The sequence below is a fragment of the Sinohyriopsis cumingii genome, chromosome 6 (assembly GCF_028554795.1).
Source record: "Sinohyriopsis cumingii isolate HCF-2022 chromosome 6, ASM2855479v2, whole genome shotgun sequence".
In the NCBI taxonomy this organism is placed as follows: Eukaryota; Metazoa; Mollusca; class Bivalvia; order Unionida; family Unionidae; genus Sinohyriopsis; species Sinohyriopsis cumingii.
In genome coordinates, this window is record NC_142966.1 from 99,734,348 (window position 1) to 99,788,671 (window position 54,324).

At 34.6% G+C, this 54,324-nt stretch overlaps 3 protein-coding genes across 4 annotated transcripts in view; all 3 read left to right on the forward strand.

Annotated features, from left to right (window-relative positions):
- The window catches only part of LOC149797549 (5-hydroxytryptamine receptor 4-like), an 8,295-nt gene extending 5,533 nt beyond the window's left edge, over nt 1-2,762 (forward strand). The window contains exon 1 of the mRNA XM_089962419.1: nt 1-2,762. This exon is cut by the window's left edge and continues 5,533 nt beyond it. The gene's annotated coding sequence lies outside the window, so the exon portion shown is untranslated.
- Nucleotides 2,763-24,644: 21,882 nt separating this feature from the next.
- On the forward strand, nt 24,645-35,060 carry LOC149797550 (uncharacterized). The gene is made up of 7 exons (XM_089960427.1): nt 24,645-24,724; nt 26,715-26,952; nt 28,230-28,305; nt 31,019-31,129; nt 31,493-31,609; nt 31,899-31,985; nt 34,286-35,060. The coding sequence occupies exons 2-6, from the start codon at nt 26,911-26,913 to the stop codon at nt 31,949-31,951; spliced, it is 399 nt and encodes a 132-aa protein (XP_089816553.1). The 5' UTR covers nt 24,645-24,724; nt 26,715-26,910; the 3' UTR covers nt 31,952-31,985; nt 34,286-35,060.
- A 7,732-nt stretch (nt 35,061-42,792) lies between these two features.
- Nucleotides 42,793-52,092, forward strand: LOC149797551 (uncharacterized). Of its 2 annotated transcripts, none has more exons than XM_089962421.1 (6): nt 42,793-42,893; nt 45,081-45,156; nt 47,738-47,848; nt 48,213-48,329; nt 48,620-48,705; nt 51,319-52,092. In XM_089962421.1, the coding sequence occupies exons 1-5, from the start codon at nt 42,876-42,878 to the stop codon at nt 48,670-48,672; spliced, it is 375 nt and encodes a 124-aa protein (XP_089818547.1). In that variant the 5' UTR covers nt 42,793-42,875; the 3' UTR covers nt 48,673-48,705; nt 51,319-52,092. The 2 variants fall into 2 exon arrangements, with proteins under 2 accessions (XP_089818547.1, XP_089818546.1); XM_089962420.1 differs by lacking the exon at nt 42,793-42,893 and adding an exon at nt 43,615-43,837.
- The last annotated feature ends 2,232 nt before the right edge of the window (nt 52,093-54,324 follow it).

Sequence of the window (54,324 nt, forward strand, 5' to 3'; positions counted from 1 at the left end):
CATTGATTTTTGACCCAAAATAACATGTGATCCAATGTTTACAGAAATGACACCATTGCGCAGAATTACCTGGCGCACAGAATTGGCCAACATGGTGTGTATATGACGCTAGACCAGTGTGCCCAAATGACATAAGGGGAATCTCCATTCCATTACTCGCATGTACTTTCCATTGACTGAAGTGGATTTGTGGGGTAGTTTCCATGCAGTGAACTTGTTTCTTGCTTTGTATTCTTTCACGCATTGATAATTCAGATAAAACAGCATAATATATGAATAAAAAAGTCAACTGACTTTATTTGACTCTTTCTCTTTATTACATTAATCCTTTGTGACCAATACTTAGTCATTATTATTGACTGTTTTTGAAGCATTGTCTCCTGAAAGGGTTATTGTGCTGTGTGTGTGCTGTTCTTGACTTTCAGCATCCTATAGGTTGAAGCCTAATATGCTACAAAAGTGGCATTGATGGCATGATTTAAGGGGATACTTGTTTTAGGGTGAAAGTGACATGAAAAGAATGAAACAAATGAGAAGTTATTTAAGATGCTTTTCTATCTGATATATGTTTGTTTTGTTAGTTTTTATTGCATGTTAATTTTTATAATGAAATTCTGACATGTATCATGGATGATTAAATAAGTTAAAATGTGGTGCACATGACTGAAAATGTGTTTGTTGTGACTAGTAACTCTTACTCTTGTCTAGTTCCAGTAGAGTTATCTCCCTTAAATACTGTGCAGTACCTGGTTCTGTCCTTGTCAAATTGACAACTTCACATTGTTCTTTATGACAGTATGTGACACCCATGCTGAGGTAGGATAGAAAGTATATTTATTTTACAAAACATTAGCATTGAGGTCAATGGAAAAACAATTGGTACCATGATACCTGATGAGTAACTTTACTCTGATATGAAGGACATTTACACAAATCATCTTGGTGATGAGGAATTTTACTCAGTAGAAGTGATTTCTACTATTGGAAGTTGCTTCTTTTAAACTTCAATGCCGTGGAAAGAAATAATGAACTTGAATATATATTTGCAGAAAATTGCTGACTGGGAGACACTCATGGCCTCTGGATTTGGGTAATCTTTATGTGGAATAAATTAGTTGGCCCATAGTGCTGATCTTAGGCAATCCAGTACTCCAGACACTTTTGTACTCAGGGTAACAGCAGCAACTCAAATGCTGACTGTCAACCATAACAATCTTATAAAAGATTAAGAAGTTGCATGATCTCTATTACAAAGCTTCAGCTAAATGGGAACATTAAAAGTAGGTACAGTGATCCAAATCACACGAAAAAGAGCTGAAATCAGTCTCATTCATATAAAAGCAAACTGTACTTCATTTGGATTTAAACCATATTGCAGCATTTGGGTATATATTATAACATACCTGCCATAAGACCCGTTGTAGTAATATATATTGGGGGGGGGATGATAAGCCAATTAAGTGGTAAGTGTGTTATTAGTTTCCACCAGAATTAAGTACCTGGTTATTGGCAGGGATGTGGGCGGGGGTATGAACCTAAATATAAATGTCTAGCCAGAACATACCATGTACTGTAGTAAGTGTAATTTCTGCCATTTTCCACAGTATTACACTGGGTTTTTCTTCTTCTTCTGCAATATAGTTGCTGAATGGATTTCACAATATCCATCTCAAGAAAAAATATTTTCAATTTCACACCTGTCATGAAATATCGCTTTTGGAATGTTTCTTATTTTATGCAAATGTATAAAGGGTCACGACCACTATGATACGCATACAATATAGTAAATGAGCAGATTAGTTGAGATAATGTATGCAATTTTATTTTCCAAATGAGCATGAAAGAAAATAATAATTAAATCTTAATTTTAATATGGAAGTTTCTTATTTTCGGTATTCGTTGTTTGTATATGTAATGACCAATAGTTACATTCACTGAAGTAGATTGGAAATTAATCCCTGGAATTATCGTCAGTGTGTGGAACACATGAAGCAATGGATAGACTTTTCGCAACATTGGCCCTTCACAATCAGTATGGTTATTTAAATGGTAATTGATGAAACGTATGGAGTGTCATCTTTACAGTGTTGTACGTTCTGAGTGACTGAATGCGCAGATAGTATCAGAAAATTAGATCGGAGTCAATGAGGGGTCAGATTGTGACTTGCAAGAGTTAGTTACCTTGTGTTAATTGGTGAGTGTACACATTAGTTTACCTAGGAATCAAGTGCCTGTGGTTTGAACCCATCCCACTCGTGAACAATGCTGTTTTTATTTTCTTTCTAGCAATTGTGTTGGTTCTTTTTTTTAATTAGGTCTTCATGTTCCTTTTCTGTTAAGTTTCCATGAGCTACCCTACCCCCCATTTATTTCCGTAAAAATGTCCATGGTAAACTGAGACTTTGCATTTACTTATCTTATAATCTCTTATATTTACCATTGAACAACTTGAAATATAAGATTTATCTAGCCTACTTGCCTGATTAGTACCATATTCAAAAGTGTATTCCTTTCCTAATATATTTAACTTCGTATACACATCCTGTAACTTACTTCAGAAATAGCATAATATGTTCCATCAGTGTCTTCTATTACTGTTTTTTCAGTGCTATCAGTCTGTATCTCCCAATTCAGTTATGAATACATGGCAACCATTATGCTTTTGGCGTAATCATTATGCTTTTTTCACTAAATTATGTGTTTCATGAGACTGCGTTTGGATTATGCTTCTTTGCTTCATTAAAAGATAAAAATAAGCGAAACGAATTGTTTTTGTCATTTTATTATCATCTCTTTAATTCCACTCCTTTAAGTTGAGAATATTTTCAAAGAAGTGACTGCTGTGAAAGAATAGCGTAAAAGTATTTTCCTTTTTGGCTGTTTATAACAGTTGTATAAGACCCATTATGAAGAAAACGCACATACATTTCTGTTACATAGCATAATATGCATGCAGATCAGGGTCAATGTGATTCTACTTACTATTCCCAACAAACTGGAAAGACCCAGATCTGACAGCATAGTATGTGACAGCATATCTGGGTTAGTGAAATTAGCATTTTGGACTCGTCTTATAAGCAAGTATATTCAGTAATTTTCATAAATATTCCAAAACATAACAGTTACAAACAGTTGTATAATCATCGTAACTGATGCTATCATTATTATTGGGAGCAAATCAAGAGATGTGAGACAAAGCAATCCTTACCATCACTAGCTAGATGTTCCTATTGACATCCAAAATCTGAATAATTAGAATATATATGATGTAATAATTTAAGCACAAATTTACCTGTGATCTGGAAAACCATATTCACTGTAGATAATGTTGTGTTATATATTGAAAACATAAATACAGAAGTACAAAATGCTGAAAACATGAGTTGGAAATGTGAAAACCAAATCTACCCTAAATACATTGTTCCATTATCATTCTATCATAAGAAAAACCTGGTATTATTCCTCATCAGTGTTTAGGTGTGAGATAAGACAACCCCAACAACTGCCATTATATACTCTGATGCAGGATTTTAAATCAAAAGTGGACTAATCTACAATGAATAAAAACGGGTACATAATATAAGAACCTTAAGTGCAAAACAATATTTAAGACATACAAGATTTTGTCTCATTGAAAAGAGATCTGAATCAAGAAGGTATGACATATAAAGAATAATATGACAACAGCCAAGAAACTTTTGAAATAGGAATGGCAAAATCTTTGTACAATCAATCGCTGTAACTGCATTCCAAAATCCTATCTTGCCACTATTGGATTTGGATGCATGTCATCCAATAGTAGATTAAAACTTAATGAATACCAATGCAGTGCAGTTCCATCTAACTTTGTGGACAATCTTTTCCTTTTCCGGATTCTCACTAGGTCCAATAAATAAATGTGTTAAACATAGGATTTTCAAGGAGTCCAAATTTAATTTGGGGATGCTTTCCAAACAGCACTAATAGCCAATACTTTAACTGTTCTGTGATCAAAATCTGAAATGGTTCTGTGCAAAATGAAGTGTCCATCCATTTTTTTTTGCTACATCACATGATCCAAGCCAAAAATAATACCATTCCATTAAATTAATGTATATTTTGGAAAGATCCTCAGACTCTGAGAGGAATTCAATCCTTGTTATGAAGTTCTCCAGTTTTGGTCAACCTATGTAATTTTATTGGAATTGATTCCTACAATGTTTAACTGAGATTTCCGGTATCTTCCTTTACTATCTGAGACTATAACCAAACTAGCATCATTGTTAACTGTTCATCACCCTTTTTAACAATATATTTTAACTATTCTTTTCATTTCATAAACAACATTCATAAGCATTCAATATACAAGTTCTTTGCAAAAACAGCTCCAGCTGTAACACATGGTTGCAAGACAGTATATGTCTGAAGAGTGAAAGAAATGCAATCATAAAATATTTAAATACATACAGTAAATAACAATATTTATCATGCACATAGTGAGCTTGTACAATAATTAAAACAATTTAGGGTTATGCAAACTAAAGACTAAATTTCAATTAAATAGGGGAAAACTAATGATAACACCCTCCTTTGCTCACAATTAACATGTCAGCTGAGAGTAGAGGATCAAACTCATTTGTTTTGTTACTGATACAAACAAGTGCACATGAGTTCAGTGTATGTCACCAAAGGTCCAAAACCACAGTGACTAAATATATAAAAATTGCCATATTTTTAAATGTGAAGTCTGATATTGTAATGACTCTTTTTCTAATAGCATTTGGTACAGAAGTTTTTCATTTTCAGTGTTACTTCATATCTCTCCATCTATGCCCTGACAAAACTAATCAAACTATTAGTCACACAAATCACACTGGATCCACAATTCAGCTTCATAATGATGTTTACATACAGTGCAAACTAATTAACTATTACTGGTGTCATATTTTTCCATTTTCTTTTTTCCTTTGCCCCTTCCATTCAATTTTCCTTTTCCCACTCTACTTCTTTTTCTAGTACATGGCTTCTGTCTGCGTGGGTTCGGGTCTCGGATTCGGCTAATGTGGATATGTGAGAAAGCTTGCCAGTAGCTTCTCGTGGGTCTGTGGTTCTTTCCTGGGTTTTCCCGGGTTCTTCCTCCACCATTAATACTGGCCGCCATGTATAGCATATCGTGTGCTGAAAAATGGCGTTAAACCCTACAACAACAACAACAACAAGTACATGGCTTACTTTTGCTACAGACGGACTCGTCTTGATTACTACTACCTTTTGAAGAACTGGCAACAAGATTATTCTGTACTAAACAATATGACACTGGCATTGCATTCAAAGCCAGTATTACATTACATAGTTTATTAACTCTTCTGTACATTTCATGCTTCTAAGCACTGGCTTTACATTGCAAAATCATTTCCGATTTTAAGAAGCTAGTAAATACTACAGCCTTCAGATCATAAATCTGTAATTTCAGTTTTAAGTGAGAATATGGTTTATTTTCTGACAGATCTTTGAGGATATATTTCATGTCGAAACCTAATGCATCACTATTGTGTTTCTGCTTTGATAGCATGACCTTTTCCTGTCTCAAACTGTCTGATTTCAATTTTCAGGGCTGAAAATGGTATCTTGTAGGAATTGACTGTCATCTACTCTTCTATAATGATCTATCAAATCTTCATATAGATCTCTGATGCATGAATCAATCATGGTGTTGACCACTTGTGTGACACTTATACTGGGATCAAACTTCATGTACAGCAACTTCCTTATTCAAACCGTGTCTCATCCTTAAGTAATACAGTCTTACAATACCGTAAACATTCTGCACCATGCCAATTTAATGCATCAAAATGCTGATACTGCCTCTTTTTATCGTCAGTTCAGAGTCCTTGATGTTAGTAAGACCATGTTTGATATTCTCTCTCTTTAAGTCCCATGCAAAGTCTGTTTATGCTTGCTATTGTTTTCCAAATCAAAAGCTGAAGGTGTCAGGTGGTGTAACATTTTTACTTTAGAAACATTGACCAAGTTAAATTTTTCCTTTCTGTACAAGCTGATTTTCCTTTCTTCATATTATCGTATCTACTCTTTGCAATACATTTACCTGCAATGTACCTTAATTTTCCTTGTCCTGGCTCTGATACAAATATGGAAGGTGAACGTGCAACTTGTGTGCTACTGAAGATGTCAGTAGTATTTTTGTCCAAAACAATTTCACCAGTTCTGTCAAAAATCTTTCCAAATGCAAAAATAAGTATCATCATATGGCACAGAGTTCAATACATTTTCAAGAATCTGGACTCATTCCTGAGACACTTAAAACTGACCTCTATATTACCACATACTTTGTTAAAGATACTTTGATTTTTTTTGGTACAATATCTCAAAAACTGTATTCAACTCCTGCGTTGGTTATTAAATATTTCTTACGTGGTACTCTTTATCTCATTTGCTCTGATGTTATTGCATTATCTGGGATAAGTTGTTTCATTTTTGTATGGTCAACATGATACTCTAAAATGTCAGAGTCAACTGTGGTTAACCTACCTTCTTGGTCACTACATGAAGCAGGCGTGTCTTCCCCAACGGACAACATTTCATCAACTTCTACAATTTCTCCATCAGAAAAGTCAGAGTTATCTGAATCAGAGCCCGTTTCATAATCAAAGTCAACAATGAGGTTCTCTAATAAAGAAACAGAATGCCTACAGCATCATAGAGTTGGAACTGAAACTGATAACCTTTAGCCCTTTTTTATTTCTGGTCATACCCATTGCCACACTTAAATGACCTGGTGCAAAAATATTTGATGCATCAACTTCAACTCTGTGTAAAGTTAATCCTTGTGCTTTGTGAATAGTAATGCTAAAAGATAGTATGAATGGAATTTGATGCATTGTGGCTACAATCTTTTTATCCATGGTTCTGTAAACAGTAAAATTCACTTCCCAAGTGAACTTAATTATTTTCAGAATCAACTGTCACATAGTGTTCCTTCATTACCATAACCTTTCCCTGTAAACTATTAACTCATGCTGAGCTCAAGTTTTTGACTAGCATAACTGGACAGCCAATTTTCAAGTGCAACACTTTTGGAACATACAACTTATTGCACCGATGACTCTCACCTTCGTCTGTTGACTGATAACACTTTGATACACCATCCATTTCCATAAGTTTGCATGCATTGTATATTTTACAATCAAAGTTCCGTCCACAAAGTCTTATTGGGTCATCTCCAGGAGGGACTAGTATAGAAATGAACACGACTGAACTGATATTGACTTTCTTTCTTGACCGCTCCGGTGGCCTAGTGGTTAGAGCGTCCGCCTCGGTAGCGGGAGGTCGTGGGTTCGATCCCCGGCCGAGTCATACCAGAGACTTAAATAATGGTACTAGCAGCTGCCTTGCTTGGCGTTCAGCATTAAGAGGTTAGTGTTAGCACTGGTCGGCCTGGTGTCAGGATAATGTGACTAGGTGGGACATCATGCTACATGTCTGCGGCATGATGCCCCAGTGGTAGACATCACTATAAACTGCCACATTGCAGACATCGTAGCGATATGACTGAAAAATTGTTAAAGCTACGTTAAAAATCAAAATCACATCACATCACTTTCTTTCTTATATAATTGCTCAACTAGGGTCCAATTCATAAAGCGGGAATAGCGTATACTGCTTTGATTATCACCCGTCAGTCGATAGTAGTCAGACCACGCAGAACGCATTTCACGCAATATCCATTTGAGATGCCCTCTCGTAAATAGGAACGCTCATTATACGCTCGCGTATTTTAAACAACAATGTAAAATTTAAAATTACATTACCTGCACAAAGAGTCAAGGATTGTATCCATATATTCTGTAAGTTTGTCATGACTGATGATATCTTCTACTGTCACATGAATTTAATTGAAATAAGCACGAAGTTAAAGTCGTTTGGTCACGTACTAACAGCATGGTAGATTTGGATTGGCCGATCGATTGTAATGCCCACCAATCCATGCCTTGTTTACTAGAGTACTTGCACGTGCCGAGTCGCCGTTCAAAATATCAAGTAAGAGAGAAAGAGTAGATATATAGTGGAGAGAGAATAGAAGGGGTGGGAGCTTTTAAAGATCGAGACGGTAGAATAGACTTTAAGAATCGAGGTAATCGATTAATATAAAAAAAACAACCTGAAAAAGGAATTTCAAGAACGAAACTAGAGACTAAAGATGAGAGGCAATAAATCAAAATATTTGAAACGGAAATTTCAGGTACAAAATTTTATAGGTTCTAAAATTGGGAACCAAGAAATCGACCCATAAATTCTTATCAGCAGATGACGTTTTTACATGCGAATTTTGATTTTGATACTTGGATTTAGAAATGACATTACTTATTTCAAAGTATATAATTTGGCCACAATAATTGGTAACAAACGGCCGACTCTAAAACATTTATGAAACTAATAAAATAATGGAGATATAACCACTATGGCTGCTAATACAGATATATTTCTACATTAAAATGTAACTTGGTCATGGGTATAATATTTTATATATATTATACTTACAAAATAAATAGGATAAAATATGTAATAAATCTCTTCTAAAGTTGCATCTATTTGATATCGTCGTTTTTTTATTCCTATTGCTCGAGTCAATCAAACGCCATGTAGCTTCAGGATCTGGAATATCTAAAAACCCGACTAATTTTCCAGACTAGAAATATCACAATACGCATAGCAGCAGAGAGAGAGAACAGACCTTTTACTGATACGTAACTTTGAAAACTAAAAACCTCATACGAATAATAATTAAAAAAATAAGGTCAATAACGTCGAACTGAAGCCTCTAACTTTACCGAGAGTTTCCCTTGAGGGTTATTTTTTTGTGTTTTTTGTTACTTTATTTTTAGTCGTTTGTGTTTTTAAAAAAAGTATATATGTTGTCGTTTACCCATATGATGTCTCACTGAGGTCGCGCCCTCTCTGCTGCTATAATTAGATCAACCAAATATTTTATCAAGACCTACACGATATCTTGTTCTGGGATCGTGTAAATGTATTGTGATAAATCCGTATGGAGCATATTGTGCTTTTGAAACGAATCTAATTATGTCTATATCTCCGCTTCACCAAGTCTGATGAATATTTCTTAACGTATGTATATCAACTCCGTTAAATACAACTAAAATATTACAGTTATCTCTGATCACTTTTGGTATTTGTGTATATCGTTGAGTGACATAAATTATATCTGTATTTTTATGCATGCCTCTAGAAAATATTCTAGCTGGATCTGATTGTTTATCCAGTATCACATCATCGTATACTACGAAATTAGTAATAAATCCATCTAATTCATCTACGGACGGTGCTTCATCAATATCGGTTATGAAATTAATAATGTCACCATCTTCATTTAACAATCTTGCGTTCTCATTAAAATCTTTGAGTACATCATATCATCTCTGATCATGAACTGATGATGCAGCTAAATACAATTTATCCCACTTTTAGCCATCTCATTATCAAATTAAGTAATAATTGTGTCTTTCCACTTCCAGACGGGCGTATTATAATAATTCTTATAGAAGTCGGTAATGCTGAAATATGTTTAACTGGCTCTTGCTTTCGTGTCGCTGAGAAATCAGTTACATCCATACTATAAATATACATGAATCTATAGTGTTTACGTTGTAGAGTTAAAACTCCAACTACTGAGTTAGCCACGGTTGGAACAAAACATGAAAAATAGCCTATGGTGGAAAATGTGCAATATGTAACAGAATTTATTTTCGTTTGTACCTAAAATTCAACATAAAGATGGTGGTGATACTGCCACATAAATGTCAAAATTTCCAGGAACACCATGAGCTAAATAGTCAGGAGAAAGTCATCTTCCAGGATACAATTATTGTGGTCCTGGTACCCGACTTGATATCCGACTTGATAACCAAGATCAACAAAAACCTGGAGAATATCCGATAAATAAAATTGATAAAGCGTGTCATATTCGTGATGTAGCGTATAAAAGCGATGATTTACAACCCAAAAAAAAGATATTGCAGATGTGGAATTAATTCATGCATTAAATTCCATAAAAGTTTTATCTTTTAAAGAGAAATTAGCTAGATTGATAATAAAATCTGCAATGAAAGGTAAACTAGTATTCGGAGCCGGTAATTAATCAACCAATTATTGAAATAATGGAATCGATTTATTATAGTCCAATGGGATAATTGGAGGGGTAGAGCATCAATTAGTAAACTCGCTGATGCAGCTAATACTACACGTTCTGCCGCCGTAAATTGGTTAGCACGACAGGCAATATAGCAAATTTATGTACCACCACCTAAACAAATTCAGCATGCACGTTTTGATATCAGCATTCCTAATGAAGTTCATCAAGCAGATATTTTATTTTTACCACATGATACTATTAAAATTGGCAGACGTAAAATAACACACATACGCGTTGACTGTCGTTGATGTTGCACGTATTTTTTGCTTCTCAATTCAGCTGCGAGTTGTCGCCCATTTTAGAATGGTTGTTTAACAATATTTTATTAAGAAATGAGACCATGACAAAAACTATGAGGGAGGGCATTATAAAATTGATATATAAGTAGAAGGGAGATAGGGAGGATCTAAAGAATTGGAGGCCCATCTCCCTCCTTAACACAGATTATAAAATTCTAAGCAAACTACTAGCAGAAAGAATCAGAAAGGGTATGGGTAAAATAATAATTATTAATTAAACATGCGGGGCAAAAGGAAGAGACATAGAAAACAACATATTAAGTGTTAGAACGATTATAGACTACATAAATGATAGTGGGTTAAAAGGTGCTATGGTACTTTTGACCAGGAAAAATCATTTGATAGATTGAAACACAACTACATACAAAAAGTACTAAAGAAATTCGATTTTGGAAACAATTTTCAAAATTGGACCAAAATCCTGTACCGTAAAATAACTTCAAGAGTACAGGTCAATGGAGCGACATTAAAAGATCGGTGAGGCACGGATGCCCACTATCGATGCAATTTTATGTAACACAAATAGAAATTCTAAGCAGGAAAATAAGACTGAATAAAAAGATAGAAGATATTAAAGTTCCAAACATAAACGTGGAAACAAAAATGCTTCAACACGCTGATGATTGCACGAACTTCATAAAAGACATAGATTCCTTCAAATACTTAGAAAAGGAATTTAAAGAATTTGGTAAGGGCCCAGGGTCGAAAATCAATCAAGGGAAAACAGAAAGTCTTAAAATAGGAAACTGGCGAGGCAAGCACTATGGTTTACCAGCACATCTTATTAAGGAAAGAATTAAAACGCTAGGGATCTACTTTGGGAAAGGAGAAAAAGAAGAAAACTGCAAGGAAATGAGGAAACAAATAAACGAAAATGTGAATATCTGGGCGCTTACGCCGCTCTGCTTCTTGGAACGGGCCCAAGTGGCCAAAACATATATGTATGCAAATATAAACTTTATTCTAAAATCCATTGATATTGAAAATAAAAACTAGATAAGATCGATAATCCAATAGTTAAATATATATGGGACTTTAAAACACACTATATGAAAAAAGAAGCAATTTACAAACCTAGGGAAAAGCGGGGGGGGGGGATAGCAATACCAAACCCTCTAATAATTAAATACGCAAATATCCTAAATAGATTTAAAAGAATAAAGGCAGAACCGAAATCACCATGGGAGGGGATATATATTTATTGATTTGGTTTTTTTTTTAAAATGAGAAATAGGAAAGACATCTACCAGAAAAATAAATTAGTTAAAAAATTGGAAGTAACGAGAAAACTTGGGAATATTAAAGAACTATTACAAAAATACAGGGATAATAAGGAGTTGTGGGAATTAGATGAAAAACTAACGTACACATGGTTAAGGGATACAATTACTGGTAAAAACAAAAACAAAGTACAACAGGAAAACTTATATGCAAATTGGGAAAGAGCGTGGGGACACTGTATCAAACTAGGATCACTTAAAATACAAAGTCTCTGCTTCAAATACATGCATGATGCATGGTTGACGGGAGAGGTTGCAGTGCGACGGCACATTGTCAGAGCATCGCCGAAATGTCCATTGTGTAAAAACGCAATATTTATTAAAAAACACACCATGGTTCAGTGTGAAGCTAGGAAAATCCATAGAATAAACTTAATAAGTGAAATATGCAAAAGGGAGAAATATAAACACCCAAATATACTCTATTTAGATGTCAATTTCGACAACAAAAAACCCAACACTTTATGCAATAACTGAATATATTATAGAGACCATGAAAGCCTGTGGACAGATAATAGTGACAGGGAAATAAATCGGGTAACCTCTCTTGAATGATAAACTAGCGCTTAAATATATCTCAATTATTAAATAAATTAAACTTCTCCTTGTGCAACCTTATAGAAAACAAAATAAGTTATAACTAGCAAACAAACTGGGATAGAGATAGATAGGAAAAGGGGAGGGGTAGGGGCTATGAGACTACCCCAAAGGGGGTAGCTACCCAAAAGTGACATGGCCCTGCTCCCCCAGCCCCCATTCTTTTTTATCTTCTTTATTTCCCTCTCTATATTTTGCCTTTTTCCCCCGCGAAATTCAGGAAATATTTCCTTTAAAGAGACACCAATTTAATGACAAATCTATCGCTAATTATTTTAACTATCCCTCTATTTTTCTTCTCACTGGATAAATTTCCATCTTGTGGAAAATAAACAAATTTGGACTCCTTAGTACTAAAAATAAATAAGGCGGCCTAACTCGAGAGGGGAGAAATAAGGAAATAAAGAGAGTATGGAGAACAACTGGAACCCAGCCGACCTAACATATATAACGCACTTAAGCGAAGAACGACACAGATTAACACGCACATAACTTTTTTTTTTAAGGTTATCACACCGTTCTTCGACAAAATTAAAAAAAAATTCAAAATAATGCGAAAAATAAAACATAGACCATAAGAAAATTGGGCAAAATTACAAACACTATAGCATCAAACTCATACAGCACACATGAGATATAGGAGACCTCTAGCCAAGGTCAACTTGAACACCGGGGATGAGATTTCGAATACGGTTATAGAAACCGACACGGAAGAACTACCCTATAGAAAACACTAGGGCTTGAAATAAATACCCCGATCAAATTTATTTTAAATAAATTTTTGATCGGAATCCTTTTTAAAAATACAAACAACATATCAGGAGGTAAACATATACACATAAAACACCTTTTATTTTTTAGTTTCATGGGGAGGGGGCATCTGTCTGGTGCCCCTTCCCCCCCCCCCCAAAAAAAAGAGAGAAAGCCACTCGTGAATTAGCGGGAAAACCCTTAGTACATTCTAAGGACAGAAAGCTTCGTAAAGGAAGCTTTTGAGGATAGAACTACCGGATAGTTAAGTCCCGAGTCTCGGGAATAAGGCAGTAGGCAGAGAACAAGCATAGGAGAGAGAGAGAGAGAGAGAGAGAGAGAGAGAGAGAGAGAGAGAGAGGAAAGGAGACATGAAGGGGAAGATTAAAGGAATAATCGTAGTAAGGAGAACGCCGGAAGGAGGAAAGGTATTGGCCGAGTAGAACACAGATGAGTAGAAACCAAATAGAGGGGAAAGCCATCGCACACTATAATCACGTGATGAAATAGGTTGTTACATGGTCGAGAGGAAGTAGATTGGTTGAGAAATTAATATCGTTTAAATTGTATTAAATTGTTATTCTTTTGAATTTCAGCTTTGTGTTCTCAATAATTTAATTGTCGGCATTGCTGACTGGGGGCTCGGAGCATTACCTCTCTCCATTACTAATTTCACTTCCTACAAAAACGAGCCAGGGTGGGAGTTCCATAGTAATTTAAATAAAATATTGGGAGCACCCCACCCCGACTCATAACAGAACGTCATAGAACGCCACAGTTAAGTATAAGATTTTGTTTTTATGACGATCCTGGTATATCATCGCCGATATTCTGCATTGTGATATGAAATCATGGATGCCATGTACCAAGCTGCAGATGAATGATGATAAAACTGAGGCCATTCTGATTACAACACAAGGACTTTCTCATTCACGTCCTTTACCTCAAACAATAAATATCAGCAACACCAACATTAAATTCACACAATCAGTACGAAACCTAGGTGTTGCTCTGGACAGTACTCTCACATTACACCACCATGTGATGAACATATGCAAGGGTGCATATCTTGAGCTGAGACGCATCAACTCAGTTCGCAAATATCTTTCAGTTGATGCCACTAAATCACATGTGTGTTCATTAGTACTTTCAAGACTGGACTATTGTAACTCAATTATGTCTGGTTCATCTCAATATCTACTCCAAAAACTTCACAAGTTTCAAAACACAGCTGCTCGAATCATACTTAGAGTACCACGAACAGAGCACTCCTCCCCGCTGCTCTGTACCCTACACTGGCTATCCATTCGATCCAAAATCAAACACAAAAATTGTTCTTTGTGCTATTTTTCACTGTCGGACTCCAGTCCAACACACCTATCCGACCTCACCCATGTGTACACACCAGCAAGATACTTACACTCCTCTTCTGACAATTGTATACTTATTAATAACGCTATGAAAATAAAGCCATATGGACAGCGTTCTTTTGCATACCAGGGCCCAGCAACGTGGAATGAATTGCCTATTGAACTTAGACACAGACACAGTGATCCCATTCAAGAGTGCTTATTATTATTAATATTATTGTTATTATGTTGACCACATATGAGATGCGCCATATTTGCGAAATTCTTCCTTGGCGTCATGAATTTTATTAATCAAGGTTTTATTCGTCGGATCAACGAGAGCATTTATCGGTAAGTCAGGAGATATTCTGTTAAGATTACATTTATCTCTATAAGACTAAATCGTAAATAATCTTTCAAATTCATCCATTTATAATTAAGACAAACATTTAAATTGAAATATTTACGTAATTCAAACAAAGGACAAATGTAAGTGGTTAATGATAGGTTATATGAAGCCTTTCAACAAAGCCTGCGTGTACTAATTCTGCGGACATCATTTGCAAAGCGTTCGTAATGGAAGTCTAAGACCAAAACCGTGTTTGAAATGCAGTGCTTGAGTGAGAGGAGAAACGCGGTTGTGTTTGCAATGGGGTGGTAAAAAATAGAGAGCGCTCAAGAGATATCATGATAAAAATATAATGACAGTGACAAGGTTATAAAGAGTGTAAGATTAGCTAACAAGATTTTCAAAGTAATGATTTACACAAATTATTATTTAAACAAATGATATTATATATAAATGGAGCAAAATACGTTTATTAAGCATCCTATTATCAAAGATTATGAAGAAAATCGTGATGATTAATCAGGCTCTGTTGACGAAAAATACCAGTCGGTTATGTTAATAATCACGGTTATCTCATATTCAGTATCAGGGAAAATAAAATAAAAATACATCTTTGTCATAAATGTATTTACGAGTGTTTCAACGGAGTGCTCGAAGACGATCTTGTGATCGATCATATTGACTTAAACCCCATAAATATCTCTTTATCAATTTTACGAGCTGTTACACACTGCAAAATTGGTAAATCCCGTAATACTGGCAAATATTCAAAAACTGCAAGATCAGTTAAATCTACAAATATAGAGACTGGCAAAAACATATTTCAATCACTGAATGCAGCTGGTAAGAAGATTGGTATTTGCATGTCTTCGGTCTATTTTGTCGCAGAAAATATAACCAGATCTGCTATCTCTAAGAAATATAAACAAAAAATCAGTTGCATTATTGTCAAATGAGCTAACTCTGTCTCCCTCTCTCCGGTAGAGGTATTAAGTAGTTATGCCGCTTATATTACTAAACTATTTATTTAATTTCTTTTTTTTTAGTATCATTATAATCATTGTTAAAATAATTATGATAGAATGATTATTTTACCATTTGAAGACTTCTATCGTTGGTGAAGAAATCATGTAAGGTAGAAAAATTATCTTTTTCTGATACCTAACTCAAATTTTAGTACTATTTAAAGGAGGCAACTTTCCTCCCCTTGACAGAGTAATTTAGCAGTTACCTCCCTTTCTTAAAGTTAGTTATCTGAAGGAAAGAGAGATAACTTTTGCAGTATATGTTTGTCCGTAGATCGCAATTCATTTTGTCATGGTAATTAATTAATTAACCATCTGTGTTATAATTAATATCAGTGAAGTAACATGCTTCAGATTAGTAGAAGGATAATTTCTGGTTTGTAACTTTCAAAGAAAATCAAGGCAGAAGAAGAACACACAGTACATGTACAATATAATAGATCTGTTACGCAGAAATAATCATGATTTTTGTCAAAGCATATATATATATATATATATATATATATATATATATATATATATATATATATATATATATATATATATATATATATATATATATATATAGGTTATACTAATTTCTGAAACATATATATATCAGATGTCTCCGTAGCTCATTGCTAAAGCATAGAACTCTGCTACTCGAGTTCTGGCGATCGAATCCCATGACAGACAATTGTCGATGAGTGCGATTATTTCGCGATTTTTCTATATAAAATTGGTGACCCAGCCCCGCTTCGAACTTCAACAGAATAAAACACAGACACAGCACCATAGAACCACGTGGTGCGTGATCTTTTGTACTCTCCAGCGGTTGGTTATGGGTGTGTGTGCAAAAATATGTTGAACGTAGAGAAGGCTCCCGTATATGTTGTGCCGTCCTTAAAACAAAATTGATATATATTTGTGCCGTCCTTAGAATTAAGTTATAGAACTAAGGTTGTATGTATTTAAAAAGCCTACTAGAGAGATCTGAATTTGGCTATCGTCTCTATACAAACGTCACTTTGACTTATAGAAATATGTTCTCGCCGCCGTTGATTTAATTGTTCCTGCGAAAATAAAACGTCTTCGTTCCCGTATTCACCAATAATTATATTAACACTACATTATTCTGTATTGACTGGAGACGGTGTCGTTATTGTTCTGATGGCGTTTTCAAGTACCTCCTCCTTGTCATGTATATAAACCCCCATGTGTTGGTACATAATATAATATACCTACTGACTTTAATTAATTGTAAAACACTCTGCATGATCAAAAAAAATCTACGGACAATATTTTTATTATAATATTTTATGTTTTCTGGAATATTCAGAATTTTGTTATTTTTTAATCAAAATTATTCAAAATTCATTAGATTTTCCCCGACCTATTTTATTCATTTTTGTCAAGGAAAATCAATCAGATTTCTTAATTTTTAAGGGTGGAAACCTCAGCGATTCTCTAATGATGTATCGATAAATCGCTAAATTTTCATAAAACACACCTATAAACATATATTTTTCATGTTTTTTTTTGAGCGGGTCAGTCTTTGGACTGATTTTAGTTGTTTTTTAAGCAGAAAAAGGAAAAATTTATTGATTTACCGATAAATCATTTAGAGAATCGCTGGGGTTTTCACCCTTAAAAAAATCATGAAATCTGATAGAATTTCCTCGACAATTTTACGCAGAATAAAATGAATCTTTTACGCTGAGGTTGAAAATCGTTAAGATTTGAAATACAGATTTATATTAAGAAATTCTACACATAGGTCATAAGTTCCGGATTGGTCAGTAAGTTTGAAATTTATTCTTGATAATAACGGATTATGACATCGTAGATAAACAGGATTAATAGGTTCTTGTACAATCAAATATCCAGGCGGTACTTGCAGAGTAAAAGTATACAGAATATGTCCTTGCTGAGCCTGATTTGATTTTTCAAGATCGATTTGAAAGCTGCCATCAATTACGTCGCATACAAGATTACCTGCAATCGTTAAGGTTATATTAACGATTCCTGGTGAAATATGACGACTTTAACCGCACGAATTATTATTGTGTTTAAGAATAGGTGGAGGTGGTGCTATTTTTCTCCACGATTCAAGTATTTTGGGAAAATTTTCATTAATAATTGTTTTTTAAATTCCTCTTTATTAAATTTGGATAGTACAAATATAAATTCACCTGGTCCTTCTTATTCTTTTTCTGTTATTTTATATTGATTGATAAATGGTTTTCTATGGCGGGGAAAAGAAACAGCGTGGTTAAATATTTACTTAATGAAAATGTCATTAACATAATTACAGTCTGATTCCAATTGATTTAGATATTGTGTTGTTTCAAGGATTTGTTGTTTTATCTCATCATTATAATGTTGTGATAACGACAAAAACAGACTTTTTTATTTTGTCGATTGATTGTTTGACTTCAGAATTAAACGTTCCAAGTATCTTATTTTGCCACTAAAAGTATAAAGTTGATTTATACCACCAGCTCCATCCTACGGATACCTATTTCAATATTCTGGTAGTTATATATATATTTTTTGTCTGTATTAAAATCATCTAACTTTGGTTCTGGTGGTTCTTCATAATTTGGTGGAATTTTCAGGCCACCCTGAAACAGATCTGATTGACGATTGATCAATATCTACAACGCAGTCTGGAGAATTTATCTCTATCGTAGCCGATAACGTTGGTTCGTGAAATGAAATACCTAGTTTTGCTTCTCTTTCGGTTATTGATTTTATTTTCCGTTGAAATTCATCATTGATTTGTTCGATCAAATAGCTAACTGTAGGAATGGAAACAACATTCCAGCCTGGTGTTCCATCATCTTTATTTTTATTATATAATCATGCAATTTTGCATTTGTGCACTTACATATTTTTATTTTGCAACGATGTAGAGAATACCGTCAATTGTTGTAGCAGTTCAAACACAGATTGTTACAACTACTGGTGCCATCATTGTTATTGTTGATAATAACATGGGGTTCAAGCAATAACAGTACGCTGTATAAACAGTTATATCAACACCAACTACAAGTCTGTTATATTTTTTATTTTCACTACATTCTCGTCAACGATATTTTTCAATTTTGTTTGCCATTCACGTGCTTGATTATATATATAATGTTGCGCTGCAACATCGCCGTGAAAGTTGATCGGAATACTCATTATATTTGATTTAGTAATCAATTTAGGTGTTTCTGCCACAAACTATAGACACCACCAGCAAGACGTTGCGGTTAATTTTATATCAGATGCTTCCAGCATAAATGTTTCTTCGTCTCCCTTATTCAATATAATAGACACAACTCCAGAAAAATCATCTGTTGAATGGCGCCAGGGATACCTAGTAAATATCTTAAATTTTGCAGCCCTGAACACGGACAGTCTATAGACACCAGTGATTTCTGCAGTATATTTGAGAGTTTAATTTTGCTGTGACCATGATGAGAATCCTGATGACACTGTATATACTATGTTGGTAATCTGCCCGTGGGGGATTTTAATTAGATTGATTTTTTTTAACGATCTCCGGAATTCCATATCTGATATTGCCGTTTTAATATCGACAAGTTTTGTGTTAATATCAACGAGTTTTACGTTAACAGTCAACGGACTTCCAAGGAAATCATCTGCGATTTCATTACGTTTTTGAAAGTTTCTACAAAGTTATGTAAACACGCTTACGTGAGAATCATACTCAGCTCGTAGCGTGGATAATTAAGTATCTACTGTGTCTACAGATTTTTCTAAAACAACTATCTTATTTCCGTTCATGCAGAGTTCGCTTGCGTTGTATCATCGGTGTTCAGCAAACCATTAGTAACGCTTCTTACAATTTCAATTATAATAGTTGTGAATGATATATTTGAGTCTCTGATTTTACCGTCACTCGTAAATACTGGAATGGTATCCGTAGTAGCACAGAGAACTCTACGAACTATATCATTCCATTTGATGTTGCTCGTCTTTAAAACACCGTGTTTATCCTGAAAAATAACATCTTCATCTTGGTCAACTCCAGAGAGGTTCATAATATCAACAAGTTCATCTTTTTTTGTCTTGCCCTTAGTGGTACCACTAAGAGAAGACCTTCCGTAAATATCAACAACTGTACTTTAAGATCTGTTTAAAACGAAGGTGGTTACTTGTATAATTATGCACGACTTTATGAGGTGCATTGGAAGATTTTCATATAGCGTCAAGTACTTTAATTACTTCACGACCACATATCGGTGGATCAGTTAGTGTTTGTGTTGGTAATGTTGAATACCAGACAGGAATGTTTCTGGCGTATTTTAAAAATTCTATTGGAGGAGGAAGTCCGTATGAATCGAAATAAAATGGAGCCGCGTGGATCAATTGCATATGTCACCCAATGAGTATCAGGCCCTGAATTATTAACAAGATTTATAATTCCGTCAAAACATTGATTGTTTTAGTAATTGGTCAGGCAAAAAAACACCTCTGAATTTTTTAATATTAATTTTTTAGCGGCATCAAGTAAATCAGATTTGACAAAGGCAGAATGAGCGAAGTGTTCCTGGAAGTCTCATACCTTTTCCGTACCAATAGGGGTTCACAGTAATCTTAGACTCCTTCCCTTTTTATATCCCTTTCCTGTTATTTTATCAACAAGCAGCCTATCAACCTTTCCGGCAGTACCGCTTAAAACACCGAGTGAGGTTGTTTTTGCGATGACTCCGGCTGCAGCGGCTATTAAACCTGATAAAGCAGCAAGAAGAGGAAATATGCCACCAACTTTAACTATATCTCTAATAGCCCCCGGAGAAAGATGAAGTTAAACTACGGTTTTTTTTTTATTCTAAGGCCTTATTAAATTGTTTAAGTTGAGTCTTGATCAGCGATAACTTGTTTGGACCACCACTAGAAATTTGACAATTTTTAGTGATATTTTTATTCCGCATTTACTCGCGAGTTTTTAATGTAATTTTTTCACCTGACCGGCAGTCAGAGTGATATTACTGTGACTATACGACATTTTTATAATATCATGAGTGATTTAATTACATGTTTTCTAATGGAGCGTCAACAACTCGCATTCTTCCACCAGCACCTTCAAGTAACATTGATTTATTTGAAAGAATAACCTCAATTGCTCTATACTCTGGAATAACTCCTCTATTTACGCGAGCTTGGAAGTGTATATCAACGATAGTTTGTCGTGCTAAATCAAGATGCTGCAGCGTAAAGTAATAGATTGGATACATATGTCTAAAATCTAACTGTGATATGTGTAAACCATTAATATATTGTGATCACGACCCATAAATGTCACCAAACGATGATATGCACGTGCTATATGATTTGTGGTATAATCTAACGATATGTCCTCAACTGGTTCTTGATGTCCGTTTATTCTTAATGAAACTTCACTAACATCAAGTTTATCAAATACCATTGGATTTTGTTCTTGTGAGTTTAGTCGTTCAGTATTTTGTAAAGCAATAAATATATGTCCTTGTGCAGAAACACCTTGCTGTGATGCTATATGCCATGTAAATAAACCATCAGTTTGAACACTATCTGTGATCATCGTCAACCATGACAACAACGATTTACCACCTTGGTCCATAAAATAAATTAATTTTTGTTCTTCAGCAATTGTTGGAGTCATTACCGGCATCCACAACAAAAGTTTTGTCAGTATTACTTTACCAACATCACCAGCAGCGAGCCAGATTGCATCATCGTCAGTAGCCTTTCTTACAAGTACAACTGTATGCTTAACGCCGAAAATTACGTTTCTAACATTTCTACAGAATCCAAAGATGTCGGATAATGGAATTGCACATGAAAATCTTCTACGATTACCAACTAATGCTGATAAACGCGATGCAAATCCTAGATTATGATCTGGATTGACAAACTGTAACGTCATAAATGCTGCGGCGGGTCGGGCTATCGCTCCAGGTGGTGGTGGATTAGACGCAGTGTCTCGTTCTACTTGCACCAAAAGATGAGATCTATGGTCAGGATGGTCATTAATGTCGTTTGAAAACATCATTGATGGACCAGCTGATCTTGTACAATCGTCTGAATATCTTGCTAGACCTAATATCGTTGTATTAACATCAACGTCTTTTTAAATCATTTCCATATTTCTTACGTCAATCATGTACGTAGCACTGTCAAACAACGCCATAATACCGTTATTAACAAAACCGATTCTAAAACCATCCGCAAATTCAGTATTATCTGATTTTATAATTTCACCTTCTACTTCAATAAATGCTTCAGCGAGCAAGAAATATCTGCTTGCATCCTGAACTTGTAAATCGATTCTCCCCCGCTGATTTGGTTCTCGTGCGTCATAATAATTAAATTGATAATCAAGTATCGATTCATCTTTGAGATCCGGTGCGTCTGTATCGAACGCTTGATCGGATATTCGTTTGAAAATTTTATTATAACTATCATCGTCTAAAACAAAGACCACTTCCTGCTATTAAATTTGCCGTATTATTTCTTTCTGCTTCACCAGGCAACTCTGAAAGTTTTTTTAAATTTGCGGCCTGATTTATTATTTTAAAGACATTTACAGGCACTTTATTAACAGTCAGCTCTGCTAGTTTTATTTTTTTAACTTGCGGCTTGATTTAACATTTAACTGACATTTACATGCATTTTATTAACAGCCAGTTCAGCTAGGTTTTGATTTGCCTATTGATCTATTGCTTTACCAACATTTACAGTCATAACTTCAGTGCCAGGTAATTTTACTGGCTGTGTTCTTCCCCCGTAATAATCGAGCTAGTCTATCATTGACACCCGAGAACGCTTTAACGGCAAGATTACCAATAAAGTCGATAACCTTATCACGAGCAGCATCAATAGCCTTCATTCCTAGTTGCTTTACAATCGGTATTGCTTTTGGGGCTATCTTTTTTAATAAACCCATAACAGTATCACCATGTCCATCTCTGTAAATCGCTTTGTTAAATTGGTAATCGTATGTTCACTACCCTGACAATTACGTGTCTACGTTGTTCATTGTGTACAATGATTTTCTTAAATTACATGTTGATTAACTTTTTTTAGTCGCTGTGATAATCATCAGCAATTTCATCAATGAGAAAACGATAAATGTTGTGATCTATAATACCGCCAGTAAATAATCGTCGACAAATATAAGATATTTCATTATTAATTTTCGGCGAGTTATTTCCTGCGCGTTTTCCTCCAATCAGAACTTCTAATCTATCTACGTCAGAAAGAACACGGTCAGGACAGATTCCTTGAGTAATAAAACCACTTCCAGTTGTTTCATTTTTCTTACTTGCTGTTTCGTTTGCTTCCTTCTCCCATTTTCCTGAGAATGATTTCCATTTTGCTTCTTTCTTATCTGGTGAAGAACGTAATTTCTTCCTTCGTCTAGTTTCTTCAAACTCCTGATCTTCTTCTTCTCTTTGTGTCTTTTCTCGTTCAACATCCTTAAGTTTCGACCTCATTTCTCTCTCTCTTTGTTTCCTTTCGGTTTTTGGTTTTTCAAGTTGCAACTTCATTTCTTCATCTTTTTGTCGCCTTTCCAGTATTAATTGTTTAACACGCTCATTTACTGTCTGTTCAAAAATACTAAACTTGTTAACATCTTCCACAGATCTGATTTGTGGAGTATCAGTAGCGATGCGAAATACATCCCTTACCCAATCGGCACATCTCATAGTTCTCACATATTCGGGTTTTACATACTTTTCTCTATCATGATATCCAAACGCGGCAATATCAATTACTTGGTTTGGGTCTTTCATATCGGCATTACCATCGGGCGTAAACTTATCTGGAATATTAATTCTACCTCCTGGCAGAGGTGGTGGTGGTGGTTGAGCGGCTTGAAGACGGCCAGCAATATCAGCAGGCAATGTTTCAAGAGCTTTTTGTGTTGCCTCAGTTGCTGTGACAATTTTCTTGGTTGTTTCGACAATTGGTTTAAATGATTTTTCTGCATATTCAAATTGAGATTCTTGATGTTCTTGAAGTTTTCATGTAACAGAATTACGAACAGGAATACATTTTTGTATTGCTTCCCATCTCTCAAGCTAATCTAGATGTATAAGATTCCATAGCTGGTGCCATATATTATTGATGTATAATAATGATCTAATTACAGCAGCAGAGAGGGCGCGACCTCAGTGAGACGTCATATGGGTAAACGACAACATATATACTTTTAAAAAAACACAAACGACAACAAAGTGTAAAAAAAACTAAACCCCAAGAGAAACTCTCGGCAAACTTAGAGGCATCGGTTTGACTTTATTGACCTTATTTTATATATATATGCAAAAATTCGTATGAGATGTTTAGTTTTCAATGTTACGTTTCAGCAAAAGGTCTGTTCGCCCTCTCAGCTGCTCGCATATTGACATGTCACTATAACTTCGTGGCTAAGATTATGAAAATTGCAAGAAGTCAATATGTAAAATTGTATTGCTGGATCATACTACTCTTCGTGGCTTTATGTTACAGTCGCACGAAAGTTTGTCAGCTACTAGACACACTTTGAACGGCTAAAAGTTTTGACCGAGTGATTGAATTCCTGACATCCCCGTGAGTGTGTCCGCTACAAAATGTAGTTCTACGACATTTCTTGTTGTTCACTATCACATATGCAAACTGATAAGTTGTTTGCTTTCTTTTGGAGTTTCTATTTTTCCTCACATTTATTAAATCAATATAAGACACACTCATGATTTAAACATGAAATATTGTTTTTATGAAGAAAGTAGTGCACTACAAACACGGTTAGCTGCTTCTACACTGAGCCTGAACTGTCAGGTATTCACGTACTGGCGTTTGAAAATTAGATTGGAGCAGAAACTAATCGAAAAAACGAACCAACAAGAGGTAATTAAAATATTTTAGTATATTGACAGTTCATCTAAGTCATTATTCTGCTTTAATTAACCATTTTTAAAAACTACATATTTCTCTCTCTCTCTCTCTCTCTCTCTCTCTCTCTCTCTCTTGACGGTTTGACTAAACTTTACCATCATTCATAGGTCCAGTGACATCGTCGTATGGCACAAGTGAAAATCCACAACGCTCATATTTTCATGGATTTTCGCTCGTATCGAGCTACTTTATACTTTAAGGGGGGGGGGGGCAAGAATTTGGCATTTTTTAAATTTAATAATTAATAATCGAATTTTAGAATATTATAATAGTTTAAGAAACAACACATCATTAAATACGCTACAGTATATGTGCCTCGTAACCGTCAAATTTAACATACTGGCCAAGTGTCGACTGGATATTGCAACTATGTATCATTGAAATTATGAACACTGTAGATAGATCCCAAGGAAAGTGTAAACATGCCGTTACGATGAACCAGATTACTGTAGGTTACTTGGTACAAGTCCATTTCAATGTTTTGTCAAACGCAATAATATTATTCTACCTCACTCCAGATATATGTTTATTTTGTCGCTTATGCATAAGAGGGGAGAGTGGACTGAAGAAAAAAAAGGATTCCGATGAAACTGTGTACCACTTGAATTTCATTTAGAAAGCAGGGACTATTAATACTTTTATCGTTATTTTTCATGTCATTTCTGATTAATCAATGAGTAGAATTCATCATTGATCGACAGGCCTGCAGTTGAAAAAATGCTTATATATTCGTAATATTGCGCCATGCGCGGATCACAAGTTGATATACCAAAATAATATTGGTATATCAATTGTACTTTGTACCAGCACTTTAAATATCATGTTATATATATATATATATATATATATATATATATATATATATATATATATATATATATATATATATATATATATATATAAGAACAGCATACATCATGCCATGAAAATAAGAAAGAAAAATTACATAATTTTTCATATATATGTTTTAAATTGGCACTCTACAGTTTTTTCTTCTGCATAAGGTTAGAATTGTAGAGAAAAAGAATTTCTAAGGTTGTCCACACTATTTCTTCTAGCTATTTAAAAGAAGCATGTAGATGTTAGGTATTGTTCAAAGAAATTTTAACTCCCTTTATTTTGGTGTGTGACTGATGGGCAGCGATGGATAAAGACATTCCAGGGCCCTAAATATTGATAATATTTTATCCCTCTCCCTTGCAAAATATTGAACTATATAAAAAATATTCAAAGCTTTAAAAATGTGGGAAAATACCAGTGTTGCATTCATTCTAAATCAAATTTCTCGGACTTGTGGATCGAAATGGTCATATATAATTCATTCAATTTTATCGTCAACAATCCAATTGAACTTTTTCTAGTGCCCCTGTTGGGCTGGTGCACTAAACACATGCTTAGTGTGCTTAATGGGTAATCCGGCACTGCTGATGGGAGTAATCTGGGTTATACAGTACACAGCTTGGCCTAACTTTAGATGTGCACCAATAAAAAGAAAACAATTCTAACTCAGCTTCCTGGATTTCAAAGTCAAATTGTGAAAATATGACCTTCTAAATTTTCTTTAATTTTCATATTCATTGCACTTTCAGAAGCTGGTTTTGTCTAGTCTGGGAAAAGCATTGCGCTATTTTAAAAACTATTAAAGGTAATGTAGTTGAGTCTAAATCCGGTTGATGTTGGGGCACGTGACAGAAACCAATTTGGATTGCTGTGTAGATAGGTCATGTACAATTACCACAAATACTACTACTACTAATAACAATAATAATGATAAAATAATAATAATAACAATAATAATGAGGACTTTGTATAGCGCCTAATCTTTAGAAGCTCTAAGCGCATTATAACATTACAGTACAGGAAAGTAACATAGAGGTATGGTAACATTCTCTTTATTGTGCAGTTCTAAAATGGGTAACTACGTTACACCTCTCTCTTTCAGAGGTGCATACTATCTGTAGGGCACCTTCAAATGTGGCCTGTATATATCTCGCATGACAGAAGTTATCTGTGACGAATCCGATTGTTCTCCAATGGCAACGCACGAAGTACAATCGCGTTCCCATAATTCCTTTGTACAATCGTGTTCGTTGCACAGGAACTAGTACATACCGAATTTAACTACAATACGGCTGAAAATGGGATGCTTCGGAGGCTGCTTTAGGGGCCTTCGAAAATCGGTAGGTATCAAAATATGTTTTAAACATAAATGTTTGTATTACTCGCGCGGTTCATTGAGTGGACGCAAAGATGTTGAAATTTATTCATAAAAGTTCAGACGACACAAAGTAACGTCACACGATTATCCATAGGCGATGACGTGTTTAGCATTAGAGTTGTTTCATAATAATAATAATAATAATTAATAATAATAATAATGAGGACTTTCTATAGCGCCTAATCTTTAGAAGCTCTAAGCGCTTAACAACATTAGACAACGCCTATAAGATATAAAAAAGAAAAACATTTAATGTTATGATTAAACAAAAAACACCATGAAATTCGAAAACATATATATATATATTAGAATATTGAAGGTTATCGTTGAGAGATAAATGATATCGCCACCACCATAACGATATCACTATAATCGCAATTGTGGCGATATCGCTTTGGAACTACATTCTTAATCTATTTAGGAAGTATACCTGACCATATCTGTTATTTACACCTAGATTTCCATATTAAGTCATATTTAATTCTTTCCGTCTCGCCCCTCTCTCTCCCAAACAAGAAAAGCAGGTTTTAAGTATTAATGTTTCATAATCAGTTTTCCACCGGAATCGTTCAAATTCTCCCTGATCTTGCATGACTTGTAAAATGTAAAGTCGCTTTTCTAAAATTATGGTAAATATATCAGAACTTATTTTTTATGCATTAATATAGTTATACAGTCATCAAATCGCACTAAAACACCTCGCTCATGACATATTTTATACGTAATTATCTCTACGTAATGTGTGTGTGTGTTTGTGTGTGTATATATATATATATATATATATATATATATATATATATATATATATATATATATATATATATATAGATAGATATGTTAATATAGATATGACATATATTAATTAATGTAAGATATTTTAAGTTCAACAAACATCTTAGAAAGCTAATGAGAACTCTTGAGATGAAAGTTTGAGCTATCTGTACTTAATAAATATTCGTTTTTGTACATTCAAAAGAATATTGCGATTGTGAGAAATATTAACTGTTTGTAAGACGGACTGATATATATTTTAATTAGGTGTTGTTAGTCAAGATAGATTAGGAAAGCATGAATACGAGGACATGAAATAAATGGAGATTATTCCTTTAGATCTCTGCATTATTATGCATAATTAGAAGTTTATATGGCGCATATAAATAACATCGTAATAAATTTATGAATAATGAATTTAGTGTTAAATTATTTTGACAAAGTTCCTTTATGATATCATATTTGCAGTGCGGTGAGTTTGGAGCCAGACTGCGTAGAAGGGTGATTAGGGGAAAGGTTGTTCCTCAAGGAAAAAATGACGTAGGTGAGTACATTGCCGTATTATTTTGTAGTACAGTGGAAAGTACAGATCTGTCTTATGAATATGATGATTTGATGTCTAACGTTGTTATTGAAGCCTTAAGACTTGCATGCAATTAGTTTTATGTATATCCCTTACACACACACCCATTGCTTGTAAAAGTGAAGACAAATGAATGCTTTGATTTCTAATAATTATTCAGTGGTACAAGTTACAACTAAATTAAACATTCATACTTGGTTACTGATAACCTTCAAGTCGTTGTACTCTGGTGATCTTAAAAATCATGGTGTAGCAACAAGGTAAAGGCATCAACATCTTCAGTACTGGTGGTTTTCAGTACAATGAAACGTGGGGGAAGGCACAGGCCAAAGTTGTTTATTGGACAAGATGTAGAGAACGTTCAATACCCTTGCATGTGTACTTGGATTGGCATTTATAATTATTAGTAAAAGAAGAAAAAAGAACGTGTGTTGTTTAAAACAGACAGCTGATGAAAATGAATGCTGTCATGAACTTGAAAACATACTGGAAACAGCATCAAACACACAAACTGTGCCTATCCTTGAAATACACACACAAATGTTCACGTAATTCGGTATACCTTTTCTCTCAATATGCACTCACAAATATTTCCAATACACACATATATGGAATCGTGTGTATGTTTGTGCGCTCAAGTACGCGCACGAAAATAGTTATTAATATGTATTTATGTAATTTACCGCTAAAATTCAACACAAAGCTAGCAGTCTTCTATGAGATGTACTTTCGCAGTAAGGTCTAGCTGTTCAGGTTCTCAGACCGAAACCAACCATCATTTACATATCAACATTAAGGTGACGCTCTACAGTTTCGTATTTTCCATAGGCTTAGGATTTTAAAGAAAAAGAATTTCCCTGGCTTTCCTCACTGGTTATACTGGCTATTTTGAAAAAACAACCTTGTATATCTTAGGTATAATTCAATGAACCTTTAATTCCCTTTATTTTGATGTATGATTGATGGGTGTAATATGGGTTATAGAGTATACAGCTTGGCCTTACTCCAGATGTGCACCTTTCAAAAAAGTGCTAGCTCCGCTTGGTCATTTTCACTTTCTGAAATTCAGAGGTAAATTGTATAGAAAATAGCAGATAACTTTTTTTACATTTTATATATTTAGTAATTCATTCATTGCATTTTCAGAAGCCGGTATTGTCTAGTTGCAAAATTCATTTTCCCTGTTTTAATAGCTGCTATACATAGTGTACTTTAGCCTAATTCAGGCTGATTTTTATAGCACAAGGGAGCAGTCATTTTAGTTAGCAGTGTGTTTAAATCATGTACAATTTCCAAAAGTACAATATCCAAAGAAATATCATACACATTACATTAATGTAGCATAGAGGTATGCCAACATTCTCTCCACTGTGCATGTTTTAAATGCAAACAACTTTACCTTGCATACGTCACTCTTTCAAAACTACATAATAACTGGTGAGCGCCCCCTAAGAAACTGAATGTTTTTTAAACCATATGATGCATATACAACAAGGATTCTCAGTAGAGACAATCAGGACAATAACACGTCTTCAACCTTTATCCCGCGTGCAAAAATAGGAAAATCCAGAGATGAACTTTAAAACACATCTTAACATTCATGCATTTCAATGGTTCCATAAAATGTATGCTATGTATAAAAATAGGTTATACATAGTTTGCATTTGCTCATACTACACTCCTTGAGGTAGTGAGATTTGACATCTTTAAGAGCAGAAAAAATAAGAACAATACAACTGTTAAAATGTTTTAAATAAATATTTGTCACGTTTCCGATATCAATTCGGACTCTCCGTGTTAGAATTACAATGGGCTATAGTCCAGGTAAATTTGATTGAGATCGGTTCTGTTCATACTTATGCCAGTAGACGTTCAACTTTTATCACTTTATAAGTCACAAATGATCATTGATCAGCAGTAAATTATATTGACCAGGACTATAGAATGCATTTGATTGGACCATTGTGATTCTTTCTGTTTGATTAGATGGGTATTTCTGTATGAAAATTAGCATGAATTTTATGAAAGAATAAACTTTCTATCTTTGCTCTCTCATCTTCCCACCTCTCTCCTACTTACATTTATCTTCTCCATATAGGATTTAGTTATTCTTAATACCATTGTCATTATATTTATTTGAGATAATATCTGATCATGTTTGCTTCTGACTTCTGACATTCTGTTCTGTGTTGGTATTGTGTTCAACAATCTAGCTTACTTTACAGATATATTACGTGACAATTAGTAAAGGAAATGTGGGATATTCAAATAGTCTATGGAATCAAATATTAATGATATGGATAATTGGTATCCAAACAATTGAAACTAAAGTTAAATATTTAATCTTAGTTATGCTTCTGACCCCAACTCTTAGCTCCATATTTTCCTCCTGCCAAAAATTCCTTTATCTATCTGAATTTGCATCTTAATGTTATGTTATTTTGAATAACGCATTTGGTCGTTTTCAGATGTGGTTAAGAAACTGATAGGGGACATGATAATTATTCGATAGATGTTAAATATTGGAGTGATTGGTTGATGTTTGAATTATGAACTTTGTAATGAAAGTATATTGAAACATACAGTTTTAGGGAGACTAACATTTGTCTCAGGCTATTCAACGTACAACACAGTCAGAGAATAAGGAATAATATGTTTGTTGTTTTCCTAACAGCTGCATCTGAGTCATTACATGTGCAGAGTAGTCACCCGACAGTGACTTCTCCCAGTGCAATGTATGAGGTCGGCCCATTAAGAGAGGTCAAGACCCCCGAAGCCCTGAACCGTGAGTAGTTAATGGTTCATATATTCAACAGCCAACACACTAAAATGGAAAACGAAAAGAAATGGAAGCCTGGGTCGAAGGACTCGTGACTTCTTAACATATTTATATATTTATTTAAAATTTGTTTGTAGATACTCATAGTATGTAGGTTTATAATAAAGACAAGATTTTAATATAACTAACTTCCTGGCTACTTTTCTTCAGGGTTGAATTTGAACACATAGTTGTGATACATTTTCATATTTCATTAAATTTCATAGGCCATACAATATTAAAATGATGAAACATTTCTCCAAATCTTGAGTTGTCAAAATTGTTCAGTAGGATACATTTTGGCTCAAACATTGTATTTGTGCCTTGCAGAAGTCGTTGAAGAATTTGTGGAGTACGAGGTGAAGATAATTAAGGCTCTGGGGCAGATTCAAGACGACACGGTCGCAGAAGAGCTGATGGCTCGAGGAGCCACCATAGACGAGATTAGTAAGTGGAACATGTGCTGATATCAATTCAAATTGTTTTGTTACAGGTTTAATTCTGTTTATTTAAGGTCCTTTTCTGAGCTAATAATCCTGTACAACAGATTGATATAAATCATTAGTGACAGTTCCACCAAATTCTGCTTTGCTAAACTGATATTGCTCTTGAAATTTTATTTTATATATAATTGCCTCTAACGATCACTTGCTGCTTCTATAACACAATCCATGAATTATTAGATTGCAGCACGATCACGTTTGACCGATTATAATGAGTTTCTTAATATTTGTAGATGAGGCAGCTCGTAAAGAGAGAAAAGACAGAATGGCCACAGTTGAAATTTAAGCACCTCTCACCCACTCCCTCCAAAAGATAAAAGGTTAGTGAATGAATGAATCTTTACTTGACTGAATGTGGCTTTGGAGTTTTTGTATTGGCATAATTGATATGTGTAGTTGTAGCAATGATGCAAGGATTTGTATTGGCAGATATTAAAATATCGATATTATTGTATGATAGAGAGCAGTGTTTGTTTCCTCAACGTTGAGTTTTCTATTTTTCTTTTCTAAAAGTCTAATACTGTAATACACGTTATAGTCCAGGACTGTGTCAGTGTAGGTTTTTATGATTATCGAGTTTAAAAGATGAGGTTTTTCTCTAGGCTAATACAAAGCAAGAATGAACATACTATCAGTTAGAATTCTTACTGCATGTCAGACTGATTTAATACAAATTAACACAAGATTGCAAGGACATAACTCCATGAAATACTACTATTAATTGTAACTTTTTTCTGTTTTATGTGAACAGCCTTAAATAATCCGCATACTATTTGTTCTGAATTTTCTTTTGTTATTATCTCACTAGAGAATTTACATTAAGATCTGAGATGTTATCTAAGAAATCACAGTAGTTTTCTTTTGAAACTATCTTCTACATCTGTGGGAACAATATATAAGGGAGATAACCACAACTAGATTCGACACCAATACTAAAGGGAGGTAGGCACAATAGGGTACAATTTACATTAATTTCAGTTTCCATCCAATGATAACACAGAGTTGACATGAAAGGCCGTTGAAATAATTTTAGTACCACCATCAACTTGTTACTGTTTGGGGTAATACACACTACATCAACAAGCAAAGAATATGATATTTGGGTATAGGACACACGGTACTAATGGTATGGAAAAATGGGAACCAGGCTGGAAATGGGTGAAGATAATATAGAGTATATATGGATTTAGCTGACCAGGATTGGTTAATAATGTAAGTAATGTGTTAGGAAAAAGAAGCTTTTGAGAGCTTATCGTAGTTGTAAGTGAGATTTTTTTTTAGAGACATTGTTTTATTGATGGAATTTCAGTCCTTTAACAGTCTTGAGTTTGGAACACTCATTACTACAATTAGCACCTGACTCTTTGGTGCAGAATTGAAAGCACATGTTTCAAACACATGCAGGTCCAGAAAATGCTGCGGCTCATATCCTTTCCTCAATACAGAAGCTGACATCCAGGTTTCATCTACACTGATAAATATAGGTTTGATCATGAGCACTCAAAACGTTTAAGTTATTGAATTTTTAATATCATGGAGTTTGCATAGGTTTACTATGGGAACTGAATTAGTACAATGAGTCCTATAAGCAAGGGACGACAGAAATGCTATTAAGTCATAAATGGGAAACAACTAAACATTTTACTCCCAAAATCAAATTCTTGGACAATGACGAGAATTACAAAATAAAAAAAGAACATTTCGAGTACATATTTCAGTTAAAGGCCATTACTTCACCATAACCCCACCCTAAATTAAAAAAAGTTTTGCAAATATTTACTTAGATTATGTTTGATGGAACGCACACGCACTTTTTAACAACTTATTTGCGACTGGTCGTCTGATTGTCATTTTTCTGCAGTAAGGTTATGAATCATGGCTTATCTGAAAATAAAAATTCTTTTTTTTTTTTAAGCGTACGAGTTTTCATTTATTTCACTATTTATTTATAATGGTGAATCCAACGAACACACAACCACTGACATAATTTTTCATCTATCAGCATACCGAGCATGTGCCTTTCCTGAATTGGTTACTTAAACCCTTTTATATTTTGGAAACTCTATGTTCTGACCAAACCTATTATATCTCCTGCATTTGCAGAAGGTTTCATATATTTGTCACCTACATGAGGATGAAAATCTCCCTGTATGCAAAATAAAACAAAGAAAATAAACCAAACATAATTTTAATAAATACAGAGAAGAAACAATGTCAAATGATATAAAAGGTTTTAAATGATTGTATGATCATTGTCATCTTTTTAGAATTAAATAAGTAGGATGGTCTTACTTTTAAACAAATCTACTCCTTACTTTCGGGCAAAGAACTTTCAAAAAGGGGAAAATGATGATTCTTTTCCAACACTGACACATCAGTGAAGTAATTTTAGTGCAAACATACGTAGTCTTTATTACGTTAAAGAAAAAATATGTTTGTAACATTGAAGTGGCATGAATTCTTAAGCAAATTTACTCATTTTGTCATCTTCTCAATGGCAATATTCTTTTTATAATTTTAATGTCACTGTATATTATAAGTTTCTTTCTAATTGGCCATTTCGATCGTACTTGATACCGAATGAAAATTATTCAATAATAGTATTCTCTTTCTTTTTCAGATCTTCAGTCTGCCTTTTGAAAAATATAAAATTAAGTTTTCAGGATTAAAGTTTCTAGTTTTTATATATTATTGTGATTGTGGATATTTATTAAAAGGTAAACTCACCTCACCGTAAAATCGATTTCAACTATAAAATTATCAGCCTTAGACATTGAGACTTTTTTATGATTCCTTTTTGTTTCTTATTTAAATATTTACTAAAATATTCTTTTAAACAAAATGCCCCCCTTTTTTAAATAAAAAATATTGATTAGAATTCGAGTTATTCAGAAGCTGACGAGTTGTTTTATTGATGTTGGTGTGACCAATATACTGGTCAGAAGTTTAGATGAAATTTTTCATTACCATCTTTTGAATAACCAGAAATCTATTCTTTTTTTAAACATCATTTTAGAATAGAATATTCTAATTAGTTTGTTGCTTTCAAAATTGAGTTTAAGTCATCGATGAATGGATGATGTTGAGTTGGTTGTGCATGTTTTCTATTGAACATTGCTACCCACGATTCGGATGACGCTGACTTCTGGATAGAAATTATTTGATCCAGTACATAGAAACAAAAAGGAATCATAATAAGCCTCCTAAAATTAATCTAATATTTAATTATTACAACCAATGTATCGTTGGAAACTTGTGTTTCTGAAATTCTCAAAATGCCATTTAATAAGAACACAGGAACTTTCGATATTTGTACAGTACACATTTTAATTTTTAATGCCAATTAATGTGTATGGCACAATCACCACGATTAATAAAACATTTTACAAATTTCATTTGTCTCAGCATTTCTTTTAGTTTAGTTTATGAACACTGGCACTGATTGCCAACTTTGTCAAAATGTGTACAGCAGCAGGGAGTGCGAACAGCCTCTAATCGATTCACTTATATTTCGTCAAATTAAGCCTTCCTACGAAAACACAAAAATCGTTTAAAAGAAAGTGCGTATCCAGCGTAAAACAACTTCGTTTACCCTTATCGCTGGTATGTTTTTTTTTTCTTTGTCGCGTCGAAGGAAAAATGCGCGATTGTCGGTGACATTTTGGACGCGCGCACTCCCTGCTGCTTCCTGCGTTCCTTTTCGAAACGCAAGGCCTTTATTGATGTACGAAAAAAAAAATATTTGCGCGTCTGCTGCCATAAATTAAAAATTTAAATTATCAATGTTGGAGAATCACATTCCACTAAATATTTCCATAACCATAATACTCGGGAGCATTGGCCTTCTCGATAAAAATCTTAAAACGTTTATCAAATACACGTATATGATCTCTTAATTTAAGTTTGATTTTATCGAATATCTCATATAACGGTTCAATATCGTGAATTTGATTATATCTAACAATTATAATTTCACACTGTGTTGTAAGCATTTTAAGGATTTCCCACTCTGAGATTTATATTTCTTTGATGGTATCGCGTATGTGTTTATCTATCATTTCCAATTCATAAAGTTCATTTTCGAGTTTGTGAAAATCTTACGCGTTCGCCACAACAAACTCCCCTGTCTCTCTCCAGACATAATGTTCGATCTCTTTCTCGTAGTAGACGCGCGTTCCTTCTGCGAGATTGTCACGCAACTTTTATACGAGTTCGTACATGTTAGTTAGTTTTTCCGGGTCCATCAAATTGAGACAGTATTTACTGTGTAATTTTTCAAGATGTGTTTTGATTGATGTTATAATTTTGTCGTTCATATATGCATATGATTTTGTCTAAATGTTTGTTATATTCAGACCCTCCCCAAAAAAAAACAACATTTGCGTGTCTGTTGTCATAAATTAAAAAATTAAGTTAACAATAATAGCCAACATTGGAGAAGCATATACCACTAGATTAGCCAGAGAGCGACTAGAAGCAATAAAGAAATATCTTCTCGTGTGAGATTCTGTAAGACAAAAATTACAAGCGCGGCAACAAGCACAAGTTGAATATGCAACAGACGTAGAACAATTATTTAAACCCGTTACAACAGCTACTGAAAAAGCTGCGGAAAGAGCTTTATTGGGAGATCGTAAGGACGAAACAAAGAAAGGTATTCTTCCAGTATTAAAACAGACCGCTGAGCAGCGAGAACTAAAAAAGCAAAAAACTTTTACCAGACCTTCCAACTGACATAGCTGCAGCTCAGCCTCCGTCCGTCGGCGAAGAAATACTTGACGGTACTGGACAAATTCGTACTGAACTTGCGTCTAAACCAATAGAGGAAAATATTAGACTGATTGCAAAATTTAGGGAGTATTTTGTCGAAGATATTAGAAATCCTAAAATAGAAAAATTGCCTGAAAAAATATTAATTAGTATATTTAATAAATCTAGTATCCTAAAACCCGGTTCTGAAAAAGTAACTGATGATAATTTTATTAAATGGATATATCGCATCTATAAAAACAAAAAAAACAAAAACAAGCCAGAGATGATGATTTAGAATACAGAAGTCTTGATGAAGAAGTAAAGAGACTTTATAGAGAGAAAATAAAACAACTAGAACAACAACAACCCTCCCAGAAGGAACCTTCATATCAACTTCCTCCACCTCTGCAACAGATAGAACAACAACAGTCTTCTTCACCGCAGCAAAAGTTGGTGTCGGAACTTAAAAGGTCTGAAAAAGCAAAAGGAGAAAGATCACCCTTAAGACTATTTAAGAAAACAACAGAAGAAGGAGCTACTGGCAGTGGTTTGGGAAGTGGTCTTACTTGTCCTAACAATATCATCAATGACGTGTCGCGGTTAGAAGTTCTGATAGGAGGCAAACGAGCTGGGAATAACTCACCAGAAATAATTAATGAAGCAGCTGATATCTGTCAGCGATTATTTCAAGGTGGTATCATGGATGCTAGTATATACTATTGATGAACTCGCGGACGGTGTCAGTGGCTACTACAGCAACTAGTTAAATAAATAACTAATTAAATAAAATGATCGTACACAATTGTCATCGTAGACCAGTCATAGTCAGAGGTGTAAACTCACGAGTACCCGTATACAGGATGACTTATGGAAATGGATTCGGTGATGTTGTTCGGGCTTTATTTGCGAGGATGGCTCCTAAAGCAATACCGATCGCAAAACACTTATCGATGAAAGCCATTGATGTTATTAAAGATAAACCTACTGGCGCTGTTGGTAGCGCTGCCGGTAAATCGTTCTTGGCAATTAAGGATAGACTAGCGCGATTAATACGTAGAAAACCTCCACCGGTAAAATTACCAGCCACCGCAGACATGCCTGCAAATGTTAGCAAAGTAATAAATGGAGCCGCAAATCAAAAATTAGCGTCGCTGATAAATCAAGGGATAAAACAAGAAATTAATACAAGTTTGGCGGCGAGAAGCGGTCTTCGTTTTAGACGATAACTTTTATAATAAAATGTTTAAACGGGAATCTGACACAGCATTCGACATAGACGAACCGGTTCTTAAAAATGAAATCAGTGCGTGATTTTCAGTAGTATTCTTATGATGCACGAGAACCAAATCGACGAGGATGAATTGAATTACAAGTTCAGGATACAAGTAGATATTTCTTGCCGACCTGAAGCATTTATTGAAGTAGAAGGTGAAATTATAAAAACAGATGACACAGACTACGCCGCGGGGGTTAATATCGTTTTTGTCAATAACGGAATTATGGCCTTGTTTAGTAGCGCCATATATATGATTGATGGAAACAATATCGAAACGATTCAGAATGATGTCGATGTTGCTACAACAGTAATAGGTTTAGCAAGATATTCTGACGACTTTACAAGATCAGCTGGTCCATCAATGATGTTTGTCAAGGACACTTCTGATTTTCCTAACAGTGATCAGTTTATTATTAGACGACCAAAAAACCGCGCTGCTCCTAATCCTGCTTATATCGACGTGGAAGACATGATCATTAATACTAATACAGAATTTAATTTGGGTTTTCACACGCGTAGGCAAATGTTAAAAGGTGATCGTAGAAATTTTTCATGTGCGATTCCACTTTCTCATATTTTTGAATTTTGCAAAGATGTCAGGAAGGTAATTTTTGGAGCAAAACATACGGTCGTGCTTGTTAGAAAAAATACTAACAGTGATGCATTGTGGCGACCCCTAGGTGACGCTGGTAAAGTAGAAATAAAAGAAACTATCACTGTGGATGCCGGTAATGATTCCGGCAATTGCTGAAGAACAGCGACTGCTTTCTTTTATGGATCAAGGTGGTAAATTGTTGTTATCATGGCTTACAACAACCACAGATAGTATTCAAAGTAATAAGAATGGTTTATTTACATGGCATATAGCATCACAGAAAAGAGTTTCTGCACCGCGACATATTTTTATTGCTCTTCAGGATATTACACGAATAGACTCACAAACACGGAGTCATATGATATTTGACAAACTCGGTGTCTCAGAAATTTCCTTAAAAATAAACGGGCATAAAGAACCATCTGAGAACATACTATTAAATTTTGATAATAATCAGGTTGCACGTGCATATCAACGTTTGACAAAATATCTGGCGCGTGATATAAATATTGATGCTGGTTTGCAAATATCACAATTGGATTTTATAACATATTATCCAATCTATTAATTTTCACTAGAGCATCTTGATTTAACTTGACAATCTGTCGCTGATATTCACTTTCGGGCTAATGTGAATAGAGGAGCTATAGCTAATTACAGAGCAATTGCTGTTATACTCAGCGATAAGGCAATGTTACTTGAAGGTGCTGCCGGCCGAATGAGATTCGTTGATGTACCAGTAGAAAACATGTAATGTTTTCAAAAACAGTGTAAACAATTAGATCGCTCCCATTTAAATAAAATGTCATACAATCACGTTAATGTCACTCTGACTCCTGGTCAGGCTAAGAAATTACAATCAAAACACGCAAGTGTAGCCGGGGCAAAAATAACTTTGAAACAAGATCAGATTACTGGTGGTCCAAATAAGCTATCGCTGACTAAAACTCAACTAAAACTGGTGTCCAACTTGATTTTACTTCAACAGCCATCAAAGACATGATTAAAACCGGTGGTATATTTCCTTTTCTCGCAGCAATAACAGCACTGATAGCTGCCGCCGCTCCCGCAGTCGCTAAAGCAGCTGCGTTAGGAGCTGTTGGAACCGCTTCTGGAATGGCATTAAAGAAAGCCACAGGGAAAGGATACAAAAAAAGGGTCGCGGCCTAAGACTTCCAGTAACTCCGCCTTCATGGTACCCAAGACAGTTCTGAAACAAAACACAAGTGTTTTCCCGATGTCAAATTTTGATTTACTCGATGCTGCCAAAAATATAAAAAATTTCAGAGGCGTCTTTATGAGAGATCAGTTACCACAACAATCGAATAATCCAGAAACCGGAATTATTAATCTTGATAATAGCGATGGTCCAGGAACTCACTGGGTTGCTTACGCAATTGATCCACGTGGAATTATTTAGTTTGATTCGTATGGGTTAGCACTTCCAGTTGAATTTCTAAAATACGCACAAAGTATTTTCACTTCTATTCCAGTTTGGTACTCAACGCTACCAACACAAACACTAACCGATCCGCCAATATGTGGCCGTGAAGTATTAAATGTTCTCACCGCGATATCAAAATCAACCAAACCACCTCACAAAGTCGTGCACGAGTATACATTTAAACAATCGTTAAATAATAACGGTTGATATTTACGGAAGATCTCTCATCGAAACAATGACAAAAAAATAACGCGGCGATGTACATTTATCAAAATATGCGACCAAAGATGAAATCGACAATCTTTTATCACTATCCGGGATAGACCCAGATGAGGTTGTTATTTTTCAGGACCGACACGGAAAACTAAAAACCAGCGATATCAAATGGCATGAAATAATTCGTAGGGTTATTGGGGCTACTCCGGGTAACATCCCTGTGTTCACTGATAGCGGAAAAATCAGAGATTCACTAATATCAATTGCGGCGTTAAGAGATGATACGCAGAAAGCTGCAGTGGAACGCGTAAAAAAGACCGGTGATACAATGACAGGTGAACTCAGCATGATGGAAACAAAATAGTGGTTTTAAGAGATCCAACATCCCCGGAAGATGCCGCGACGAAAAGTTATGTTGACACCGTTGACGGTAAATTATCCACGTTGCGGGCCGAGTATGATGTTCACGTAAACGCGTTTTCAAGACTTCGCAGAAACTTTCAAAAAGCCGATGAAACCGCAGAGTACTCCGCACTCCGCCCGCCGCAGATATGAAACTTTCTGATATCAAAACTAACATTGACACGATCAAACAAACACAGCAGGATATCGTAAGTGGGATTCCTGAGATTGTTAACAAAACCAGTTTGATTAAAATGCCATCTGGAGTTACTCCCGGGCATATTACCAACATAGTATACACGGTATCATCTGGATTCGCAACATGGTCTAAACAAAACAACTCCATCAAATATACCGCAACAGTCACTGATGTGTACAGGTTGTCTGTGTTCAGTGCTGCGCGATTTGAGAAATTTACAACGTATCCCTGGCGACATTCCACCGATAAGTTTTCCGGGGTTGTAACTATCATATTAAACAAGGGAACCGAAGAAACATTTATACTGGAAGCAGCTGATAAGAAATTAACCGCAACATCTTGCTGGTGGTGTTTGGAATTTGTAGCTGAAACACCTCAAATGGTTACTGCGTAAAATAATAAATGGCGTTAAAAAATAAGTCAGCATCAAGGACAACATTAGATGCGCAGCAATATAGGTACGATCAAGTACGCGAATGGCAGTCAGAGTTAAAAAATACCATTGTTGGTCCCCTTGTTGTTGTTTTGAGTGATGTATTTGATCTCTCTGCCTGGTTGGTGTTTCCTGCTCTGGTTTTAGTACAGGATGATGTTGATGTAATGGATTTATTGTTTGTAGTAATCCTCGATTTTTCTCTCGTGCTGGTTGTATTTGTTCTGAGATTATTACTGATGATTGGGTTTGTAGTTTTTTTATTTTCTTCTTTGCTGGTGCTGTTGACATTGTTGTTTTGGATATTGGAAATTTTGCAGTTTTGCTATTGCTTGTTCTTGTCTCTGTTGATTTTCCTAGGATTGTTCCTGTTGCCGTTCTACTTTTTGTTGTTGTGGTTTCCATTGTTTGGGGGTTTGGTTTTTTATTTGCTCTTCTTGTTGTCTTTGTTGTTGCTGTTGTACCTTCTGTTTTTTTATTTGAAATGGTTTTTTCTTGCTGCTTTTGGATTTGTACTGTCTGTTCAGTGTGGATTTGTTTCTCTTTTCGTTGGTGGCTTTGTTGTTGTTGTTTTGGGCCGTGCATTTCCACTATTTGTTAGTCTATGGATATTTGTTGTTGTTGCTGTTGTTTTTGTATTCCCTGTTCATTTATCCTTGTCATAGTCTCTTGGTTTTTAAGGCATTTGTGTGTTGTATGTCTAGTTTGTTGGCACTTGCTGCACTTTCTGTGATATATACACGATTTGGTCAAAAAACCATGTAGGAAAAAAGAATTCTTGTGCCGTTGTATATGGTGGTCGAGAAAATTGTATCCAGTCTTCATGAGAAAATTTCTATCTTCAATTTTTTCTCAAATGTTTGGACTGTAACCTCCGAAGGTATTTCTAATGGAATGTCCGACAGGTGTAGCTCTCCAGTTTGCTTTTTTATTTTACGCAGAATTGATGTAGGTTCTTTAATCAAAGCTTTTTCTCCAGCGATCTGAATTTCTCCATAAGGTAGTACTGGTTTTGTCCCTTTTGGGCGTACAATAAATCCTTGATATCCCTTCGGGTTAATCGAGTAGATTTTTTTCAAGCTGTCTGGGTGTTGAACTTTAATCGCTATCATAACTGAGGCTACTCCCTTCACTCTATCTCTCGATAATCCTAACATGTCTATCTCTTGGGCTCCTTTTTTGTACGTACATTCCAAAAAAGATCCATCATTTGTTTCTATCCGTCTAGTGTTGAAGTATTTTTATAATTCCCTTATCTCTTTGTTTGCTCGGTGTGACTCCCATTTTTGCTCGTGCGCCACGTGCTTGTGAAGTTATTTCCATTGTATATGTACGATTTGTTTCTTCTCAATTTGTGATTTTTTTTCATCTGTATGTTTCTCAATTCTTCTGTTTAAACATATGTGCAATGATTTGCAGGTATCTGAATCATAGCATAGTTTGCTTTGTACATGCCATTGCTGACGATATAACAAATAGAGCGCACCCAAAGTATGTCTGCTCGCCAAGGAATTTACCATTTTTCACAAATACACATATTTGCACTTTGAACGGAGTTACGATATGCTCCTGGCTAAAAGTTTTGACCAAGTGATTGAACTCCTCACATCCCTGTGTGTGTGTCCGCTAGAAAAGGTAGTTCTACGACATTTCTTGTTGTTCACTATCACATATGCAAACTGGTAAGTTGTTTGCTTTCTTTTGGAGTTTCTATTTTTTACTCACATTTATTAAATCGATATAAGACACACTCAGAATTTAAACGTGAAATATTGTTTTTATGAAGAAAGTAGTGCACTACAAACACGGTTAGCTGCTTCTACACTGAACCTGAACTGTCAGGCATTCACGTACTGGCGTTTGAAAATTAGAGTGGAGCAGAAACTAATCGAAATGACGAACCAACAAGAGGTAATTAAAATATTTTAATATATTGACAGTTCATCTAAGTCGTTATTCTGCTTTAATTAACCATTTCGAAAAACTACATATTTCTCTCTCTCTCTCTCTCTCTCTCTCTCTGGACGGTTTGACTAAACTTTACCATCATTCATAGGTCCAGTGACATCGTCGTACGGCACAAGTGAAAATCCACAACGCTCGTATTTTCATGGATTTTCGCTCGTATCGAGCTACTTTATACTTTAATGGGGGGGGGGGAGGGGCAAGAATTTGGCATTTTTTAAATTTAATAATTAATAATCGAATTTAGAATATTATAATAGGTTAAAGAAACAACACATCATTAAATACGCTACAGTATATGTGCCTCGTAACCGTCAAATTTAACATACTGGCCAAGTGTCGACTGGATATTGCAACTATGTATCATTGAAATTATGAACACTGTAGATAGATCCCAAGGAAAGTGCAAACATGCCGTTACGATGAACCAGATTACTCGGACTTGTGGATAGAAATGGTCATATATAATTCATTCAATTTTATCGTCAACAATCCAATTGAACTTTTTCTGGTGCCCCTGTTGTATAGCACCTAATCTTTAGAAGCTCTAAGCGCATTATAACCGTACAGGAAAGTAACATAGAGGTATGGTAACATTCTCTTTATTGTGCAGTTTTAAAATGGGTAACTACGTTACACCTTTCTCTTTCAGAGGTGCATACTATCTGTAGGGCACCTTCAAATGTGGCCTGTATATATCTCGCATGACAGAAGTTATCTGTGACGAATCCGATTGTTCTCCAATGGCAACGCACGAAGTACAATCGCGTTCCCATAATTCCTTTGTACAATCGTGTTCGTTGCACAGGAACTAGTACATACCGAATTTAACTACAATACGGCTGAAAATGGGATGCTTCGGAGGCTGCTTTAGGGGCCTTCGAAAATCGGTAGGTATCAAAATATGTTTTAAACATAAATGTTTGTATTACTCGCGCGGTTCATTGGGTGGACGCCAAGATGTTGAAATTTATTCATAAAAGTTCAGACGACACAAAGTAACGTCACACGATTATCCATAGGCGATGACTGTTTAGCATTAGAGTTGTTTCATAATAATAATAATAATAATTAATAATAATAATAATGAGATCTTTGTATAGCGCCTAATCTTTAGAAGCTCTAAGCGCTTTACAACATTAGACAACGCCTATAAGATATAAAAAAGAAAAACATTTAATGTTATGATTAAACAAAAAACACCATGAAATTAGAAAACATATATATTAGAATATTGAAGGTTATAGTTGAGAGATAAATGATATCGCCACCACCATAACGATATCACTATAATCGCAATTTTGGCGATATCGCTTTGGAACTACATTCTTAATCTATTTAGGAAGTATACCTGACCATATCTGTTATTTACACCTAGATTTCCATATTAAGTCATATTTAATTCTTTCCGTCTAGCCCCTCTCTCTCCCAAACAACAAAAGCAAGTTTTAAGTATTAATGTTTCATAATCAGTTTTCCACCGGAATCGTTCAAATTCTCCCTGATCTTACATGACTTGTAAAATGTAAAGTCGCTTTTCTAAAATTATGGTAAATATATCAGAACTTATTTTTTATGCATTAATATAGTTATACAGTCATCAATCGCACTAAAACACCTCGCTCATGACATATTTTATACGTAATTATGTCTCCGTAATGTGTGTGTGTGTGTGTATATATATATATATATATATATATATATATATATATATATATATATATATATATGCCAATGTAGATATGACATATATTAATTAATGTAAGATATTTTAAGTTCAACAAACATCTTAGAAAGCTAATGAGAACTCTTGAGATGAAAGTTTGAGCTATCTGTACTTAATAAATATTCGTTTTTGTACATTCAAAAGAATATTGCGATTGTGAGAAATATTAACTGTTTGTAGGACGGACTGATATATCTTTTAATTAGGTGTTGTTAGTCAAGATAGATTAGGAAAGCATGAATACGAGGACATGAAATAAATGGAGATTATTCCTATAGATCTCTGCATTATTATGCATAATTAGAAGTTTATATGGCGCATATAAATAACATCGTAATAAATTCATGAATAATGAATTTAGTGTTAAATTATTTTGACAAAGTTCCTTTATGATATCATATTTACAGTGCGGTGAGTTTGGAGCCAGACTGCGTAGAAGGGTGATTAGGGGAAAGGTTGTTCCTCAAGGAAAAAATGACGTAGGTGAGTACATTGCCGTATTATTTTGTAGTACAGTGAAAAGTACAGATCTGTCTTATGAAAATGATGATTTGATGTCTAACGTTGTTATTGAAGCCTCAAGACTTGCATGCAATTAGTTTTATGTATATCCCTTACACCCCCCCCCCATTGCTTGTAAAAGTGAAGACAAATGAATGCTTTGATTTCTAATAATTATTCAGTGGTACAAGTTACAACTAAATTAAACATTCATACTTGGTTACTGATAACCTTCAAGTCGTTGTACTCTGGTGATCTTAAAAATCATGGTGTAGCAACAAGATAAAGGCATCAGCATCTTCAGTACTGGTGGTTTTCAGTACAATGAAACGTGGGATGAAGGCACAGGCCAAAGTTGTTTGTTGGACAAGATGTAGAGAACGTTCAATACCCTTGCATGTGTACTTGGATTGGCATTTATAATTATTAGTAAAAGAAGAAAAAAGAACGTGTGTTGTTTAAAACAGACAGCTGATGAAAATGAATGCTGTCATGAACTTGGCAACATACTGGAAACAGCATCAAACACACAAACTGTGCCTATCCTTGAAATACATACATAAATGGTCACGTAATTTGGTATACCTTTTCTCTCAATATGCACTCACAAATATTTCCAATACACACATATATGGAATCGTGTGTATGTTTGTGCGCTCAAGTACGCGCAAGAAAATAGTTATTAATGTGTATTTATGTAATTTACCGCTAAAATTCAACACAAAGCTAGCCGTCTTCTATGAGATGTACTTTCGCAGTAAGGTCTAGCTGTTCAGGTTCTCAGACCGAAACCAACCATCATTTACATATCAACATTAAGGTGACGCTCTACAGTTTCGTATTTTCCATAGGCTTAGGATTTTAAAGAAAAAGAATTTCCCTGGTTTTTCTCACTGGTTATACTGGCTATTTTGAGAAAAACAACCTTGTATATCTTAGGTATAATTCAATGAACCTTTAATTCCCTTTATTTTGATGTATGATTGATGGGTGTAATATGGGTTATCGAGTATACAGCTTGGCCTTATTCCAGATGTGCACCTTTCAAAAAGGTGCTAGCTCCGCTTGGTCATTTTCACTTTCTGAAATTCAGAGGTAAATTGTATAGAAAATAGCAGATAACTTTTTTTTACATTTTATATATTGGTAATTCATTCATTGCATCTTCAGAAGCCGGTATTGTCTAGTTGCAAATATATCCAAAGAAATATCATACACATTACATTAATGCAGCATAGAGGTGTGCCAACATTCTCTCCACTGTGCATGTTTTAAATGCAAACAACTTCACCTTGCATACGTCACTCTTTCAAAACTACATAATAACTGGTGAGCGCCCCCTAAGAAACTGAATGTTTTTTAAACCATCTGATGCATATACAACAAGGATTCTCAGTAAGGACAATCAGGACAATAACACGTCTTCAACCTTTATCCCGCGTGCAAAAATAGGAAAATCCAGAGATGAACTTTAAAACACATCTTAACATTCATGCATTTCAATGGTTCCATAAAATGTATGCTATGTATAAAAATAGGTTATACATAGTTTGCATTTGCTCATACTACACTCCTTGAGGCAGTGAGATTTGACATCTTTAAGAGCAGAAAAAATAAGAACAATACAACTGTTAAAATGTTTTAAATAAATATTTGTCACGTTTCCGATATCAATTCGGACTCTCCGTGTTAGAATTACAATGGGCTATAGTCCAGGTAAATTTGATTGAGATGGGTTCTGTTCATACTTTTGCCAGTAGACGTTCAACTTGTATCACTTTATAAGTCACAAATGATCATTGATCAGCAGTAAATTATATTGACCAGGACTATAGAATGCATTTGATTGGACCATTGTGATTCTTTCTGTTTGATTAGATTGGTATTTCTGTATGAAAATTAGCATGAATTTTATGAAAGAATAAACTTTCTATCTTTGCCCTCTCATTTTCCCTCCTCTCTCCTACTTACATTTATCTTCGTATAGGATTTAGTTATTCATAATACCATTGTCATTATATTTATTTGAGATAATATCTGATCATGTTTGCTTCTGACTTCTGACATTCTGTTCTGTGTTGGTATCGTGTTCAACAATCTAGCTTACTTTACAGATATATTACGTGACAATTAGTAAAGGAAATGTGGGATATTCAGATAGTCTATGGAATCAAATATTAATGATATGGATAATTGGTATCCAAACAATTGAAACTAAAGTTAAATATTTAATTTGAATTATGCTTCTGACCCCAACTCTTAGCTCCATATTTTCCTCCTGCCAAAAATTCCCTTATCTATCTGAATTTGCATCTTAATGTTATGCTATTTTGAATAACGCATTTGGTCGTTTTCAGATGTGGTTAAGAAACTGATACGGGACATGATAATTCTTCGATAGATGTTAAATATTGGAGTGATTGGTTGATGTTTGAATTATGAACTTTGTAATGAAAGTATATTGAAACATACAGTTTTAGGGAGACTAACATTTGTCTCAGGCTATTCAACGTACAACGCAGTCAGAGAATAAGGAATAATATGTATGTTGTTTTCCTAACAGCTGCATCTGAGTCAATACCTGTGCAGAGTAGTCACCCGACAGTGACTTCTCCCAGTGCAATGTATGAGGTCGGCCCATTAAGAGAGGTCAAGACCCCCGAAGCCCTGAACCGTGAGTAGTTAATGGTTCATATATTCAACAGCCAACAAACTAAAATAGAAAACGAAAAGAAATGGAAGCCTGGGTCGAAGGACTCATTATTTCTTAACACATTTATATATTTATTTAAAATTTTGTTTGTAGGTACTCATAGTATGTAGGTTTATAATAAAGACAATATTTCAATATAACTAACTTCCTGGCTACTTTTCTTCAGGGTTGAATTTGAACACATAGTTGTGATACATTTTCATATTTCATTAAATTTCATAGGCTATACAATATTAAAATGATGAAACATTTCTCCAAATCTTGAGTTGTCAAAATTGTTCAGTAGGATACATTTTGGCCCAAACATTGTATTTGTGCCTTGCAGAAGTCGTTGAAGAATTTGTGGGGTACGAGGTGAAGATAATTAAGGCTCTGGGGCAGATTCAAGACGACACGGTCGCAGAAGAGCTGATGGCTCGAGGAGCCACCATAGAGGAGATTAGTAAGTGGAACATGTATTGATATCAATTCAGATTTATTTGTTACAGGTTTAATTCTGTTTATTTAAGGTCCTTTTCTGAGCTAATAATCCTGTACAACAGATTGATATAAATCATTAGTGACAGTTCCACCAAATTCTGCTTTGTTAAACTGATATATGCTTTTCAAATTTTATTTTATATATAATTGCCTCTAACGATCACTTGCTGCTTCTATAACACAATCCATGAATTATTAGTTTGCAGCATGATCAAGTTTGACCGATTATAATGAGTTTCTTAATATTTGTAGATGAGGCAGCTCGTAAAGAGAGAAAAGACAGAATGGCCACAGTTGAAATTTAAGCACCTCTCACCACTCCCTCCAAAAGATAAAAGGTTAGTGAATGAATGAATCTTTACTTGACTGAATTTGGCTTTGGAGTTTTTGTATTGGCATAATTGAAATGTGTATTTGTTGCAATGATGCAAGGATTTGTATTTGCAGATATTAAAATATCGATATTATTGTATGATAGAGAGCAGTGATTGTTTCCTCAACGTTGAGTTTTCTATTTTTCTTTTCTAAAAGTCTAATACTGTGATACACGTTATAGTCCAGGATTTTGTCAGTGTAGGTTTTTATGATTATCGAGTTTAAAAGATGAGGTTTTTCTCTAGGCTAATACAAAGCAAGAATGAACATACTATCAGTTAGAATTCTTACTGCATGTCAGACTGATTTAATGCAAATTAACACAAGATTGCAAGGACATAACTCCATGCAAGAATGAACATACTATCAGTTAGAATTCTTACTGCATGTCAGACTGATTTAATGCAAATTAACACAAGATTGCAAGGACATAACTCCATGAAATACTACTATTAATTGTAACTTTTTTCTGTTTTATGTGAACAGCCTTAAATAATCCGCATACTATTTGTTCTGAATTTTCTTTTGTTATTATCTCACTAGAGAATTTACATTAAGATCTGAGATGTTATCTAAGAGATCACAGTAATTTTCTTTTGAAAATATCTTCTACATCTGTGGGACACCTCTGTCTGCGCCGGTTCGAGTCTCAGATTCAGCCAATGTAGATATGTGAGAAAGCATGCCAGTAGCTTCTCGTGGGTCGGTGGTTCTTTCCGGGGTTTTCCCGGGTTCTTCCTCCACCATTAATACTGGCCGCCATATATGGCCTATCGTGTGCTGAACAATGGCGTTAAACCCCACAACAACAACAACAACATCTGTGGGAACAATATATAAGGGAGATAACCACAACCAGATTCGACACCAATACTAAAGGGAGGTAGGCACAATAGGGTACAATTTACATTAATTTCAGTTTCCATCCATTGATAACACAGAGTTGACATGAAAGGCCGTTGAAATAATTTTAGTACCACCATCAACTTGTTACTGTTTGGGGTAATACACACTACATCAACAAGCAAAGAATACGATATTTGGGTATAGGACACACGGTACTAATGGTATGGAAAAATGGGAACCAGGCTGGAAATGGGTGAAGATAATATAGAGTATATATGGATTTAGCTGACCAGGATTGGTTAATAATGTAAGTAATGTGTTAGGAAAAAGAATCTTTTGAGAGCTTATCGTAGTTGTAAGTGAGATTTTTTTTATAGAGACATTGTTTTATTGATGGAATTTCAGTCCTTTAACAGTCTTGAGTTTGGAACACTCATTACTAAAATTAGCACCTGACTCTTTGGTGCAGAATTGAAATCACATGTTTCAAACACATGCAGGTCCAGAAAATGCTGCGGCTCATATCCTTTCCTCAATACAGAAGCTGACATCCAGGTTTCATCTACACTGATAAATATAGGTTTGATCATGAGCACTCAAAACTTTTAAGTTATTGAATTTTTAATATCATAGAGTTTGCATAGGTTTACTATGGGAACTGAATTAGTACAATGAGTCCTATAAGCAAGGGACGACAGAAATGCTATTAAGTCATAAATGGGAAACAACTAAACATTTTACTCCCAAAATCAAATTCTTGGACAATGACGAGAATTACAAAATAAAAAAAGAACATTTCGAGTACATATTTCAGTTAAAGGCCATTACTTCACCATAACCCCACCCTAAATTAAAAAAAGTTTTGCAAATATTTACTTAGATTATGTTTGATGGAACGCACACGCACTTTTTAACAACTTATTTGCGACTGGTCGTCTGATTGTCATTTTTCTGCAGTAAGGTTATGAATCATGGCTTATCTGAAAATAAAAATTCTTTTTTTTTTTTAAGCGTACGAGTTTTCATTTATTTCACTATTTATTTATAATGGTGAATCCAACGAACACACAACCACTGACACAATTTTTCATCTATCAGCATACCGAGCATGTACCTTTCCTGAATTGGTTACTTAAACCCTTTTATATTTTGGAAACTCTATGTTCTGACCAAACCTATTATATCTCCTGCATTTGCAGAAGGTTTCATATATTTGTCACCTACATGAGGATGAAAATCTCCCTGTATGCAAAATAAAACAAAGAAAACAAACCAAACATAATTTTAATAAATACAGAGAAGAAACAATGTCAAATGATATAAAAGGTTTTAAATGATTGTATGATCATTGTCATCTTTTTAGAATTAAATAAGTAGGATGGTCTTACTTTTAAACAAATCTACTCCTTACTTTCGGGCAAAGAACTTTCAAAAAGGGGAAAATGATGATTCTTTTCCAACACTGACACATCAGTGAAGTAATTTTAGTGCAAACATACGTAGTCTTTATTACGTTAAAGAAAAAATATGTTAGTAACATTGAAGTGGCATGAATTGTTAAGCAAATTTACTCAATCTATTGCATACATTTTGTCATCTTCTCAATGGTAATATTCTTTTTATAATTTTAATGTCACTGTATATTATAAGTTTCTTTCTAATTGGCCATTTCGATCGTACTTGATACCGAATGAAAATTATTCAATAATAGTATTCTCTTTCTTTTTCAGATCTTCAGTCTGCCTTTTGAAAAATATAAAATTAAGTTTTCAGGATTAAAGTTTCTAGTTTTTGTATATTATTGTGATTGTGGATATTTATTAAAAGCTAAACTCACCTCACCGTAAAATCGATTTCAACTATAAAATTATCAGCCTTAGACATTCAGACTTTTTTATGATTCCTTTTTGTTTCTTATTTAAATATTTACTAAAATATTCTTTTAAACAAAATGCCCCCCTTTTTTAAATAAAAAATATTGATTAGAATTCGAGTTATTCAAAAGCTGACGAGTTGTTTTATTGATGTTGGTGTGACCAATATACTGGTCAGAAGTTTAGATGAAATTTTTCATTACCATCTTTTGAATAACCAGAAATCTATTCTTTTTTTAAACATCATTTTAGAATAGAATATTCTAATTAGTTTGTTGCTTTCAAAATTGAGTTTAAGTCATCGATGAATGGATGATGTTGAGTTGGTTGTGCATGTTTTCTATTGAACATTGCTACCCACGATTCGGATGACGCTGACTTCTGGATAGAAATTATTTGATCCAGTACATAGAAACAAAAAGGAATCATACTAAGCCTCCTAAAATTAATCTAATATTTAATTATTACAACCAATGTATCGTTGGAAACTTGTGTTTCTGAAATTCTCAAATGCCATTTAATAAGAACACAGGAACTTTCGATATTTGTACAGTACACATTTTAATTTTTAATGCCAATTAATGTGTATGGCACAATCACCACGATTAATAAAACATTTTACAAATTTCATTTGTCTCAGCATTTCTTTTAGTTTAGTTTAAGAACACTGGCACTGATTGCCAACTTTGTCAAAATGTGTACAGCAGCAGGGAGTGCGAACAGCCTCTAATCGATTCACTTATATTTCGTCAAATTAAGCCTTCCTACGAAAACACAAAAATCGTTTAAAAGAAAGTGCGTATCCAGCGTAAAACAACTTCGTTTACCCTTATCGCTGGTATGTTTTTTTTTTCTTTGTCGCGTCGAAGGAAAAATGCGCGATTGTCGGTGACATTTTGGACGCGCGCACTCCCTGCTGCTTCCTGCGTTCCTTTTCGAAACGCAAGGCCTTTATTGATGTACGAAAAAAAAAATATTTGCGCGTCTGCTGCCATAAATTAAAAATTTAAATTATCAATGTTGGAGAATCACATTCCACTAAATTTTTCCATAATACTCGGGAGCATTGGCCTTCTCGATAAAAATCTTAAAACGTTTATCAAATACACGTATACGATCTCTTAATTTAAGTTTGATTTTATCGAATATCTCATATAACGGTTCAATATCGTGAATTTGATTATATCTAACAATTATAATTTCACACTGTGTTGTAAGCATTTTAAGGATTTCCCACTCTGAGATTTATATTTCTTTGATGGTATCGCGTATGTGTTTATCTATCATTTCCAATTCATAAAGTTCATTTTCGAGTTTGTGAAAATCTTACGCGTTCGCCACAACAAACTCCCCTGTCTCTCTCCAGACATAATGTTCGATCTCTTTCTCGTAGTAGACGCGCGTTCCTTCTGCGAGATTGTCACGCAACTTTTATACGAGTTCGTACATGTTAGTTAGTTTTTCCGGGTCCATCAAATTGAGACAGTATTTACTGTGTAATTTTTCAAGATGTGTTTTGATTGATGTTATAATTTTGTCATTCATATATGCATATGATTTTGTCTAAATGTTTGTTATATTCAGACCCCCCCAAAAAAAACAACATTTGCGTGTCTGTTGTCATAAATTAAAAAATTAAGTTAACAATAATAGCCAACATTGGAGAAGCATATACCACTAGATTAGCCAGAGAGCGACTAGAAGCAATAAAGAAATATCTTCCCGTGTGAGATTCTGTAAGACAAAAATTACAAGCGCGGCAACAAGCACAAGTTGAATATGCAACAGACGTAGAACAATTATTTAAACCCGTTACAACAGCTACTGAAAAAGCTGCGGAAAGAGCTTTATTGGGAGATCGTAAGGACGAAACAAAGAAAGGTATTCTTCCAGTATTAAAACAGACCGCTGAGCAGCGAGAACTAAAAAAGCAAAAAACTTTTACCAGACCTTCCAACTGACATAGCTGCAGCTCAGCCTCCGTCCGTCGGCGAAGAAATACTTGACGGTACTGGACAAATTCGTACTGAACTTGCGTCTAAACCAATAGAAGAAAATATTAGACTGATTGCAAAATTTAGGGAGTATTTTGTCGAAGATATTAGAAATACTAAAATAGAAAAATTGCCTGAAAAAATATTAATTAGTATATTTAATAAATCTAGTATCTTAAAACCCGGTTCTGAAAAAGTAACTGATGATAATTTTATTAAATGGATATATCGCATATATAAAAACAAAAAAACAAAAACAAGCCAGAGATGATGATTTAGAATACAGAAGTCTTGATGAAGAAGTAAAGAGACTTTATAGAGAGAAAATAAAACAACTAGAACAACAACAACCCTCCCAGAAGGAACCTTCATATCAACTTCCTCCACCTCTGCAACAGATAGAACAACAACAGTCTTCTTCACCGCAGCAAAAGTTGGTGTCGGAACTTAAAAGGTCTGAAAAAGCAAAAGGAGAAAGATCACCCTTAAGACTATTTAAGAAAACAACAGAAGAAGGAGCTACTGGCAGTGGTTTGGGAAGTGGTCTTACTTGTCCTAACAATATCATCAATGACGTGTCGCGGTTAGAAGTTCTGATAGGAGGCAAACGAGCTGGGAATAACTCACCAGAAATAATTAATGAAGCAGCTGATATCTGTCAGCGATTATTTCAAGGTGGTATCATGGATGCTAGTATATACTATTGATGAACTCGCGGACGGTGTCAGTGGCTACTACAGCAACTAGTTAAATAAATAACTAATTAAATAAAATGATCGTACACAATTGTCATCGTAGACCAGTCATGGTCAGAGGTGTAAACTCACGAGTACCCGTATACAGGATGACTTATGGAAATGGATTCGGT

What these genes read in the sequence shown, in the direction of transcription:
- LOC149797550 (XM_089960427.1), top strand. Translation starts at nt 26,911, where the DNA reads ATGGGATGCTTCGGAGGCTGCTTTAGGGGCCTTCGAAAATCG. An exon ending in TCAAGGAAAAAATGACGTAG is followed by an intron (nt 28,306 to 31,018) that starts GTGAGTACATTG and finishes TTTTCCTAACAG; the next exon opens with CTGCATCTGAGTCATTACAT. An exon ending in AGCCACCATAGACGAGATTA is followed by an intron (nt 31,610 to 31,898) that starts GTAAGTGGAACA and finishes TAATATTTGTAG; the next exon opens with ATGAGGCAGCTCGTAAAGAG.
- LOC149797551 (XM_089962420.1), top strand. Translation starts at nt 43,796, where the DNA reads ATGGGATGCTTCGGAGGCTGCTTTAGGGGCCTTCGAAAATCG. An exon ending in TCAAGGAAAAAATGACGTAG is followed by an intron (nt 45,157 to 47,737) that starts GTGAGTACATTG and finishes TTTTCCTAACAG; the next exon opens with CTGCATCTGAGTCAATACCT. An exon ending in AGCCACCATAGAGGAGATTA is followed by an intron (nt 48,330 to 48,619) that starts GTAAGTGGAACA and finishes TAATATTTGTAG; the next exon opens with ATGAGGCAGCTCGTAAAGAG.